Source organism: Oryctolagus cuniculus, chromosome 14 (assembly GCF_964237555.1).
Source record: "Oryctolagus cuniculus chromosome 14, mOryCun1.1, whole genome shotgun sequence".
In the NCBI taxonomy this organism is placed as follows: Eukaryota; Metazoa; Chordata; class Mammalia; order Lagomorpha; family Leporidae; genus Oryctolagus; species Oryctolagus cuniculus.
Genome location: NC_091445.1, coordinates 95189638 through 95260805, shown reverse-complemented (window position 1 = coordinate 95260805; position 71168 = coordinate 95189638). Strand labels below are relative to the sequence as shown.

At 50.6% G+C, this 71168-nt stretch overlaps 1 protein-coding gene and 2 long non-coding RNA genes across 4 annotated transcripts in view; 1 reads left to right on the top strand and 2 right to left on the bottom strand.

Moving 5' to 3' along the window:
• The window catches only part of LOC127488319 (uncharacterized), a 16823-nt gene extending 9522 nt beyond the window's left edge, over positions 1-7301 (top strand). The window contains exons 3-4 of the mRNA XM_051837044.2: positions 2814-2889; positions 3101-7301. Of these exons, the coding sequence (XP_051693004.2) occupies positions 2814-2889; positions 3101-3676 (652 nt within the window). The 3' untranslated portion in view covers positions 3677-7301. The remainder of the gene's footprint in view (positions 1-2813; positions 2890-3100) is intronic.
• Positions 7302-19653: 12352 nt separating this feature from the next.
• On the bottom strand, positions 19654-22725 carry LOC127488317 (uncharacterized). 2 transcript variants are annotated; one of them, XR_007915997.2, is made up of 3 exons: positions 21740-22725; positions 20687-20839; positions 19654-20365 (listed from the first exon to the last, which is right to left on the bottom strand). It is a non-coding gene; the product is annotated as an uncharacterized lncRNA (long non-coding RNA). The 2 variants fall into 2 exon arrangements; XR_011382160.1 differs by having other exon boundaries at positions 19654-20839.
• A 10113-nt stretch (positions 22726-32838) lies between these two features.
• On the bottom strand, positions 32839-67467 carry LOC138845213 (uncharacterized). The gene is made up of 2 exons (XR_011382098.1): positions 60211-67467; positions 32839-60125 (listed from the first exon to the last, which is right to left on the bottom strand). It is a non-coding gene; the product is annotated as an uncharacterized lncRNA (long non-coding RNA).
• Positions 67468-71168: the final 3701 nt, after the last annotated feature.

Sequence of the window (71168 nt, the reverse complement as noted above, 5' to 3'; positions counted from 1 at the left end):
TCACAGAGGGAGGACTGCCCTGCGGCCGGCTGGGGTGAGTGACCGTCGCGGCTGAAGGATCTGGACTCGGGTGTTCGGGAACGTTTCCTGTGATGGCCTCACTGTAGCAAAGAAGAGAGCTTTCCTGGGCGCCGACCCTCTGCCTCGGTCAGCCGCCCTCCCTACAGAACGTGACGGACTAAGTGCTCCACTCACTTCCCCGTTCTCTCACTGATAACACTTTTGCTTTCTCGTGCCAGTATGCATCACATTCATTCACTAGTGAAAAGCCCCTCATTGTTCCAGACGTGGATAATTCAGCTAATACAAGTATCTTAAGAAATAAATAGGGGTCCGTGCTGTGGTATAGCCGTCTAAGCTGTGCCTGCAATGTCAGCATCCCCTATGGGTGCTGGTTTGAGTCATGGCTGCTCCACTTCCCATCCAGCTTCCCGCTAATGCACCTGGGAAAGCCACAGAGATGGGCCAAGTCTCTGGGCCCCTGCACCCATGTGGGAGACCTGGATGAAGCTCCTGACTTCCTGGCTTCAGATCTGCCCAGCTCCTGCTATTGTGGCCATTTGGTGCATGAACCAGTGGATGGAAGACCAATCTCTCTCTCTCTCTCTCTCTCTCTCTCTCTCTCTCTCTCTCTTTCTGGAGCTCTGCTCTTCAGATAAAATAAATATTTCTTTTTAGAAATAGAAATAAGAATATAAAACTATTTACAAAATACAGCCTCCCCAACTTCAAGATCACACATGTCCTGAGTAATACTGGTCTATTTTCCACAAGGAGAAACCTAGGTGTCAACTCAAACAGGGATCCTCCCGTCGCCCAATGTTCCTACCCCTAGTGACAACAGAGAAATGCAGAACACGCTTGTCACATTAAAAAATGCATTGTTCCACCACTGTCTTCCTTCTGACAACATTAGGCTCATTGTCTACAGTACATTTTTTATATTGTTTTTCCGGAGACCTTGCGTGCAATTTTGGTCAGTTTTATAATGAGGAGTACCACAGGGAATTCTGCCATGAAGCCGGATTTGTTCCTCTGCACACACACAACAGCCATGAAGGTCAAGGTCGGTGTTAAGCACAAGGAGATGGAGGCATCGACCTTGTCTTTGGAGGACTTGGAACAGCAGCAGAGGTGGCCGACTGGAGGGCAGGCCAGAGTCGCCATGGCCACCTGAGGGAGGCGTCTGGGCTGTGGCGAGTCCCAGGGGCTGGACCGTGCTGGGGAACCAACAAGCAGACCTCCGCTAAGGAGCAGTGCTCAGCCCTGGGGAAGAGGGGTGCCTGGGAGTGCCAGCTCCCGTGGCCACGCCGGCCGTCGTCTGCACAGCTGCCCCATGTCCCTTGCAGGCCGTGAGACTCTGAGCAGGCCAGACAGCAGGGCTGATGGGTGCTGGCATCAGAGGACGGAAGCCCAGACCCCAGATGAGGGAACTTTCCCCAGGACTTCAGGGCTTTTCAGTTTGTCTGTGTGGCTCCTGGCTTTTACTTTTATATTTCCTTATTGTTTTTCAAGAAAAAAAGAGGGGATGACAAAGAAAGACGAAAACGAAACTTTTCATTCTGATGACCTTTTTGGGTTTCTTGTAGTGAAATCAAAAATGACTTAGTGTCATATGGAAATCTGAGGTTGGGGTGCGTGCAAAGTGAAGTACGCATTTCTCTCCCTGTGTAGCAGTGAGATGGAAGGAGACGGACAAGGCGTCGGAGTCCGATCCGCAGTTGCCGTGGGATTTGCCTGAAGCAAAGGGAGAGCCTCACCTGCACGAGGCTGTGGAATTCCACGGCTCCCCCACTTGCATCCAAAATAACAAGAAGGGGCCGGGCTTAAGGGCCTCAAGTCGTCTCTGTCTCCAAGAGTATGGATTTATCTCTCTTTCCATTACACAGCTTCAATGGGCCACACCATTTAAATCAGCTTTCTCACATCCCCTTACCTGACCTTAGCGAGATCTGTTGGTGTTGACCCGCTCCAATGGGAGAAGTCATAATCCAGACACATCAGTCCACAGCATTCTCAAGTTTTTAGCTTCCATGATACTAGCTTTTAGCAAAACAACTGTGCAGTGTTAGACTCGGCAAAATTTAAATTTGCATGGGGCATATAGAATGGAAAATAAAATTTACATACATGCAATTATTTTTTCTTTAATGAAGAAAAATTCTAGCATTTTAAATTATCCAAATTACACAGATATCAGAGTAGATGAGGGGCTGCCTCGGATGACTCCGTAAGTCTGCCTCATATTCCCTGAGTTGTATCCTGACTCTGCTGGTATAATTTTTAGTAATTTTACTCAATCCGTTACCATTGGCACATGGAGGGCTATTGTTTTGTTCGATTGTTGTTTTCTTAGTGGAACTCAAAAGTCCTCAGATGCAGTGCTGCTGAACAAATCATGTAACTTTTTTTCCAAAGACAAGCATTTTTTAGTGAGAAACTCTATACTTGGTCACTGGGAAAAGATCGCTAGAGTTTTTGCAAGACAGGAAAATCACACTGTTAATACGATGCCCTGGCTTCAGGATGAAGTCCATTTAAAGCTAAAGGTTTGGAAGGAACTTAGTAGGGGCCTTCATTCAGATCTTCCTGTGGTTCCAGTTGGGTCTTCCCATGAGCCTTGGTTCTGCATTGGCTTTATGGAGCTTGGTGAGAAATTAGCTGTTCATTTGAATGGGAAGTGCCCATCCTTGGCTTCTGTAAATGGCAAATGTCGAATTGAGAAGCATAGCATCTCACAGAGAGGAACCATCTCCATCTGAAATTCATGCTTTCAGATTTAAGTTTTAATCCGTTGCTTCATCCCCTTACAGAAAGGGCGTATGCCATCTCTTCTTGCTACCTGGGCTACCTGAACAAGCCCCCTCCGATGACATAACTTCTGAACAGGTTTGCACTGAGGGGCCCAGGGAGCGGTAGGTGGGATGCTGGGACCAGTGTGTCTAAGGGCACATCTGACCTCTCCATATTCGGTGTCTCAGGCAAACCCCAGCTGTCCTGAGGCTCCGGGCTCTCACGTGGGATGTCCTCAGTGAGGGTTAGATGGGTCTTTGTGTTGAACATCGTTTGGACACTGCTAATGCGCTGTTCTCACTAACAGTGGTGCTGTAACCGATCTGCCGTGAGGAAGCTGCTTCCCCTTCAGCAAGGAAAGACCGGAGGGACCCCCACCCCCATCTCCTCCACGCAGGGCAGGAGGGGTGTGGGCAGCACCTGGATGGGGGAGATGGGGCCCAGGGACAGCCCTCTGCAAACTGTGCCTGGGGGCGGATCAAAGTGCTCTGCACTTGGCAACTGCCGGCAGCATCCCCTTCATCTCGGGGGGTTTCCTGTTCAAGCGGCTCGCCCTGCCCACATGAAGGGAGCGCCTGTTCCGAGGTATGTTCGCGTGTTTGCGCAGTTGTGTCATTTACATTGGCCATATGTTAATGGTATGTACCCAAGAGCTGGTCTTCTATTAGAAGAGGGCTATCCATCAGTGCTTCTGGGAAGCATACAAGCGGACAGAGTTTTCAAAGGGCATGCCTCACTGAACGTACATTCCTCGAGCTCGTCTATAAAAAGATTTTCAGGCACGCATTCCGCACTTGGTCTTAATTTTCTGTTGATTTCCAAACTCGAGCAAACCGCAAGCAGCTCTGTGGTCTTCTCCACCAGGCTGGTTCTGCAGATGTAGAAGCAGTGAGAGACCTTCTCCTAAATCAGAATTACGTGCAGCCAAGGAAGGGCAAAGGGACCGGTGCAATGCAGATTTGCACATCATCCCGATAAGCCATCGTGGGACGGACGTCAGCGCCGCGCTGGTGAGCAGAGTCTGTCACACAGGCATCTAAGAACACACGGCATGGGACACGGTGTGCTCTCTGGAGGGGCCTTGCTTATGGTCGTTGGTTCTCAGCGCATGATTTCTCTGCCAACGGAACGAAAGTCATTCATTTTGGGGGCCAGGTGTTCCTCACTCAGGCACCCCTTGTTCCTTCATTAATGTGTCATCAGAGCCATATTTCTGTGTGCATTTGGACACTGACTTACGTGATCCATGAGCCATAAAGCCCATCTTGCTAAGAAGAGGATTTCCCCCAGTCCTGGTCATTCGCCTTTCGTCTTCTTTGTCCCCGCTCCCTTGCTAGGAGTAGGGAAACCTGCTTTGCTGGTCGGCAGCTCACCAGTCCCTTCAAGGTGGCAAGCAGGGCGTAGGTCGTAAGCCCTCCGAAGCAGGGGTTCCACCCAGCCCGCCCTAAAAGGGAGTTTGAGAATCGGGGGAGCGTGAGACTTTCGGCAAGCATCCTCGCGCTTGCTCTTCACACCGAGGGTGCAAGGCAGGCCGCAGCGGGCTGTGGGGTTAGCAACGGGAACCCCGTGGCCTCCGCTCGTGCTGCGGCCTTACAGAGAGTGTGCACGTGTCGAGTGAGCATTGCACACAGGAGCGAGAGAGTCCTGGCATCAGGGCACGAGGGCACTCACTGGCGGTGTCCACGCGTTTTCACAAAGTCAACAGCTGCCCCGTACGAAGCTTTGACGATTCCAATGTCCCCCTGTGGCGTCTGATTTTCTTCAAGTGCGACACGGTTTGTCTTCAGAACCACATGGAGTCCTCCTGACCACACGGCGCTCAGGGGCTCACTTCATTATCCTGCGGCCTGAAACATGCCTTCAAGGCTGATCGTTACTTTTAACAAAGAAGCTAAACTGTCCACGGCATTTCCCCCCTCCTCCCTCTCCCTGTCGTTTCCCCCCTCCCCTCCCCTCCTCTTCCCTCTCTCCCCTCTTCCGAGGGTCTCCTAACAGGAGCCCAGGTAGGGAGAAGAGGCAGCTGTCCTGCCTGCTGCAGCGGGCGGGGCCCGTGACGCCCTGGCAGCACACGCAAGCTCGGTACACGCCAGCTGGCGCATCACTCTTGCAGCCTCGGTGGTAAACACGCAGTTCCATTTGGTCTCGCGGACTCGTGGGCCGTCTTAATGGTTCTTTCTGAGTTCGCATCAGTCACGGGAAGCACCAGGTACAGCTGTTACCGCCTTCTCTGTAATTCTACCTCGCTCAAAGTCTCCACTGTGTCATTGTAGCCGGGGACAGGTCAGTGCCAGAGCTGTATGTCCCCTGATTCATGCCCCTTTACTGTTTTCTTGGTGACTTAAAATCGACATGAATATGTGCTCCAGCTCTCGGTCTTGGTATGACGTTCCATGTAGCAGCAGTTAGCAAATCATCTATTAGGATTCTCTCAGTACTTCCGTGGTGGGGGTGTGTGTGTGTGTGTGTGTGCACGCGCGCACCTGAGGAATCCGGTTCTCTCGATACACTCGTGGACATGCAGACAATCTTCCCAGCTTTCAGTGTGCAGAAACCGACATCCTGATGGGGTTACTGTGTTATAAAACATTTACTGGTGATGTTTAGGATCAGTCTTAATGTGAACTGATAAATTTCGGAGAATTTACATAGTTTCAATAGGATACCGCAAAATTATTTAGAAAATATCTAGACTTATAAAGTTTCGTGCTAATAGAGAGCCAGTGCTGTGGCATAGCAGGTAAAGCTGCCACCTGCAGTGCCGGCATCCCATATGGGCAACGGTTTGAGTCCTGGCTGCTCCACTTCCGATCCAGCTCTCTGCTGTGGCCTGAAAAAGCAGGAGAAAATGGCCCAAGTCCTTGGGCCCCTACAACCGCATGGAAAACCTGGAAGAAGCTCCTGGCTCCTGGCTTCAGATCGGCACAGCTCCGGCTGTTGAGGCCATCTGGGGAGTGAACCAGTGGATGGAAGATCTCTCTCTCTCTCTTTCTCTCCCACCCTCTTTCTCTCTCTCTCTCTCTCTGCCTCTCCTCTCTCTGTGTAACTCAAGTAAATAAATAAATCTTTATAAATGTTTAGTACTAACAGAAGATATAAAATACACTGGAAGAAATAAATGAGATTTAGATATCCATTTCTCAGGAAACCTCTTATTTGATACATGCATATTAAAGACCCATGTTGATATCACCGCATTCAAAGACCTCCAGGTCAACTTGGAACAGACAGGAAATATTGTAAATCCTATCTCGTGATAGAAACAAAACAAAGCCAACTTACTTGGCGATTTCATACAGAAAGTGTAACTGTCCACATCTGCTCCTGCTCGCCTTCTTAGGAGATTCATGCTGGGACAGCGGGAACCCAGGCACGTGGTCCTAGTGTGACCGAGCCAGCGTGCCCAGGGAGGCGGGGCTGGGGCACACAGGCAGACCCATCTTTGGGAGGAAGGAGTAGAGCCCCAGGTCACTCTTGCTGCAACTTTTCTTGTCTTCAAATGTCCCTGTTCTGTGAACATCATCTGAATTTTACTAGAAGAAATGACCTCTGACACAGGGGGTTTCACCCAACCATTTCCACCCGTACCACTCAGCCCGAGCCCAGCGGTGTGGTCTGGCTGCCAGCTGGCACCCATGGCCACGGCCGGTGACAGGAGCTGAGCTTCAGCTCATCCACAAATCCATGACCAGGGACGTGCGCTGGCCACAGCCTGCACGCACAGCCCAGGTCCAGTGGTGTGCGCTGGCCACAGCCTGCACGCACAGCCCAGGTCCAGTGGTGTGCACTGGCCACAGCCCCGTGGACCTCAGGCTTGGGAGTTCTTCACCCCGGGGAGGTGTGTTTTCTCCAGTCGCAGTGACATTACATTCTGCTAGATGGAAGTCGTCATTTCAGAATGGCGGCACTGGACGTCTTCGTGTGTGAAGTCCGAGACAGACGCGCTTCCTCCGTATTCGTGGACAGTTCCTGCTTACAGCAAGCCGCACGCAGGATCTCAAGTTACAAAACTTACAAAACTTTACAAAAACCACGAATCAGCCGAACGAGGCCTGAAGCTGCATCGCCTTCCTAATTTTAAATCTGTGTCCCAGCAACGTGTTGCTCTTTGCCTTGGGTGAAGGTGTGCAGACTCAGATAAAGTGAGAATTTTCCACGATAAAATTTTCAGTAGAAAAGATATCAGAAACGTATCTCTCCACTGTTAACTTTTTATTCATTTTTTTTTTTTCAGTTTTTCTCTTGTGATGAAATTGATGATCACTGTGCTTAATTTGACTTTATTGCTCTTTGGTTATTGACCGTCCACACAACACTGTGATTAAATCGCGGTGAAGTACTGGGCAGATTTTACAAAGCGTATTATTACAAGTTTGGTTCTGGCACAGACCCACAGCAACCTCTGTGAATAATTAAAACATTATTTATCTCATATTCTGCATCCAATTTGTTTAGTACCGCTGTTACCCCTGAAGAACCCGGTGATTCATTAAATAATTTTTTTAAGTTTATGGAGGTTTTATGGGCATCTATTTTGTCTGTGTTTCACTACAATTTCGCCCTCCTTTCTTGTAAAAACACAATGGTTCCAGGTGTTAAAACACAAATAGATTGCTAATGACCTCGGCAAGGAGATAGTCATCATTTTTGTTTTTTTTTTTTACCAACAGCCAGGAGATACGAGTATTTAGTGTGCTTTGGTATCTAAATAGCTATTCCAGAAAAAACAAACAAACCTCCAGGCAGAGTTGGCCTGTCATGTAGGCATTCCACGTTGGACCTCGCTTTATTAAAGCAGTTCTGACTTTATTTCCAGTTGCACCCATACAGGCCATCGCACTATGCTGGCCTGAGCCCCTCCTCGGAGCTCCTGATGCAAGCCCCTGGCTATGTCCCAGCAGCTCACCGCTCCCTGCGCACCAAGACACCCGCACAGTCAGGCACGGGCCCCTCACCATTCAGCAGAACCCCTTAGGGTGCACTCTCTGCTACAGGCCCAGGGTGATCACGCCCCTCTCCCCAGCACCAGTCCCCTGGAACGCCACGAATTTCCTGCCCCAAGCTGACCAACGCCAGCTTCTCAACTCCACTGTTGACCACTCTCGCCCAAGCTGACCAACGCCGCCTCCCTGCCCCCCACCCTCGCCCAAGCTAACCAACCCCAGCCTCCCGGCCCCTCCCACCCAAGCTGCCCAACCCCAGCCTCCCTACCCCCCCACCCAAGCTGCCCAACCCCAGCCTCCCTACCCCCCCACCCAAGCTGACCAACCCCAGCCTCCCTGCCCCCCCACCCAAGCTGACCAACCCCAGCCTCCCTGCCCTCCCTGCCCAAGCTGACCAACCCCAGCCTCCCTGCCCCCCACCCAAGCTGACCAACCCCAGCCTCCCTGCCCCCCACCCTCGCCCAAGCTGACCAACGCCGCCTTCCTGCCCCCCCACCCTCGCCCAAGCTGACCAACCCCAGCCTCCCTGCCCCCCACCCTCGCCCAAGCTGACCAATGCTGCATCCCTGCCCTCCCTGCCCAAGCTGACCATTGCAGCCTCTCAGTCCCCATCCCCAGCCAAGCTGACCATCACGGCCTCTCAGTCTTCCGCCGGCCGCCCTAGAGCAGGCATCCTGAGCACAGGGCTTCAAGCTCTCACTGCCTTCCCGGCTGTCGGCGACCAAGCCCCTGCCTGTCCTTCCCCGCAGTCGGCGACCAAGCCCCTGCCTGTCCTTCCTGCTGCCAAGCCGCCCCTGCCGCCCCGTGCTTTCCCTGTTTTCTCGGCTCTGTGCTCACCCTCTCCTCCCCGAGCTGCGCTGGCCCTTGCTCTTGCTGCCCGCTCCCTGGGGGCTACCCCCTCGTGCCTCAGAGCGGGGAGCACATTTCTGCTCAACGCGGTCTTCACGGAGAAGCTCTTGACCTGCCTCCAGCGCCGCGGGTGCTGGCTTCGGGGGCTGCCCTGCACACTCACCCTCGTGCGCAGAGCGCGAATTCTTCCTGACTTCACACTCGCATGGCTAAGTTCCTTTCCCCACGTAAGAGGCAGCCGCCTCTCCTACCTCGTTGGTCCACCGTGCCCAGTGGTATTGTTCGGTTCCCAGTGTTTTGGTCTTGGCCCTGTTTGGCAGGACTGCTGCTGAGCCGCGAGCAGAGGTGAGGAAGTGAGTGCAGACGCTCCTGGGGCCTGCCCTGGCGACAGAGCCCCCAGGAGCCCAGGAGCCTCGCGTGCTGCTTTCTCACCAACTCTTCTTCCGCACGGGATAGGCAGCAAAGCGTGGTTTGCTGATCCTGACAATGCAAGAGGTGCATTTTTATCTCTGAAATATGCTCACAACTTGCGCCCACCCGCACTGCCATGGCAAGTGGGACACCTTTGCCCCACTCCAGGCAACAAAATTTTAAACTTCGGCCGCTTCCATGGAGCCCGTGGCACTTTCCTACACTGTCCTGACCACGTCGGAAAGCGTTCACTCTGAATGTCAGCCACAGCCTCACTGCTCAGCTCACGCAAGGAGCGAGGCTGCGGCTTTTCCACTTGAAAGGCGCTCAGGGGGGCGGCACCGTGGCAGAGCGTGCATAGCCTGCACCTGTGGAGCTGGCCTCCTGTGTGGGCCATTGCAGCCAGCTGGGGAGTGAACCAGAGGACGGGAGATCTCCCTCTCTGTAACTCTGCCTCTCAAAGAAATAAACACAGCTTCAAAAATAAAAAATAAAAGCAAGCAAGCTCAGAACTGCTAGCCCTGGAGAACAGGGCCAGGAGCTGAGTCCAGCGGCCTGGAGCTCCGCTCTGTGCACTGAGCGCCCTTGGGCGGAGGCGGCAGTACCTGTCCGTGGCTCTCGCACTGTTTATCTTCCAGAATCCAGCGTTCCTCTGGGAGTTCCTGCTGGCACTTTGTCTGTGTTTACTAAAGGGTTTCCATCCTTGGCAATTTTGATCGGGCCCTAAAATAAAGATTTTCGATTACTGAGTACATCAAGACCTCTCTTCCCTTCATTAGTTTCCTTTATTTGATTTCTGTAAGGAATGTCTATTGCTCTAAGGCTTTGGCAAATGCACACATGAAGATTCATCATTGAAAGTAAATGTGGCAAATACAATTCTCTCTGAATATAAAGCTCAGAAGAGCTCACTAGGGAATCTCCGTCATTAGGGCCAAGAACGTATAAATCTCCCAGGGGAGGGATAAAATTTCAAAGCAGACACTTCTTCAAAGTGAGTATCAGAAGGACGGTTTTTCTAAATATAACCCCCGCAGAAGAGCCGCACTCGGGGCAGGAGCGCTGGCAGCAGAGGCGCCCGAGGGCAGACCCCTGTTCCGTTGCAGGAGCAGGTCAGGAACAATGGCACAGCCCCGTGGGTCGTGGGCGTGGACGGACGCCACGCTCGCTGGACAGCTTCGAGTTGCCCCTGGCCACCCCGGCACTCCAGCCTCGCAGGTGGTGGGAGCACGTCTTGCCTCGTCTGTCCTCCCAGGGCAGGGGAGGGGGACTCTGCCACCCAGAGAGGACCGGGCAGGTTCCTGAGTGGCAGGACTTGTCAAAGCTGTCGGGGGGCTCCTGGGCTGCTGCTCTGTCGCCCGCTTCATTTCCAGATTCTGGAGGAGGAATCCGACCAGCGCCAGGGTCGCGGTGTAGCCCAGGCTGCAGGCTGTGGACCAGTGGGCAGAGAATCTGGCCCCGTCTCCTTGCTGGGGCAGGTCTCACTCCATTTCGCAGCACTGCACGGCCCCTGCCGCCCCGGCTGCTGCCCGGGGGCTCCTCTAGGCCTGCTGTAGAAGGCCCGCAGCCTGCTGCTGGTGGAGCCAGACCTTCAGGGAGTGCCATCGCCCTATCATCTCCCTCACCTGCCCCAGGGGAGTCCAGCTATCCTCTGAGCACCTCCGGCTTGAGGCTGACTGTGTGTCAACTCCCCGTGCAAATGGACCTCTGTGCCACCGCACGCCCTCCGGCAAACACACAGTGGCTGCCGTTGAAATTGTGTCTCCAAAGACCGGCATCAGGGGCAGCTGGGGCAGCAGGTGGCAGCCCCCAGAGGCCGGTGAGGCCGGCTCTGCTCTCCTAGCTCCGCCACTGCTGAGAGTTAGGGCCAACTCCTTCTTGGTTGCTGGGGGCTTGTTGCTTCTCACGGGAGGTTGCAGACCCCTGCCCTCGGCCCACCCCCTGGCAGGGGCGCCCCTCCAGGTATGCCAATCAGAAATGTCTCCAGCTGTTGCCAACCATCCTCTGGGCGGGCAGGTGAGCTGCCTGGCACCACAACTCACGCAGGTGTGGTGTTCAGGCTGAGGTAGAGTCTGAGCTAAAACACACATTTCCAAAAAGTGCAAGAAACACTTGAAACACGCTGGGCTTTGGCCCCGTGAGAGCCCAAACACGGTCTCCCTTCCGTGAGCTGCTCGGCCTTGCACGTGCGTGTCATGTCGAGGGTCTGATGAGGCAGCTGCTTGGAGACACAGCAAGTGCACGCTGCACCACCCCCCAACCCTCCCCAAGTGGTTCTTAAACTAATGGAGACTGTCAGAAAGGAGAGGCGGCTGGGGTCCCCGTGCGGGTCCCGGCGCATGCACGTTCTGTCGGGTCAGCTCCTGGATCCGGGGGTGGCCGTGGGCGACAGCCCCACGCTCTGCCTGCTCCTTGCTGTCACAGAGCTGAGCTCTGTCCTGGCAAAGTGGCTGCTGCCATTCCCTTCCCTCCGCTGCTCCCTATCTCGGTTTCTGTTGTTTCAACGTGAACTTGGGGTGGGCACGACAGGGGAGGTATTTCAGAAATCACTGTGTCCACCGAGGAAACTGCCGAGAAGTGTTCTCGTCCAGAGAATGCAAAGCCCTCTGGGAATCACCGTCAGGGAGAGAGAAAAGGAATCGCTCATTCCGTGAAGGGGAAATGGGGTGAGAGGATGTTTGTGTTGAAAGCCAGAGACTCAGAAAGGGGACTTCTAGGTAAGGCAGAACGTGGTCTCGGGGCTGGAGGATTCAGGGTTCGTGTGAAGAATGAGCGATTGTTCACGCCGCACAATGCAGCTCATTCTGTTCCTCAAAACAAAAGCATTTCGATCTCATTCACCAAAGCATTCACAGAAAGAAAACTCTGCGTGTTGTTTTTGGGACAGCAAAGATGTCCCCTCCGGCTCCCTAAACCCTCAATGCTGGATTCAGCGAACGAGGGGGATGGCACAGAAGGCTATTGTCCTAGCGGCCAAACACCTGACCGCAAGCCAGAGCCGGGCCCAGGTGCACGGCCAACAGGGCCTGGAGCACCTTCGCCTCACTCTTCCCCCTCCTCTTCCTCCTTCCCTCCCTCTCATCCCTCTCCCTCCTCCCCCTCCGCTCATCTTCAAGTCCCTTCTCTCTGTTGTCTCAAGCGTGTGCCCCAAATTTTGGGTGCACCTGCTATTTGGAAGCCATAGGACACTCCCGCTGACGAGCCGTGTGGGTCCTCTGCTGACTGCGGGTGGCGTGAGCTGGTGGGGGTCGTCTGGGCCCACCCCAGGTCTCCTTTCCAGCACCAGCGGGCACGGAGATGTGGCCCTGGGGAGCAGCAGATGAACTCAGGGCTGGTTTCGTGGGTCAGGCAGGGATCAGAGCGACACCCTCTTTCTGTCTCAACTGCTCTTTTATTTTCTTTCCCCCCAATTACAGTAAACAGCTGGTTTGTGGATGCCTTCCACAGTCAGCATAAAATTTAATTTACACATCTGTAAGGAAAAAGCCTAATTCCTACACTACGCGTACGACCCCAGTGACACATTCCCCACTGTCTCCATTATGAAAATGTCTTGCAAGTTATTACAGGAAAGGTATTACGATCTCCACCTTCCAAAGCTACTAGACATCAAAGTGGTTTTACATAAAATATTATGCTAATAAATGATATAAAAACAATAATCCCCTACTACCAAGTAAAAATAACTTTTACAGTATGGTAGATGACTTGTTTAAAATTTAACTTTTTAAATCAAATTCAGCTTGCGATGGTTTTCTGGCGTCCACAGCGTGACACAGTCATGAGGAATGCGAATTCTGGCCCCCAGCTGGCCGTGCCTGGTTCTGCCTCCAAGGCTCGTTGGCCGTTTCCTGGGGGAGGTAACCAGCAGCCCCATGCCCGCTCCTCACCTACAGATCGGCAGTGGGGGTAATGATTCTCCCCTGCGGTCGTGTGAGGACGGCACGAGTGGACACATCTGGAGATGTGGGCCACTCCCTCAACAAGGGTTCAGGACAGGTCAGCCCTGAGCTGTGCCAGTGGGATTGCTGATCGGGACAAGGGGCCCAGGCATTGCTGTTACTGGTAGCTGGTGTGTGTCTAAGTGTTTGCTGTGCGTCCCCAGCCTTAAGCAAGCCGTGCGCTTCGTCCTTAAACTTTAAGTCCGAGAGGACCTCCAAGCAGCGATGAGGCCACGTGCAGGTCTTTCTCACTCCGAGGCCTTGCACGTAGCCCTTTCCATGTTTGTCCAGGCCAATCTGAGTACCAGGATCCACCTCTGCAGGTCTACACTTCTGAACCCCCTGACCCAACAACACACTTTGCTTTTGTACCGAGAGACTCTCAGCTTTGTGTTGCATTGCGTAGAGTCTGAGAAACTGAAGCCCAGTAGATGAATGGAAACACACGTCGACGCTACGTGGCACCATCGTGTCACAGGGGTATCTGTCAGGTGACAAAGAAAACATAGCAGCCAAGCGCGAAGGGCCAGCGACTTGCCGTCTCAGGTCAGCAGCGGGCGAGACTTGACTTTGAGTCCAACAGCGGAGACAATTGCTGCGGTGGAGAGCTGGCGAGGCAGGGATGCCCCCAGGGAAAACTCGTCCGGGTCTCCTCTGCCCTCTGCTTCTCTGGTATATCTCTTACACAACGGGCGCACAGGCCCAATTTCACTTCTCATTTCGTTCCAACGTGAATTTTTTTTTAAGCTGTTGCTCCACAAAAATTCGATGCCCTGCACATGACCCAGAAAACCTTTGTGTCCCGCACTGTGTCCCCACTGAGGGGTAGGCTCCTTGGACTTGCTGCCCTTCCCTGGGAGGCTCAGGGCAAGTTAATTTGCTCACGAGAAAGATGAAGTCCACCTCTGCCTACCACCTGCTGCCGAGGATGGTCCTAAGGTCACTCTTCCTTTACAACGCTACCCGGTGCCAGGTAGATAAATTCCCAACCCAGCGAGCAGATTCATCACCCTTGAACTTCCGGCTTCAGTGGTGCTAACGGCTGTGAGGCTGGGGACCCGGGGGGGCATTGCACGTTCGCGGCCTGGGCCCCCGGACCGCGCCCCCAGCACCCGTCCCTGCTCTGCGCTTCTCTTCCCCATCCCTGGCTTCACCCTGGGAGATGGGATTGCACAAGTGAACAGAACACTGTGCGTGCCAGGATCTGCCGGCCTCCACTCTCCTGCATTCCCGCACGCTCCCCGCTGCCTTCCACTGTACAATAAATAGCTGCATCGCTCACAGCTCCCTCACTGCAGATGTTAGGCTAGTTAGCCCATCGCTTATTAATCTTCAAAGGTTTAGTATAACATAATGTTTTTGAGGTTTTATGGCCATTTCCTCTTTTTCTTTGCCGACTGCTTATAGCAAAGATCAATAAACCCCGACTCTGTCAAAACTCATATAACTTCAAAACAATTCCAATTAGGCAGGAATAAAATGGGGTTGTCAAGCAGCCATGTACATGGGGGTGCTTCAGAAAGTTTGTGGAAAATGGAATTAAAACTATGAGTTTAGGGGTCGGTGCTGTGGCATGGTGGGCTAAGCCTTCGCCTCCACCTACGGCATCCCATATGGGTGCCGGTTCATGTCCCGGCTGTTTCTCTTCTGAAAACAGTGGAAGATGGCCCATATGCCTGGGCCCCTGCACCCGTGTGGGAGACCCAGAAGAGGCTCCTGGCTCCTGGCTTCAGATCAGCTCAGCTCCGGCCATTGCAGCCATTTGGGGAGTGAACCAGCGGTTGGAAGATCACTTTCTCCCTGTCTCTCCTCTATATCTGTAACTCTACCTCTCACATAAATAAATAAATCTTTTTTAAAAATGAGTTTATCTTGGAGCACCAAAGTTTTTTTTTTAATAATGCATGGACAGTATGAGAAAAATGATTATGCCTGAATTCTGAAATTGCATTCGCATCAAAATAAACTCACACTTGAATTCCATACTATTGTGTGACTTCGTGGACCAAAGGGTGGTGGAGATAGCGGCCATTTCTCCTAATACCATTGGAGAAAGGAGCCGCGCGCTTGTGTGCCTATGACCTGGGCCCTGGACGATCAGGCTTGTGAGGGGCCCTGGCCTGGGGTCGGGAGGCACCACAGGGCCACAGCGCAAACCTCAGTCAAGGACGAGGGCTGAGGCTCCGCGCTCCCCTTAGGAAGGCTGTATGAAACGATTGTTTGGGAAGTTTGTGCAACAGGAAGTGTGGGCGTTGAAAAGCATATTTATTTTGATTAGATACCACACATTTTTAATTTGCCTTAAGAAAAATTATGTTGGAAAGAGACTTGGAATGCATCCTTCAATTGATCGGAAGGATAACACTTATTTTTTTTTAGCTGAAGAGCACAGAAAGAACATTATTCTGCTTTATTTATTTTTAATTGAAGATGCCATGCAAGCATTTGCCAAGTTATTCAAGTGAGAGCCATAATTAGGCGACGCAAGTGGGGAGGGATGCAGTCGGTGCCAACAACGGAGCCTCTATTTATGGATATTACCGCACATAATGAAAGCAAAACTGTTGTAGCTGTGTATTAAATTTAGAGTATCGCTCCTAATAATATTCGCCATGTGTGAAACAGTTGGCAGGAAGTATAAGCATAAGGACAAGTTCACAATGGGTGGATGGTTAAGAAACTAGTGCAAATAATTAAGGATTAGATAAATGAAAGAGCTGAATATGAAACAACAAAATGGCACAGCAATAAGACTTTATAGCACAAAGCGCGGCTGTTCTGTCCTGAATTACCTTCTCTTTATCATTGCTTTCAAAAATGTTAACCACAGAATAGTGAGAGAGCTCCCCTGAGGACAAAGCCGGGCCCTTTCCTCTCGACATCGCCAGTGCAAGAGGAGGGGTCTGGAGGCAAGGCTCTGCGTAGGGCTGCAGGCTTGACGAGTGACACCACCGCCTGCCAATCTAAACCAGTCGCGAGGCCAGCCTTTCCGACCGCACGTGGGGTATGTTTGCCCTCTCGGAACCCTAACCGGGATGAGAACTCACAGAGGTACCCACGCAGTCACACTTGTGGGAGGTTTGTCATCGAGTTAAGGTCACATAGGTCCATTGGCCAATTCATTCATTCGTTCAGAAGAAAACCATCGCCAGTCTAGAATTTCACTGTACCCAAGAAAGAAGTGACATCGCGTGAGATTAAGCTGCGGTAAGTTCCACATTGTGTTGCCCAAAAAGGCGACTCTTCCAGAGAGAGGCCTTTGGAAATTCACACCTATTGCCATTCTCTAAGTCTTTGCAGGAAGTCTTATCACTGGTTCACCCGACTCTCTCCTAACTACACTCTGCCAAAAATCACAATAGCGCCTCATGGAGACTGTCATCGTTTTCCAGCTAAGCACGTGCGACATGGACGTGAAAACAGGAAAGGGAGGAAAGCGAATATCACGAACATTGAACAATCCCATCAATGTGAAGAATCCAAACAGGTTGTCTTGCCCAGTTCTGGAACAAGCAAATCAGTTAGCAGGCTGCCTCCATCCAAGGCCAGCCATGATTTGCTCCCACTTCCCACCTCGTTTGAAAGCACGTGCTCTGATGTAGAAAATGTGCTGCTCCAAATTAACACTCTCTTCTAGAATTAAAATAAGTCAGAAAAGTTCTTTTGCTTTCAAACAATATAAACTTTTGAGAGTAAATTTTTTATCACATCTTTACAAAAAAAAAAAAAAAAAAAAAAAAAAAAAAAAAAAAAAAAAAAACAAGAAGGAAGAACTGCCAGTTTCCGGATCTCATTTCATTTTCCAAACATCGCGGATTGTTTTAGAAGGTCTCCTCAGGTTCTACAGGAAAGGCAAGTGCTGATTTGGGCGGAGTGACAGCAAGTCTCCCTCGGGGTCTCCTCCCAGTGTGACTCCCTCATCACTGGGCGCTGCTATCACATCTGAGTGACAGGCTGGAAACCCCAGTGCCTTCTGTCGGTGCGGTCAGTCTTCCTAGACCCGCAAACCCGGGGGATCTGCTCCTCCACTATTCCAGGTTTCCTGTTGTGTGGAAACGTCCCTCTGTCGCTGGAACGCAGCGTCTGTTCTCACTCAGCCCTGTGGACAGTGCTCCGACCCTCCTCTTCCTCCCCCTCCTCCTCCTCCCCCTCCTCTTCCTCCTCCTCTTCTTCCTCCTCCTCTTCCCGCTCCTGTTCCTCCTCCTCCTCTCCTCCTCCTCCTCCCCCTCCTCCCCCCTTCCTCCTCCTCCTCTTCCTCCTCCTCCTCTCCTTTTCCTCCTCCTGCTCCTCCTCCTGCTTCTCCTCCTGCTTCTCCTCCTCCTGCTCCTCCTCCTCTTCCTCCTCTTCCTCCTCCTCCTCTTCCTCCCCCTCCTCTTCCTCTTCCTCTTCCTCCTCCTCCTCTCCCTCCTGTTCCTCCTCCTCTTCCTCCTCCTCCTCCTCTTCCCCCTCCTCTTCCTCCTCTTCCTCCTCCTCCTCCTCCTCCCCCTCCTCTCCCTCCCCCTCTTCCTCCCCCTCGTCTTCCTCCCCCTCGTCTTCCTCTTCCTCCTCCTCCTCTCCCTCCCCCTCCTCTTCCTCTTCCTCCTCCTCTTCCTCTTCCTCTTCTTCCTCCTCCTGCTCCTCCTCCTCCCCTTCCTCCTCTTCCTCCTCCTCCTCTTCGTCCTCCTCCTCTTCCTCCTCCTCCCCCTCCTCTTCCTCTTCCTCCTCCTCTTCCTCTTCTTCCTCCTCCTGCTCCTCCTCCTCCCCTTCCTCCTCTTCCTCCTCCTCCTCTTCGTCCTCCTCCTCTTCCTCCTCCTCTTCCTCCTCCTCTTCTTCTATTGATGTCTTCCACTCTCTTGCTGCTCCTTTGCTAGACAGCTCTCCCATGACCACCAACTCTATGGAGTGCACCGACCCTCCTCTGCTGGTAGCCTGTTTCAATCCTATACTTGTCAACAGTAGCTACTTTCTCTTTGTGCTTTGATTTCTTCATTCAGTTATTTTCTTTACTGCCCTCTAGAATACAAGGTGCGTAAGAGCCTGGTCTCCGTTGTCTTATCACAGAATTGGTTGTTTCTGCATCTGCCACATTGGCTCTCCCATCACCTCTCCATAGCTTGTTGGAGGGGCAGTGACCAACCTTGGATGGGTGGATGGATGAGGTGGATGGGTGGATGATTGGTGTATGGTGGATAGATGTATTTGGATGGATGGATAGATGGGTGGATGGATGAATGATAGGTAGGTGTGAAATAGATAAATCTGTATGGATGGATGGGTGGGTGGATGGATGGGTGGATGGGTGGGTGGATGGGTGGGTGGATGGATGGGTGGGTGGATGGGTGGGTGGATGGATGGATGGATGGGTGGGTGGATGGATGGGTGGATGGATGGGTGGGTGGATGGGTGGGTGGATGGATGGATGGATGGGTGGATGGATGGATGGATGGGTAGATGGGTGGGTGGATGGATGGGTGGGTGGAGGGGTGGGTGGTTGGATGGGTGGGTGGATGGATGGATGAGTGGGTGGGTGGGTGGATGGATGGGTGGGTGGGTGGATGGGTGGGTGGGTGGATGGATGGGTGGGTGGATGGGTGGATGGATGGGTGGGTGGATGGGTGGGTGGATGGATGGATGGGTGGATGGGTGGGTGGGTGGATGGATGGGTGGATGGATGGGTGGGTGGGTGGATGGGTAGATGGATGGATGGGTGGGTGGGTGGATGGATGGATGGGTGGATGGATGGGTGGGTGGATGGGTGGATGGATGGGTGGGTGGATGGGTGGGTGGGTGGATGGGTGGGTGGATGGATGGGTAGATGGATGGATGGGTGGGTGGGTGGATGGATGGATGGGTGGATGGATGGGTGGGTGGGTGGGTGGATGGGTGGATGGATGGGTGGGTGGGTGGGTAGATGGGAAAATCATTCAGTGAGTGAAAGAAAACCTAAGGGGTGGCAGTGAAGAAAGAACTATCAGTGGCCCGAGTCAGTGAGATGAGGTTGGCTGCAAGTGTGGACTTGGTTCGGATCTGGTGGCAGAGTTAGACGTTACGGTCCGGGTTGGGACACAGGCTCAGCAGAGACAGTTCTCTTAGAGCTTGAGCAAGGGCAGAGGTGGAGAGGGGCCTGTGCAGCGCAGGGCTGCAGGTCCTGACCTGGGCGGTGAGGGGTGCAGGAGGATGTCGGGCAGAGACTGAACGCGTGTCTGGTGAGGACATGTGTCCTCAGGTCAGGGACTGCTTCTGTTTCAACCCAGTCTTTCTACACAAGTGTTCAACACAGCTTTTATGCAGGATACGATGTGCACTCCCCCAGGGGATGAATCTCTTCCAAGATATCCTTTTTCAAGGGAATAACTAATATGCCCAGTGGGTCCTCTCCCAAACGGCTTTGCAAAGATCCCTGCAGTATGTTCATTTTATAAGCAAATGAATGGCAACCTTTTATAGCACAGCTCCGTGTCAACACATATTCTGTTGCAACATTTGCTTTTCAATTGTCTGTTTGCTATTTGCTTTGTTTTTCTTGTCATTTTCTTTGAGGAGGTTCGGTGTGGGGAACAGGAAGTCACTAAGTCCCTGCTCCTGAGAAAACATAAAAGTGCCTCAGATCCCAACACTCTTCAACGTGTGGCTGTGGGTCCTACGGCATCTTTGGCAGCTGGAGCTATGTATAGACTGACGGTTAAATGGAGATTACAATGGTCTTATTATCACACCAGTTAAGAAAGAGATGTACTGAATGACTTGGTTGTTGAAATCCTTCTTGCAAAATATAAAAGCAAACAAATTCCTGTCATGATATATTTTTGGAAGAGTTGACAATCATCAGCATGTGAAACTAATATGCCAAATTAGAAACCCTGGGTGGTGTCCTATTGTGATATATACTAAATGTAGTACTACTGGAGTCTGGCAGTATTTCACAGCATGGTATCTTAGGGACACCGATACAAGTAAAGGATTCTAGCAAAGAAACCAAGCAGTGATTTCTTCATTACGTGCTGGGGTCACGGGGGCTGGAGCACAGAACTCTCTGTAACCAAAAATGCCAGGCAGGAGGGGGCGCAGGCAGGGCGAGGGCAGGGGACCCGGCGCGGTTCACTCCTGGAGCTCCTTTTCCAGGGACGGCCCAAGAAGGCTCCTTCTGCACCACGGCACGCGGAGGGCCCTAGGGCAGAGCACCAGGACGCTGGCTCAGGGCAGAGTGCTGAACTCTGTGTGCTGCATGAGCGGGGAGGGCCACCCTTTTCTACATCCTGGACACGCCCCTAATGCTCGCTATAAAATCTCCAGCAAAGCGCCTCTCGGGAGGCAGGTTCTTTGAGGACAGCTCCTCCTCGCTGTCCGCTTTACTTGTCGCCGGGGACTCAAGTCTCCTCTGTGCAGCTGCCACATGAGGCCAATCAGCTGGCGACATCCCGACCAAACGGACCCCACTGCCTGCAGACTTCCCTGAAAAGCAAGACAAAGGTCGCTCTGTCATTCCGTGTCTGCACCCATGGTCCCTAACCTGGAGCTCCCTTCTCCCATTTTAATTTTGGATGTCTGTTTTTATTCCCCAGAAAGAAAGAATGGAATGACTGTTAACGTGGAAATACGGACACATCCAGGTTAAGCATCTTGTTTTTTATAGTTAAGTCATGTTGCGGTAGATAAATCTGGACTGGCACAGCAGAATGTTGGGGTGTTCTCACGGCTCCCACGTGGCGTGGTGTTATCCGTGGCTCACACCCGTTCCCTGTGTTACAGGCATTGAGCGTTGAACACACTCACAGAGAGACCCTATGTGTAGATTCCTGGTCAGGTGGCTGCCAGCCACCTCGTTTCCACTTTGAAACAGGAGCTTCCAGGGTGATGATGGTAGCGTCAGAGTATTCCCACACTTCCCGCTGGAGCGGCCTCAGCCAATCAGCACATTGCAGGTGTCTTTAAGGAAACAGGTAGAGTCCAGAGAAGGCAAGTCACAGATTCAAACCTCTCCTTCTGCCTTAAATGAGCCCCAGAGCCACAGCTCCATCCGTTCCAAGCTGGAGAACTTGAACCGCCGGGATGCGGGAGGGGTGGGGGGCGCCACTCCCTGGGAAATGCACAGTGTTCAGTTCCCCGGAGAGGGCAGGGGCTGGCATTCAGTTCCCGGGAGAGGGCTGGGGGCTGGGGACGTGTTCTCGGCAGGAGGCAGTGTTGGGAAGGTGAGAAGCCGCACTGATGAGCACGTGGAGCGGCTTGATTTTTTTAAAGTGACAGTTAAGGGGGTGGCTCTGGTGGACAGCAGGTTAGGGTGTCGCCGGGATGCCCATCTCACACCAGGCTGCCTGTTTCAGTACACACTTTCCCTCCAGCTCCTGCCAGTCAAGCGGAGACCAGGATGGATTCCTGGCTCCTGGCTCTGGCCTGACCCAGGTCTGGCTGTTGTGGGTATTTGGGGAGTGAACCACTGGGTGGGATCTCTCTCTCTCTCTCTACCCCCTTCCTCCCTCCCCCCTCCCTCACTTCCCCCTCCCTCCCTCCCTCCCTCCCTCCCTCCCTCCCTCTCTCTCTCCCTCCCTCCTTTCTTCCCTCCTTTCCTCCCTCCCTGCCTCCCTCACTTCCTCCCTCCCTCCCTCACTTCCCCCTCCCGCCCTTCTCCCTCCCTCCCCCTCCCTCACTTCTCCCTCCCTCCCTCCCTCCCTCCCTCCTTTCTTCCCTCCCTCCCTCCCTCCCTCTCTTCCTTCCTCCCTCCCTCCTTCCCTCCCCCCTCCCTCTTTCCCCTGCTTCCTCTCTGTCTCCAGTCTCCATCTCTATCTGTGTCTCTCCCCCTTTGCAATTCTCTCAAACAAGTAAACAAACCTTGTTTAACGGTGATAGCAAGAAGAAAGTGGCACTGGTGGAACAAGCAGAAGTGCTTCCCAGCTAAGAAGTCGTTCCACGGCTGAGTCTCACAGAGCTCCGCTGGGGCTCGAGGCGTCTTTGAACCCTGAGCATGTCCTTCAGTCTGTAACCCTGGTCTCGTAAAGAAAAAGAGGTGGACAGGAAATGGTGGAGTCTGGGGGGGGGGCTGCTGGACAGAGGCCTGGCCTCCAGCTCAGGGCTGCAGCCGGCCACACAGAGCAGCCACTCTCTCTCCCTCTCGGCTTCTTTCTCCCTCTTGGCTTCTCTCTCCCCCTCAGTTTCTCTCTCCCTCTCGGCTTCTCTCTCGCTGTCGCTGTCATCACATGCTCCCCCTTGACCAGGACCAAAGCCTAGAGGGTGCCTGCCCGGGTGGACTGGAGGCTGGACAGGGTGGCAGGGAGGAGAGGAGACCACAGCCCGGCCTCCAGCAGCTTCCTCAGAGTGCCCAGGATCCTCACTCGCACGGGAACTGGAAGATCACGTCCCAGGCCATGGGTGCCGCTACTAATGGGATCCAGTTCTGTCAGCTTTCAGAGGGGAAGGGGGGTGGGTATTAGAAACTGGCTAGAACATTCTGTTCAGAAGTCTACCCAAGCAAGCAAAGAGAAGAACAGAGAGAAACACCCACAGAAGGAATTCCATCCCCCATCGTACCAGATGTTGAAAAACAACAATAAAAAAAAGAGAGAGGGGGGGGGCCGGCACTGTGGGGTAGTAGGCTAAGTCTCCGCCTGTGCTGCCAGCATCCATGTGGGTGCTGGTTTGAGTCCCAGCTGCTCCTGTTCTGATCCAGCTCTCTGCTGTGGCCTGTGAAAACAGTGGAGGATGGCCCAGTCCTTGGGCCCCTGCACCCACCTGGGAGACCAGGAAGAAGCTCCTGGCTCCTGGCTTCAGATAGGCACAGCTCCAGCTGTTGCAGCCAATTGAGGAGTGAACCAGCAGATGGAAGATCCCCCCCCCACCTCGCTCTCTCTCTGACTCTTCTCTGTGTAACTCTTTCTAATAAATAAATAAATCTTTAAAAAAAAAAAAAAGAAAAAAGGAAGGAAAGAAAGCAAGCAAGCATGTGCACACCTCTAACCTAGTTTGGAATCTGTGGATAGCACTGGTATAATTTTTGCTGTATATCTGCATAATTAAATATGCAGATTTCCTACTGGGGTTATCTTAGCCTGGAGGGGGAACCTCGTGGAAGGGGCCCTGAGCAAAGACTGGGTGCTCTCTCTCGGTTCACAGGTGCAGCACCAGTGATGTGTGGCTGACCTCAGGCAGGAAGGGAGGAGGGGCACAGGGGACTGCGCGTGGGTCACTGCTCCGAGAAGTGGCCTCAGGATGGCCAGACCCCTAGGGGGAGGACTGGGGAAGCTGATTCAGCTGCTGCCCCCGACTACTCCCTGGGGAGTTGACCCTGCCCACACTCAGGCTTGCCAGTCACTGAGGGAGCCAGGCCCAGGCCCTGACGTGGCTCCTTGTCCTGAGACCAGCTCCATGTCAAAACACGTGTCCACAGGACAGGGAGGACGCAGAAGGCATGAGAGGCCAAGATCCGAGAAGCGGTACCTGTAAAACGTGCCCGGCGCACAGGGGTTCAAGACAATGACGTCATTCAAGTAAAAATTCCCAACTTCGACAATTCCAGTGTGTTAAGGTCTGAGGTTGGACTTAATTTCTCTAGCAGTAATTAGGTTTCTTTTTTCTAATTTTTATCAGGTTGTTTTTGTTTTACTATTTATTAGCGAGCACACATTTTGCTAATATAATAAATGTGTCTTGGTAAATAACTTAGAGAAATTTAATTATCTCAACTTCTGATTTTAAACAGTCATTATGCAATTTCACTCATAATTATTTTTATGCAGTAGCAAAGACGGATTTAATTATGTGCCTTCCTGGCCACTGCTTATGTCCCTTCCTGGCCACTGGCCACATGTTATTTGTATTACAAAGTTGTTGGCTCTTGCAAATAAGAGCTTTTTTTTAAAAAAAAAAAAATCCTGGTCAATTTGTTCTATGGTCCTTTTTCATCGCTGTGGTTTGCGTTTCTTTTCCCTTCACAAATACTGTTGAAAAATGAAGAATATATGTTTTACAAGCTCTTCTTCCAAGAGTCTCCCAGTCCAAGGTGCAGCGCAGACTTCAGTTGAGAACTTACGAAGTGGTCATGATCCAGAAGTCCCAGACACATTAGCTGGCGCAGGGGAAACGCTCCCTGAGGGGAGGAGGGGAGTGTGCATTTGGCTGGCCGTGGCCTTGGAAAGCGACTCTTCAGGAACTCAACGCTCAGCCAGCACCGTTCAAAGTCATCCCTTCTGCAGCCTCTGGAGCGAACCATGGTTCTGTGGGAAACCAAGTCAAGTGAGGATGTTTTAAACCCCTGTGGTGACGGCCGGCACTGCCCAGGCTGCACCCCTCTCCCTGATCTCAATTACTGGTGGCTGTGGGCGCCCTGGCTTCCCCTCTCCCTGGTCAATTTCTTTCTCTGACGCAGACTAGCTCAAGCTTGCATTCACCTGGCCTACTCACAACTATGTCTAGTTCACGGAGAGGAAACTAGACAGGCCTCCCAGACGCACGTGTGGTTATGTGGACACCGAGTGGGAAGCACCCATAAACAAATTCAGATGGACCGGCCGGCACTACTAATGTGCGCGTGCACCAGCCTCATAGCTCACTGCAGCTCACGCTGTCAGAGATGTAGATCCGCACGAGGGCTCCACGTGTGCTTTCTACGGGAACACTGCAAGCCCAGAGTTTGCAAATCACAGTTTAGGTAAGGTGGATGCTGCTGGTTGAAGGAACACTTGACACAAGGCTGGGATTTCAACACCGCAAGAAGAAAAAAGCAAAGTATTGCGATCTCTGTAGAAGTGTGTTATGCATGAGTTGTGTGTCCCCAGGTGTGTGCGCAAGTACCCATGTCTACACTAGGTCAAGGACGCCGTCCCCTTAGACCACACAGTGCACAGAGCTCAGCCACTGTGGTCAGACAGATGGGACTGGATGTTCACCTCCGCCCTGAGGACAGCACACTCTGAATAAATTACTAAGTCCTCAGTTAGGTCTCTGGTGAGCCCTACTTGCCTTCTTCTGCTCTCATGATCTGCTCCTGTGATTAGTGTGCACACGTGTTACACACAGCCCTCAGTGTGGACAAGTATGCATGCAGGTGTTTACAGGTGCAGTATTGTTTACAACATATTTATTTGAAAGGCAGAGCATCTGAGAGAGAGAGAGAGAGAGAGAGAGAGAGATCTTCCATCTGCTGCTTCACTCCTCAGATGGCTGCACCGTTAGGTCTATGCTGAGCCCAAGGCAGGAGCCAGGAACTCTGTCTGGGTCCCCAACATGGTGGCAGGGGACAAGCACTTGGGCCATCTTCTGCTGCTTTCCCAGGCACATCAGCAGGAAGCTGGATTGGAAGCGGAGCAGCCGGGACTTGAACCAGCGCACAGATACAGGATGCAACACTGCACACAGCGGCCTAGGTTGACGCTGGCCTTACTCAGGTATGTTGCAACCTCACTGTTCCACTTGGAATGCTGTTTCTCTTCAAGGCACTGTTCTGATAATAACAGAGTTTATTTAATTATAACCCTCTGGCCTCATTAAAATAACAAAATTTAAATGCTTTAAAATAAACTACTATATATTCAAATGAAACATTATGAAATTTGTTAATTTAGTTACACCTTCCAAACACTGTAGATATTTTATAAGTGAGTTTAATGTAGTTTGAGTCTGGAAGCATCGGCTCATCTCTCTGTGCACATATAACCAGGAGATAAATGACTGAGGCTTCTCCCTCTTCTTTGTGTTGTCATCAGTATTAAAACCCCGTCTCTGAATTCCTTTCTCTCTGTGATAATTTCCTTAAGCAACGATATGCACAGACTGCGTGAATTCCACAGCAATCAATCTATTTCTTTCCAGGTCCATTATGGGAAGCAGCTCATTTCTCTCTGCACGCAGACGGGGTTTCACGCAGGACGACAGAACCAAGCCCGTTTCACTCCCTCGTGGTCCAGGCCCACGGCACAGCCCCTTTTCCCTCCTCAGGAAAGAGCTGCAGCTCTCCTGCCACACACCAGACAACGGAACCCAGCACAGCGACAAACGGAACAGCTCTCTTCTCGCTGAGACTGGACGCTGGTTTGTTTGCGTGCAGCACATCGGAGCTGACACGCACTCACACCTCATGGTGAGCTTGCAAGGAAGCACCGTGGAAGCGACTCCTCGTAAGAATCCGTGTTAATCAGAAGCCTTCAGTGAGTTAATCTGGACAGCATTTCATCTCTGCAGGCAGATCTGAGTTCTCTCTCACTGGTAACGTCTGAATACTCAGGGAACTTCCGTTCAGGAGTGGGTGCTGGGGGTAGCAGTTTCCACTTGGGAGACCCCTTGTGTCCCACATCAGGGTGCCTGGGATCGAGTCCTGGCTCCAGTCTGGACCCCAGCTGCCTGCTGATAGCACCTGGGGGGCAGCAGGTGATCTCTCAGGTGAGTCCCTGCCACGCTCGTGGGAGACCTGGATTGAGGTCCTCACTCCCAGCTTCACGCTGGCCCAGCCCCCGACGCTGTGGGCACTTTGGAGTGGACCAGGGAATGGGAAAACTTTCAGATACATAAATAATTTTCAGTTTCTGTTCAGGTTATGATGAGCTAGGGGAAAAATGTTGCTGCTGTCTCTTAATGAGTCTTATTTTAACAGAGTAAGATTTTATCCACACATCGAACTGTTTTCCCAAATTTGGAGATGTTTTGAGCAAGAATGCATCCTCTGGGTTTGAGCTGCACCTATGAAGTTAATATCCTAGTAGGTCACAAATGACATCGTTCCTGGATCCTTTTATTACTCTCGCATTTCTTACTAGAGAAAACAAATGCAACACAAACTTTAAGCGACACCTATGAAAGACGCACATCTGGCTTGGCCGATGATAACCTAAAAACGTCCATGAGTGTGCTCCCTTCCCGGCCTCTAAATGCCACCTGGACAGGGCCACTTGTGTAGACAATGGATTCCTGCTAATCATTGGGGGTGACTTCTCTGTGCCCACACAATGAGCTAGTCCCATCATTTCCAGCTTAAAGAGAGGGTCCTGGGTCAAGGGATCGAGAACCCCAGAGCCTCCCAAACACAATGGCGTACCCCCCAAGATGAAATCTGGGGTGCATGGCAGCGTTTCCTCCAGTACAGTCAACATCTTTGATTCAGAAACCAAGATCACAATATAGATCACACACACACACAGGTTCACCTTGGGTTCCGGTGTGGATTTGAGAGAAACGCGGCGTGCAGCACACGGGGAAGCGTGTGTGACGCTGACTGGGCCGATAGCAAACACAGTCAAGGAGACCAGAGGTGTATGGGTTCGAGTTACTGACACTTGGATGTGTCCGTGGGAGATCACAAGGCAGAAGTGGTGGAGACGGCAGGGCCTCTGCTGTCTTGTAGGCTTTGCGATAATGGAAAACCCCCGAGAGTGGTCTTGAACACGTTTGTTTATGGTTTCACACATTAGAATTTCTGAACTCGCAACTTGTCACTTTTGTGCACAGCCGGAGTGCCCAAGCTGGCGTGTCAGGGCCTCCGGCATCAGTGTTGGTTCTTGTGGATTTACAACTTTTCCCATAAAATGTGCCCTCAGCCACTGGCGTCATCACCTGGAGCTTTTCAGGCCCGCGCTGGAAACAGCCATGAGAAGGGGTCATTTTGGGCCACTTGTATTTGCTGCAAACATTACTTTTCTCGTAGCTTCGGATAAACACTCGGATTGCGAGGGTGCAAGTCGCCAGCACGCATCAAAGGGCAGCTGAGCGAGTCCACGGTCACCTGCAGTCACTTTATTTGGAAAACCCTCGCACGAGGCCTGCGCTGGTGCGGGGGTTGCTTCTCCTGAGCCACGTCGAGCTCGCTACCGGCTGCGCCTGCCCGCGTGACACAGGCCGTTACACACAGAAGTGCTTTGTGGCGCTGCCGATTTATGAGAAAGGAAAGCGTCAGTATTTCCTAGGAGAAATGAACATTGACTTTCTCTGAAGAAAATATAAATGGATTTACTTAATTGGACTTCAGGCATTGGAGAAATTAATAATAGATTGTGTCATAGTGAGGGCTTTGTTTGTATTTAAAGCAATAAATTACAAGTATTAAATGTATATTTATTCCAAGTTAAACTCATTTCTAATTGACATGTTACTTAGCCCAAGGCTTTTAAGATCTTTTAGTATAATTAAATTAATAGAAAGCTATAGATCACAGCATGATAAACAAACAGCCCAGACTTTAATATGACAGATATACACAGCAGGCCGTGTAAGTAGATCATTATTATCGGTTTAGGTTCAGCCCCACACCACCAGAAGTAGCAGTGAAACTGGGGCTGCAGTGGGTGTCACTCTGCCCGGGCGGGGCGAGGAACTCCTCAGAACACATCCTGGTGGGACGCATTCCCTGCACCCAAAGCTGAACACACCTCGCACACGGCATCTGAAGGACGTGGGTGCTCTCAGCAGCCTCTGGACAGTCCCAAACCACAGCGCTTCCTCCGCCCGGTGCAGAGTGAGCGCCCCCGGCTCTCTTTTCAGAGCCCACTTCCATAAACACGGGCCCGGTGCTGAGCCACGCAGCCCACGCGCTTCCTGGCAGCAGGTCTGGTAGCTTGCTGCTGTGCTGCAGGGACACACAGCGCCTTCTCCAGCGCCGGGAGAAGCTAGAAACAGCTACACTGTGTGTCTGCACAGACACAGGTCCCTGTGCAGGACGCCACCCTAGCGGGCTTCCACATCCTCAGCCACTTCTCACGTAGACGAGGGCCAGGAAGCCACTCCAGTGTGTGCGCGTGTCCAGGCTGCACACGAAAGTTCACTGAAGGCTTGCGTTTTGGACTTTCTGGACATCATCATTGTTCATTCCAAACATGCTGTGTAGGCAGTGCTTGTGGTGTAGACAACCTTTGTTTTGCTGCTCTCCACCTTGGGGGGCTGGGTGCCATAGCCATGCCTCCAGAACCTTCTGTGACTGAATGGGCTTTTACATCTCTGGTTCAGGAGAGGAATCTCAGGAAAAGAGCCTCGTGTCTCCAAACCCCCTTGGCACATGTGCAGTGTGGGTTCTTTTCCCCCTATACTACTGTGACTTCTCAAGGTTTTTTAAAATAAATTTTGTATTTTGGAATTACAGAGAAGTTGCAGAGTGTACAGTTTCCAAGTACCTTTGTGGACCTCTTGGGGGGTCATGGTCCATTTGTTCTAGCTAAGCATCCAGTGTTGGCACGTGGCTACTGACCAAAGGCCAGAGCTTACTCAGAGGTCACTAGTTAGTTTCTCCAGTACCGGCCGTCCCTTAACCCAGGCTCCCATTGCAGACAGCACAGTGTTCAGCTGCTGTGACTCCTAGGGCTTCCTAGCTGCACCTGACCCTGGACAATGTTCAAACCGACGTCCCCCACGTCTTCCAGTGACCCAGACGCTTTCACATTCTCGTCCCACTGTGTGTGATCTGCCACAGGGCCACGTCCCCCCTCTCCTTTCTCTTTGCTACGCGTCCACAGGAAGGACCCGTGTTTCCTTGGAGCGTTCATTACGGATGTTTCTGCCCAATGCGAGGTAACTGATCAAGTCAGGCCAGGTAGCCGACAGTCGCTGGGGGTTCATTAGCATCCGCGAGGCATGTAGAAAGCAACACTTTATTGAAAGGATTGTACGAGATGCTTATTTCCAGAACCACAACCGTGGAATTTTCCAACCTGCAGATTTCAGAAAACGCAAACACGCGGCCAAGGGCTACGCCGTTCCTTGGCGCATGCTCAGTGTGAACCTGCTCAGGTCCCGGCTGGGAACTTCAGTTTGCGCCTTGCAGTGGGGAAGATCTCGCTCGCCGGTGGAGGAGGGGACAGTTCGGCCGATAGGGCTGCTGACTTGTCGCCGGGGACGGCGTTTTCTCCCGGGGAAGACAGATAGACGCTGTCATAATGAAACGGGCCATTAAAATTTAACTAGGAATGTAGGGCACAGGCTCGGTGCTTAAAGCCTTACTCAACAATCAGTGGAGTATTCGCCAGGACTCGAGGACTTTTGAAAGAGATACAGGAAAATTGAGGAGAAAGATTGTCAGATCCATCAGTTATGTCGATGCATATGTTTGAATCTGTTATTTCCTTGGTCTATTTAATTTTGTGCCTAAGGGCTTTGAAAATCATCCCTTCTGGAGAACGAGGCCTTTATCTGGGACTTAAATAGGTCATTTAACTTTATTGTTATTCTGCACAATGATTCTAAATCCAATAATCCCTGCGAAACCCTTAAAATACACTTCTAAGCTCAATAACTTAATTAGGAATTAAAAAGCACAGAAACCTTTAATCTACACAATAACACTGTGTACTGTGTTATAACTCCTTTAGTTGGTCTTCAATTATAATTTAAAAGTTGCTGAGTTATACGCTCTACTTTTAAAAGCTGCTAAATTCGTATGTGCTTAAGCCCATGTAATGACAGGTTTTCTTCCTAACATTTGTGACTTTGTGTTAACTCTTGCAAGCTGCCCATGGGTCAGATACCCAAATGTGTAACAGGATTGCAAAACAAAACCAGAAAACAAGAATCACCGCCCAGCTCTAGCGCCTCTCACCCCCATGTCCTGGTGCGGCAGCTGTCCATCTAAATTCCGACGAATGGACTTCTGTTAGTCATGTTCCGTCTTCACAAACCTGAAATAGACCCGGTTTGGGTTCCTAACAAAACAGTGCTGGCATGTTTGGGTTGGAAGAGGTGGCCTATGCAGGGTGCTTCTCACATTTCCCCGTGGGCCGAAGATGCCATCTGGAAGGAGCCTGCGGGGTCATCCCCAGCCACAGGTATGAGAGCTTTTCAGCGCCAACCGTGAGTGACTTCAGCAGCCGATGAAAGGAAAGAACAGAATTATCGTGAATGAGTTCTCTGTTCAGTGGATTAATTGTCTCATTTATAGCCCTTGTGGTTAGCCTCAATCAGGATGCCTCACATCGTTGGGACTGGGCCTAATTCCTCAATATTGTGATGTTGACCAGGACACAGCACAAGAAAATGAAACCCGATGCCTCCTGGACATTTTATGAAACATGCAGTAAAGCTCTTTGCTTTCCCACCCAATGTTAATAAAACCCAAAGCCTGGAATATTTTCACCAAGGCGTGTCTGGGGGCATTAAGATTGTGCTGTTTTGCTTTGCGTTAATCTCTAAACCAAGCAACAACTGTTCCAGCCTGTGTCTCTGGCTGCACATTGTATTTTTTTAAACTCTGAGCAGACTAAATTAATACATGACCAAAACCGGTTTAAAGTGGGTAGGGCAGTTAAAAGGGGTTCTCTAATTTTGTTCTTAAACAACAAAGTCAGATTGTTTCATTTTAGTTTTGGCTGCTAAGGTAACCCAATATGTTTTAAGTGTTTTTATTGTGGAACAAATTTAGATGAGAAGAAGCATTACACAGAGGAAATAAAGCAGTGGTGACAAGGGATGGGGTGAGGCGGAAGAGATGGGAAGGTGGAGGCGAGAAGCAACCAAGCAGCCAGCGGCAGGACGAGCAGGCGGCAAGACCCACTGTGCCATGCAAAGACCACAGGTCACCCCCCCTGCACCGCGTGGTTCTTGCTGGGTGCCTGGATTACAGCTGTTCTCGCCACAAGGGGACATGGGTGGCAACATGAGACGGAAGGCATACTATTTTATTCTACCGCAGTGACCACTGCATTCGATACCTTCATCATAAATGTACACGATCACACATTTTTCTCGAAAAACAATTAATTGCTGTAAGTTCTTCACGTGGGTTCACCTAAAGTTAATGTATTCCATAAAGATGTGGCATTTGTCAAAAGTAAACAAATGACACTCGTTCAGCGCTACAGGCCTGGATCTGAATCTTCCTGAAATACCTCTCGTCCAACACCACCTGCCCAACATGGATTGTGTGTCCATCTTACTAAACTCCTGTTGCATTAGGTGATGTCATTAGCTCCTTTTTTTTTTTTTTTTTTTTTTGACAGGCAGAGTGGATAGTGAGAGAGAGAGACAGAGAGAAAGGTCTTCCTTTTGCCTTTGGTTCACCCTCCAATGGCCGCCACGGCTGGCGCGCTGCAGCTGGCGCACTGTGCTGATCCGAAGCCAGGAGCCAGGAGCCAGGTGCTTCTCCTGGTCTCCCATGGGGTACAGGGCCCAAGCACCTGGGCCATCCTCCACTGCACTCCCTGGCCACAGGAGAGAGCTGGCCTGGAAGAGGGGCAACCGGGACAGAATCCTGCGCCCTGACTGGGACTAGAACCCGGTGTGCCGGTGCCGCTAGGTGGAGGATTAGCCTATTGAGCCGCAGCGCCAGGCTGTCATTAGCTCCTTTACTGTTTGAGTTTTTATTTTTATTTGTTTGGAATGGACAGAGCGAGATACAGACAGAATCTTCCATCCACTGGTTCATGCCTCGATGCCTGCAACAGCTGGGATTGGGCCACGTCAAAGCCAGGAGTCAGGAGCTCCAGGCAAGCACTGGCCTGGGTGGGTGGAACCCTTAGGGAATCCAGACATGGGAGAAACACCTGTGGTCTGACAAAGAGAGAGCAGGCTAGGGTGGGAAACACGCCCAGGACGTAAAAGCTGTGACAAGGAGCTGAAGTGTGGCTGCAGCAACAGGAGCCGAGCAGCCTCCATCCTCTGACGTCCTGCCCCCGGGGCACCTGTACACGCCTCTGAACGCTGGCTTCCACGGGGCTCCGGGGCTCCTCAGGAACACAGCACAGCAGTCACCACACCCACAGGGGTGCTGCTTCCCGGGCTCTGCCACAGCAAACTCTCGTCTGGCCTGTTTTCCTCAAGCCTTTGTCTACACAGCTGCCCCTTTTCTGCTGAGGAAACACCCCGAGGAGTGAGCGGTGAATGGGAGCTTTCTGTCTGCTTCTCAAATTAGTTTTTAAAAAATTATATCCTTTCATATTTAGGATGTACAACACGATGTCTCAATACATAGGAGCTTTAATATATAAAATACTCATGGAAGAAACATAAACCACACACAGATTTCAAAATTTTTTCACCAAAATAAACCTTTAATTGTATTTTCCATAATTTTAAGTTATTAATTAGTTTTTAACAGATTCAGTGTGAATTGTAGATATAATTCTCAGAACATAACAACATTCTCTTTGTTTTGGATGAATTTTTTAAGTCTACACACACACATACCCATATTTGTGCATATAACTTTATCTAAACATTATTTATATATATACACATATAGTCTCCATCCCTTCACACACACTGAGGCTATCTGCACATCACAACTCTTGTGGATAATGCTGCAATGACCACGGGACGTAGGGATCTCTCAGGAGGCGTATTCATTTTACTTGAAAGTGCACGTTCAGAAGCGGGATTGCTGGGTTGCAAGATAGCTATTTTTTTTTTTATTTTCTGACAGGCAGAGTGGACAGTGAGAGAGAGAGACAGAGAGAAAGGTCTTCCTTTGCCATTGGTTCACCCTCCAATGGCCGCCGCGGCCAGCGTGCTGCGGCTGGCGCACTGCGCTGATCCGATGGCAGGAGCCAGGAGCCAGGTGCTTCTCCTGGTCTCTCATGGGGTGCAGGACCCAAGCACTTGGGCCATCCTCCACTGCACTCCCTGGCCACAGCAGAGAGCTGGCCTGGAAGAGGGGCAACCGGGACAGAATCCGGCGCCCTGACTGGGACTAGAACCTGGTGTGCTGGCGCCGCAAGGCGGAGGATTAGCCTAGTGAGCCGAGGCGCCAGCCAAGATAGCTATGTTTTTAACACTTTGTGGAACTTAATACTCCCTTTCCAAGGCAGCCAGGCCAATATACATTCCCGCCAATAGACGAAGGCTTCCCTTCTGTGCACACCCTCCTCACCAGTACTTGCTGCCTCTTATGGTCTAGACAACTGGGTAGCAGCAGGTGCACTGAGATCGCTCATTGTGATTTTGATTTGTATTCCCTGATGATGAGTGATGTTGAACATTTTTTAATGTACTTATTACTCATTTGTACATTAAAAAATAGAAAACAGCTTCAGAAAAATAGCTGTTTAGGGCCACTGCCCATTTTTTTTAATCAGGTTACATTTTCCATCCACAGTGTAAAACACTTAGAGTTTCAAACAAAGTGTTAGAATTTCACAACTACGGACAAATGAAATGTTGCCAAAGAGTCGCTTTCAAATGAGGCCTTGTTCCCTGCTTGCTGAGAAGAGAAGTATTTGAGATGTTCACACCAAACGAATGGTAAGTTCCCAATCCACTTAACCATCTTCTGCACACCAAAGGAATATATCTGTCCAGTCTCAATTCTAGACTGTTAGCAAAACCAAGAAAGCTCAGTAAAGAAAATTAACCGATACCATTTATTAGTAGAGATACAAACTGTTGGCTACATTGTTCCTTGGTCAAATACAGCAATAAATTCTCAAATGCTCTCACAACCAGACAGCTGTGTTCTTCAGAAATGAAAGCACAGCTCGCTCTTGGGGGAGTGACTTCTGTCTGTTTCTGACATGGGAAAGTCACTACTAACTCAGGTTAACACAACAGTAGATTAAGTAAGAGTTATTACTGGCACTGGGGAGTCATGAAATTAAAATTCCCCAAGTTTAATGTCTATTTCTGATATAAAATGATATTAAATATTGTAATGAATTGCAATAACAAAGTAACAGTTTGACAGTAATAATAGTTTGACAGTATGTTAGGAAATATCTGTACAGTCATCACCATACTTAAGCCTAAGGACTTCAGGTATTTATTCCAGTAGGATGATTTAACTGGATCGTGACTGTATCAGTCCATACTGGGAGGAAAGCAAAAGTAAGTTACAAGTGTTAAACACAAAGAAATAAAATCACTGCCTTTGAAGCATTTGAATCTCTGCTTGAACCAGCAGCCAGGTAAGCAAGCAGGAACTATTTAGAAATCAACCTGGCCTGGAGGGAGGGGCTGGATTCCCCAGTGAGTCACGGGAGAGGCAGAAGAGATGTGAGTCATCGCCAGGAGAGTCGACATTGCCCGGGAATGAGAATCCCAACTCCTCCCACATTCGTCTTCAAAGTGTGAACCTCTAGTGAAATGACGAGTAAGGTTCTATGCCAGTCCCAGAACCATGACCCACCAGGTAATTTCTACAGGAAAGCTGAGAGGCTTACGGTTAGAGAGATTCCTTCCCTACCTTCCATCTCTCTTAGCGAAGCACCAGACTTAGGAATCGGGGAAACGTGAAAAAGGAAATCTCTGGCTTTTCACTTTTATAAAAAGAATGAGTTCTGTTTCTTCTTTTCTTTTGAAGTCAGTTTAACACGAATCTTAAATGCTGTCAAAGAAAAGGATGTAACACAGTCCCTCATATAGATTTGAAAATCACACAAAAATAGTAAATTAAATACAAACTCACTATGAACAATTAAAGGTAGTGCCAGGGAAACAAGCTACCACCATAACAGCTTCAGTGACTGGGATACCTTGATCTTATTAAGAAATAAAAAAGATATCTGATAAATATCAGCCTTTATTTCTTGTTCCTACTTTAAGAAAGCAAGGCACAGAAAGTCTTTTGTTCACATGAAAAGCTGAACACATTAGAATTCCGTTTGGAACACCATAACTAACAGGGGAACAGCAGTGAAATCCTAATTAACTTCAAGAGCAAGAAGAGCAGTAAGTCCTCTTGGCCAAGCCTGCTTCTGAGGTACTCAGCCCATATCATGCAAAAAGAAAGAAGATACACTGTATCTATCAGAAACCCAGCCTCAAGTTGCTCGCCACCGTCACTCAGTGGGCTGTGTGGGGGTCCTGAAGACTCTCACGGTACTTTCGGAAATCAGATAGCTCAATAACGTGTCCAGATGAACAGCGATACGGGCACACCGGTGCATGTGCACACATGAACGAGACCTGGAGAGCTGGTGCACGTGTGGAAGGGGAAGCGCCAGGAGGCCCATAAGCAACACGCAGAGTGCAGGGACCGGGAGGCAGAGAACAGGCCAGGGAGGTCTCAGGGCAGGACTTCCAGGTGAGGTGCAGGAGTCTAAGGGAGATGCTACTCTGCGGGCCCCAACGGTTTCTCACAGCCCTGCAGCGTCAGCACCCACGGCTCCCTGCACCCAGGTGGGCACCCACAGGCTGCTCCCCACTGTTGATTGGCAGGCCATTTCCAGGGACAAGAGCATCCTGGGCAAAACCCCAGCACCTCTCAAGCTTCGGCACCCTGGGGTCACAGGCACCCCATGGGCTGAAAGCCCCCGCCCAGCTCTCTAGCTCCCTGCAGGACTCTATCACATGCATTTCTCTCAACTCCCTTTGTCTCTTCCTCTGATGTTTGCTTCTTGCAAAATATTCTGACCTGTTACAATTATTTAGTTGTTTATTTGTGAGGCAGAGAGCTTGAGAGAGAGCGCCCATCTACTGGTCCATCCCACCAAACGCCTGCCATGGCAGGGTCTGGGCTGAGGCTAAAGCTGGGACCCAGGACCCCCATGGGGATGGCAGGGACTCAATGACTTGAGCCATCACCTGCTGTCTCCCAGCAGCTACACTTGCTGGAAGCTGGGGCCAGGATTCAGAGCTGGTTATCAAACCCAGGCATTCCAATGTGGGATGGAGGCATTTGCTATTTTAACGGCTAAGCCACAGGTCCCACTTCTGCTCGGCTTCAATTCCAGCAAAGCCTGTGCAACATCTGGCCTTAAGTGGTGCTTAAGACACTTCTGGGAACACTCATCCCATGTCAGAGCGGCTGTGTCCGAGTCTCGGATCTGCTCTCCGTCTGCTGATGTGCACCCGGGAAGGCAGCAGCGATGGCTAAGTAGTTGGATCCCTGCTGCTCACATGGGAGACCTGGATTGAGGTCCTGGCTCCTGGCTGTGGCTGGGCTACAGGCATCTGGGAGAGTGAATCAGCAGATACGATCTCTCGCTCTCTCTCCTATTAAATAAAATTTTTTAAATGTTAAGCTTTTCTAAAGCTGACACTCTAACTTCTTTTGTAGGTAGAGTGAAGGTTAGAATCAAGGTGAACATCTCTAATTAGGTCTAAAATACAAGCCTTTCCCGACACTTCTGAAAGGCAGATAAGGAAAACGTACTTGGATGGCACCGCGATCTTATTTATCAGGTTTCTGTACACAATTGTTTGCACATAAGCAAACCGAGGCTTTGTAGATTAGCAAGAACCATCACCTCCCGCCGCCTGTGTGGTGTGTCCAAACCGCTCTTGAAAGCACAGAGACAACATTGTGGAGTGGATCACGTTTTGGTTTTGTTTTAAAGTCCATTAGTGCAAGTCTAGCTGTTCCCTGTGCTTTGACGTTGGCGTAAATGCACTTTGGCTTCTCGAAGGCAAACGTAATCATTAATTTCTGCAGAAGTGGATGTGGCACAGAAGCGCAGGGAACCCTGGCTCCCGGTGGAAGGCGGTGACTGCCAGCGGCAAATGAGACAGCCCCCACCTGGGCACCATCAGAGCTGTGTGCCTGCAGAGGGCCCAGCCTCCGTCTCACTTCTCACATGGAACCGAGCAGTGCGCTCCGCTGTGCAACAGAGCCACACGCCCCCCACCCCTCTGCCACGAGATAAACGTGTGGCAAATCCCGCACATCACCGCCGCGGGTTCCAGGACATCAGCAGGGGAGCTGGGCCGCCTCACTTCCAGCACATGGTCCTGGAGAACCCTGGGCCTCGGAGCTGGGGCATTTCTCCCCAGGAGGAAGACAGCCTGGGACCCCCTGTGTCCCACGTGGTCGAAATTGCCCGTGACGCCTTCCGTGTTGCTTTGTAGCCATCTGCATTGCCTCTGTGAGGTGCTCAGGGATCTGCACCCTGGCCAGACCGCGAGGCCTTGCCTGTCTAAGGGCTGTGCTGGCCGGGCAGCCATAAGGGCCTGTGGCCACCCGACAGGCGCGAGTCACACATGGCGGGCTCTGGGTAGTCAGTGACAATGAAAGCGTCTCCAGGGTCTAGGGCAATTTGTTAAACAGTTGCAGGATTCCCCGGAATTACAAAAACAGTGGTTTTCCAAAGGGCAGAGTGTCGATTTCCTGGGAGCCTCTGGCTGCCAGGGGTCCAGGGAGGTGACCTCAGGTCCCCTCTGGTGAGGAGGCTACCGGCAGGCTGACAGGACCCCATGCACCTGAGCAGGCTGTGCCAGGAACAGTGCGGGAGGGAGGGAGGAGGACCGGGCAGCAGGCCAGAGCGCTCTCGGGCCCATCCGCGGCCCCCTGCCCCCAGGCGCTGCCAGGCCCCGAGCGCCTGTGTGGCTGCTCTGGTCTGAGTGGTGTGGGGAAGGACCCAGCTCACCTGAGCAGTGCCAGCTGCTGGCAGTGTCACCTGGCACCACAACGCCTCCGTCTCTCTCGGGCTCGATTCAAAGTCCCCGTGGCTGCCAGCACACAAAAGCACACACCTCGGCTTTTCCTTCTGTTCCTTCTCCCTCAGAAAGTTCCGGGGCTTTCTCTGAACAAGGAAACGGCACGCACAATGCACCTGGCCACCAATCCCCACGGCCGGTCCCCCTCCTGCAGAACAGCGCTAACTGGCGCAGTCCACCCACCTCCTCCCTCCGACCCCAGCCACCTGCAAGCCTCACTTCAGCCAGTTCTGGACATGAGCCGTGTTTCTGTCCTGAGATAGGACAGGTGCCCTGAGCACCTGAGGACGGTCCTGAGACCAACCCCTCCCCTGTAGCATTTCTCCAATTACGCTTCCTCCCCCGACAAACCCAGTCTCCCATCAAGCCTGTGAGGGGAGGCTTCTGCCTCCTTCCAGAACATTCCGCCAGCTGTTTAGGACTTCTGGTTTGTCAAGAAGCTAACGCCTGCTTGTGTCAGCCGCTGCGTTGTCTATTCTTTGTGTATTTGATTATGCAGACACTTAATAAAAGCGCCTTTTCGCCATTCCTGGGAGTTCTGAACTTCCTGGTGCCTGGTGTGGGTGCTTGGACGTCCCTTCAGCATGGCACCCAGACGCCCGCCTTCACGCCTGCCTCCAATGAAGAAGCCAGGACAGCTCCCGGCCTCAGGCCAGGGGACACATCGCCTCTCCGGGTTTGTTGAAGGAAGAACAAGAAGCCGCTGAACACAATGATGAAGTCCAAAACGAGCAGACAGGCTTAATGGACACTCCCGTGAGATTCTGAAGGCGGAACAGAAATATAACAAACTCCATCCATCAATTTTTTTCCGAAGTGGTCAGAAATTTGGGACTAATCTTTGTCACCCATCCGCAGGTATCTGTGCCCGGGGGGGGGGAGCGTGAAGATTCGCTGCGCTACCTGACCCAGCGGAAGTGACAGAAACTGAAGATTAAACCAGGTTACAGAATAGATCCTTATTTTAGTGAAAATCCTCACTTTGAAAACAAAGTACTCTTCACAGAATTTCACCTGAATGAGAGTGGAGATCCATCTTCAAAGGCCGCTGACATCAAATGGAACTCTGGGAAGGATTTAACAAAACGCTCAAGTTCAAGGTGGAACAGAGCCCACAGGAAGAGGCGGCGGGAGGAGCCAAGCAGCTCCCTGACCCGGTCCAGCATCCACTCAGAGGCAGGCGCAGGTGAGCTGGAGACGTCACCAAGGACAGCGCACGGCCGGGTCCACTACGGGGCTACTCGGTTCCTGAGATGGAGGAGAAGATGGTGATGGCGGGGAAGGACTGGAAGCCACTGGTGACGAAGGCAATGAGGAGGAGATGATGAAGGGAACAAGGAGACGGGATGAAGGAGAAAGTGACTAATAGAAAACACGAATGTAGTCCGCACTTCCGGTCCCTGGCAGCAAGGTGCTGTCTTCTTACTTTTATTTCCACCCCTCTTGAGCTCAGTCTCCCTGCTTTTGAGGTCCCCTTTCTCTACCCTGTGGTTCTCACCTTATGGTCGGGAAAAGACCTTCAGCAGAATTCAATGGGGAAGAATCTCCACCCCATTCTGTGCCAAGTTCATTCTCATCCCGTCTTGTCTCAACAAAAACTGTATGGAGTCAACACCACCGTGTTCCATGGGAAAAAGGAAACCTCTCCCATCACTTCTGGGCAGGAGGGTGTTAGCCCCGTGTCGCAGTGCACAGAATTCTGGCTTTTCCTCCTTTCTCTGCGCATGGGCTCAGGTGTTACACTGTGCCCTGTGAATGTGGGCAGTTAGCATTTACCAACATGTTATCTGCCAAGTGCTCTTGTTTAAAAGGAAAAAAAAAACTTAAAAAATGGGGTTGTAGGAAGTCCCAAAGGGTGGGCTTGAGGTGTCTGGGGGGGCTAGGTGGGCACTGTGACAACATGGCTTCTCCTGTGGCATGTCTGGACTGCGATGTTTAAGGGACAACCGTGCAGTTTAAGATGACAGCTTTAAAAATGAAATTCTCTCCTCATGATGACGTCAGCCTGGCACTCGAAGGGAGAATCAGCAGAACCTTGGGACATTGTTAGGAAGTGAGATTCTCTGTTTATTTTAAATTTCCCTTTTGTTTCACTGGAAAAGAAAGATGAGGCTCAGTTTTAAGCGTTCAAAGTGCACAAGTTGCTTTGCTACAATAAGACTAAATGTGTACACACACACACACAGATTCCTGTGCACTGATTTTAATTTTTGATCAATGAATCGATATTCCTTAAGATGAGTTTTGGGAGCCGGTGCTGTGGTACAGCAGGTTAAAACCCGAGCCTGCAGCACTCACTTCCCATATGGGTGCTGGTTTGAGTCCCGGCTGCTCCACTTCCAGTCCAGCTCTCTGCTGTGGCCTGGGAAAGCAGCAGAAGATGGCCAAAGTCCTTGGGTCCCTGCACCCACGTGGGAGACCTGGAAGAAGCTCCTGGCTCCTGGCTTTGGATCAGCTCTGCTCTGGCCGTTGCAGTCTTCTGAGGAGTGAACCAGTGGATGGAAGACCTCCCTCTCTCTCTCTCTCTGGCTCTACCTCTCTCTGTAACTCTGTCTTTCAAATGAATAAAATAAATCTTAAAAAAAAAAAAAAAGACAGACAGACTAGTTTTGTAACTCGCAGCCAGACCCCCTAACTCAACTCTGGCCATGGCTTTTGTTCCTTTTCATGTTTCCTGATGTCACAACAGGCTCCACACAGGAGGCGGCGCAGCAGACGTCACCGAAGCAGAGCTGAGCTCGCCAGGACGGCACGGCTGGGGTGACTTGGGCCGGTTTTCTAACTTACCCCACAGTTTTCTCTGGAAATTGCTATGAATCAATGACGAGAGTATCAGCCGCTACCTCCGAGGACGGCTTACTCCTGACAACAGCTACGCTTGTCCGTCTCAATGTGTTCTGACCTTTCTATGCTGAAACGGAAAAGCCACAAACATATTAGCGCAGCCACTTGTTTGGATTAATTTTAGACAGCTGGGGACACTCCAACTCCCCTCCCTGAGTATAAATTTCTGTTACTTCCTTTGGAGCCTGCTTTCATTGTTTTCTTGAATTCTTTGTAGAATTGCGATTGCTCTGACTTACATTAGAGTAGACATCTTCCTAAACACGCATCTCTGTGCCGTGTTGCCTCTGCAATACGCCAGGCTTTGCTGCGCGACCGTGAGCGTCAGCGTCTGAGGCTCTTCTTCAAGGTGTGAGCCGAGGCCTGCGTTGGCGTGGGCTGCCGCGGGTCTGTCTGCGGAGCTCACCCTTTTACTTGCCTCCGAACCTTTCAGAACCTGACTACTGAATGGGCTAGGTGGATGGCACTGCCAAGTGCAAACCACGCGGCTGCGGTTTAAACTGGAGGGGGAAATGTTACTGAAGAGGAACACACTCACGCGTGGCCGTGTCCTCCACACCTGCAGGACCCGCCACGCGAGCGTGGGGCGGCCGGCCTCCGGCTCCACCCACGCCTCCACCAAAGCCCCTCACACTTCGCCTGTCTTCATCATGTCCTCCACACCTGCAGGACCTGCCATGGGAGCTCGGGGTGGCCGGCCTCCGGCTCCACCCACGCCTCCACCAAAGCCCCTCACTCTTCGCCTGTCTTCGTCATGGACTCCACACCTGCGGACCCGCCACGGGAGCTCGGGGTGGCCGGCCTCCGGCTCCACCCACGCCTCCACCAAAGCCCCTCACTCTTCGCCTGTCTTCGTCATGGACTCCACACGGTAGCACCTCTGGGGACAATCACTGTTTCCAAAGAAAGCAAGACTTTTCTTCCTCGCCACTCGCCCAGACGCCCGAGCACCAAGAGCTGCTCCTCAAGGCTCCTCACCCGTGTTCACAACAGCATCCTGAGGATGCAATGCGATTGTGTGTTTGCACATGCGTGCACACATGTGTAGACACGGGCACCTCTCTGTGTGCATGTGTATTTGCTCGTCTCTGCATGTGTATGCATGGATTGCGTGTGTGTGTGTGTGCGTGCACTCACTTGCGTGTTAGATCACTCACCCGACCAGGGAGAACCCTTTCTGGGATGTGATCTTTTAGGTCAGGCCTTTCCCAAACTCTGCATCTAATGTCTTCACTCATCCATTCCCCACTGTCTTCAGCCACTCCCCTGTTCTCCTTAACGTCTGTTCCCACAGATGTCCTCCCCACCACGGCGTCCATGCCAGCATGAAGAGTCACTGTGCTGGCAACGACATGGAGAGGGCTGGACACAGGCAGGATCTAGGAGACGTGGACGGCTGGGCAGTGTTTCAATGGACAGTGCCACTTGGCTCCCTCCAGACCAGCCCTGGCCTCTTGCTTGCACCTCCGCTCCTCACAGAGTCAGGTGTGAAGACAGGGTAGACAGTGCTAGCCCTTTCCCCACCTGCTCATGGCCTGCAGACATCAGCCCACCATTGCAAGGAGGAGGAAGAGCCCCAGAGAATGAGCAGTAGCCCCTGGTTTTCTGCATACAAAAGCCAAAAAGGTGGCGACTTGGTGAGTGGGACATTCGTGGAGTAGAAACTTTTAGTGGCTAAACCCAGACCTGCATTTTGGCGTCAGGCGTGCCCTTAATGGCGTTCAGCAGGCGATCATCTTAAATCCCGCGCGTAGAGGGAGCAGTCTACCGATCTCGAGGCCGACAGCCTTGGGAGGCTGAGTCATTCTCAGACATGCTGGGGTGCGCTCCTCTTCGGAATGGCCGTGCGCTGTATGGGAGCTCAGAGGCTGGTTTAATTAAAGTGATCTGAATAGAGTACAGTGTTCCAGATGGCCACAGTAAATAGAACGCAGCTTATGTAATGCTATGCCATCATGGAATATACTGGAATGGCTGTGATTAGCCATTATTACCCACAATAAATCTAAATTTATTTCACTGTTCTTAGGCATTAAGCATTTCTCAACCACTATAAATTAGCTTAGTATTTGAACTCTGCCTTTTGCTGAAGTTTTTCCAATAGAGATAATTAAAGAGCTCCTTTGGCAAAATTAGTTCGCATTATTTCCATTAGGATTAAACATACACATGGGACAGTGCACTCTATGATATTGATGCTGATGGCAGAAATTTTAAAGGGCAAATGTCAATTAAGCATCTTTTCTCTTTACCTTTTTCCTCGCGGCGTGCAGAGGTATCAGCTCTTTATCCCCCTAGTCAAGTGCTATTTGACCATTCCCCAGCTGGGGGAGAACATGGATGTTTTCTGAATTGGAAGACCATGGCTTGGAGAGAGCTCAGTCTTGCACCCACCTTCTCTGAAATTTCTCTCTGAGTCAGGTGGACAGCAGTGGCGGCGCAGGTGTGGGCAGCAGCTGATTACAGGAAGCTCACACTGCGTGTTTGGGGCAGTATTTGAAGCTGACGGCCATTCTGGGTGAAGGTGGACGTCCCTGGGGCCGACATAAACTCTGCAGCGAACTCGGTGATCTACTGACCGAGGCAGCCTTGCAACCCAGAGTGGGGCACACCAAGGCCTAATCTTCTCTCTCCAGGTTGACAATTAGCTCAGTAATGAAGAGGTTTGGTCATGAGCTTTGAGATGGCAATTAGAGAGCTGAGTGTAGACTTGAAGATGCTGAGGTGGAAGAATGTGGAGTGTGGCTGTGTCTAAGTGGGAATCCTCAACAGAGGACCGGGTAAGCTGAGAGCCAGGATGAGGTCACCGTGGTAGGCTGTGCATGGAAAGATGAAGGCAGGAAGAGGAACAGCTTCTATTCCAGAGGACTGGGAAGTTGTGGTCAGTGAGGGGGATGAAGGACACGAGGAAGGGAGACAGAGACAGGAAGTGCTGGCCAGGGCACCAGAGATGAGGGAGACTGATGGGCTTTCTGTGATTCGGGGTGAACTCAGGGGCGGCTGGGTAGAAACACACTGGCCACCAGGAGTGCACCTTGGCGCGGGCGGGTATCTCGGGGGAAGGCCTTAAGCGAGCTGCTGGTCCTCGAACAGCAGGGAAAGTTGGCAGACTCGACGCTTGTCCTCTTGTGGGCCAGCATGCTTCACTCCGCACTGCACTCTGCAATCATTTTTCAAGCTGAAGTGAGCTAACCTGAGGAACTGATTTTTTTTTATGAGCTACCGGGAATTTTTAATCTTAAGTGGCAGAACCCACATCAATTTTGAATTAAATGGCATTAGGAGTAGTGTGGGGTCATTTTTGGAATAAAGCATCCCCCAAATAGAGGCTAAAACCTCGTGCAGCTAAGTAGTGGGTTACAGCACTTGGCCACGACAAGAGGTGCGTGGAGGAGCAGGTGTGAGACACAACGGGCAGTCCTGCTGCACACTGAGGACGATGAACGAAAATGCAGGAAACACGCCTGGAGTGTAACTGTGGTCTTGTGTTGGTAAGAGTCACTGGCCATAAGAAACACGCCCGGAGCGGAACTGTGATCCTGTGTCGGTAAGAGTCATTGGCCATAGAAACACGCCCGGAGAGGAACTGTGGTCTTGTTAAGAGTCCTTGGCCACGTGAAGACACCTTTGTGATGGAAGAGCGGAGCGTGGAGAATCCGTTTGTAGGCAACACTGACGGTGCTTCGGAGTGCTCCATCCGCTTGAGGCAGGAAGGCAACGGCACGTCTCTCCAAGATGGTGGCTCACTGTGCTCCTCCAAGGTGGATGCAGAAGCAGACAAATCGTTTCAGAAGACCAGCTCCATGCAAACAGGTGTTTTTTTCTTGAGAACAGCAACTCTCATGGGCAGTGCTTTCGCTGCTTACATTAGAGGTGAGTATCAAAAGAAAATCACAATCATGAAGTGATTATTCAGAACTTCATATAATAGAAGTATGACTTAAATGTGTGCAGGCGCTGAGCCAGGTCACAGGTATTTTTAGTGGATTTTTTTTTTTTTTTTGCCAGGCAGAGTTAGAAAGTGAGCGAGAGAGACACAGAGAGAGTTATAGACAGTGAGAGACAAAGAAAGGTCTTCGTTCCATGTTTCACTCCCCTAATGGCCGCTACGACTGGCACTGCGCTGATCTGAAGCCAGGAGCCGGGTACTTCCTCCCAGTCTCCCATGCGGGTGCAGGGGCCCAAGCACTTGGGCCATCCTCCACTGCCCTCCCGGGCCACAGCAGAGAGCTGAACTGGAAGAGGAGCAACCTGGACTAGTACCTGGTACCCCAACAGGGACTAGAACCCGGGGTGCCGGCGCCGCAGGCAGAGGATTAGCCAAGTGAGCCAAGGCACCGGCCAGTGGTCTTTATTTCTAAAAGGACACATTAACAGGGATTCACAGCATTGCTCACTGTTAATCACTCAACATGGCAATGTCTTTTACATAATGTATTGTACATACAGCAATGGCACTCACGTGTATCTGTATACAAACACTCACACACGTGTACCCATACTGAGCCGACTTCAGAAATTAATTTGATGGAGTCACTGGCGATGGTGAAAATCCATGCATACGATATTTATATATTGGTATCTATCAACTTAAATAAACGGCACTCCTCTTCGACTCTCAGCTCTCGAGGTATTTAGTGTTCCACCGGAGTCCAGTACGGGCAGGAGTGTGCGTTTTTCTGTGATTTGGGATCGCTGTGTTGGCTCCCCGGTGGCTGCCTCCCTCTCCACCTTTGCCCAGTTGCTCCAAGGGCGCCTTCTCTCCATGGCTGCCTTTGCAGCCCCTTGCAAACGGCATTCTCCTCAGAATCCCACGGCCCATGCCCGCCCAGCTTCCCTGGGGCATCTCAGCACCGTCTAATCCGTGACACGGGCTTTACGGGCGTGCTGGCTCTCTCCTCCAGAAGGGACGTTCTGCGAGAGTGGACTGCTTGGTGTCATTTGTCTTCGTTGCTCTTCACTGTCTCCCGCATCTGGATTCTGATGCTCAGTGAACGTCTGTTGAAGGAATGAAGAGAGGGAGGTGGTGGCTCTCTCGTCATTTGCAGTCTTCTGAGAAGCAGATACCTGTTCCTTCTATCAGTGAACAACTGGGGCTGGCATCGCCTCCTGTCCCACCTGGCTGGGCTCTGGGGACTGGGAAATCAGCAACACACGGTCCCTGCCCTCCCAGATTTTGTGGTCACTGCAGAAATGCTAAAGCAAAAAAGGGTCCCGTGGAACTGTCTTTAATTTTTCTCCATCCCTTTGATTCTTGCAAAGTTCATCTGCCTGCTAATATCGAAGCCATGTGCCTCCAGGAGAGAACCGAAACCTTCGCCAGATGTTCCTGTCAATTTTGGCGGCAATCATATTTTTATCCAATTTGAGCATATTTTTCTTGATTAATACAAGGAGCCCTCAGTAGAGATTCTCAAAATTTACTTAACAGCTGCACCATCTCGTAGTAAGATCAGGAGCAGGTCATACACCCTCTTTCCCACTCACCTCGTGTGTCATTCGGGTTGGGGTTCCAAGCTCTGGACTTTATATCCGTAGCCTCCCTCTCCCTCGTGTGACCTGAATGCGGTCAGCAGTGCACCAAGCGTGAGCAGTGAGGGAACAAAAGCCTCTGTTGATCGCGTGTGGGAGGTGTTGGGTCAGGAGAAGGGATGCAGGCAGTGAGAGAGGCGAGAGAGCAGGCCTTCTACCAACTGTGGCAAGCTGGACTCTCAGTGACTCACAATGCACCTCCTGAGAAGACACCAAAGTGCAAACGGAACTCAGACTCCTGGAGGGAGCTTCAGGGACCTTCTGGTCGAACACTGCTAACCTGAAAATCCAAGGTGCCCCAAAGTTCCAGACTTCTTAAGGACCAACATGATGCAAGAATGTGACCTCATGTATGGTAACAGCCAACATTTGGGTGCATTACAAATACGACATACAAGTTCCTTCAGGCCATATGTAAGGTGTGTATGAAACACAAGGGAATCTCAGGCTTGGACTTGGGTCCCGTGCCCAGGAGATCTCGTTATGTACACACAGATATTCCCCAATCCCAAACCCAAACCACTCCTCATCCCAAGGACTGCAGACAAGGAGACCCAGCTGTCGATACCTGTGTACAGCTATTAAAATAAAATCTCAACCTCCATTATTTAAATTGATATTTGTCTGATTCCAGAGGATGAAACCTTACATTCAACTGATGGCAACGGACTCCTTTTATCAGCAAAACCTGATTCCTTTGTCACCTCTCAGGCACCCAATTCCCTTCCAAGATTAATGGCAAAACAGCTATCGGTTTCCATGTCAGCCTTTTTATTCCACAGCACAGAGGAACTGGGTGAACCTCTAGAAGTTATTTTCAGAAATGACATTGTTGGTATTTAACTCATTCCCCTTTGACTCTCCTGTTCTCTGAGAGCTGGGAGCCTTAGAACAGGGAAGACTCTTAGTAAATTTCCCCTCCATCTCACACATGAAGTGGCTGCATTTTCCCATAAACTTAATGAGGCAAGTTCATGGAAAGGTTATGTGTTCAGCAAAAACCATGCAGGAAAATCGAGAACACATTTAGCATCATTTTTCATTAAAATTTTCATTCTGTCCTGTGTTTTGATTACTGAGTTCTGATTATTGAGTTCCTTGCCAGTAAGTTAAACTCAAATACTATTAGAATGAGGGAAAAAATTAGGAAATAAAAGTTGCTCAGTATGGATGGGTGGAAAAGGGAGTAGGAAAATATACATTTAGTAGCTATTTCTCGTGCAAAAATTCATGAAAATAGTTAAGGTGTGAAGCAATTGTGGTCACTGAAGTAAGAGAGATACATGCGAATAAACCACTGCCCATAGCGTATTATCACACCAAAGAGTAATGGGTGACAACTGCACAGGAAAAAAACAGATCTGTTCACAAGCAAAACTGCTGTAATGCCTGTGTTTTAAGCTTTGTAGCGAATCTGATGAGAAATAATACACAACCACCTACACTGGGAAAGAGAGAGAAAGCAGGACCAGCACAGAGCGTGGAGACCACCACGGGGGCTGGGGGGGAGGCTGCTACCTGCACACCTGACTCTGCTGGAGTCCGAGGGGTGGGGGAGGCCAGGTGCACCACAGCCTGAGCACTGCCCCCAAGGCCCTGATTCTGGAAGAGAGAGAAAAGCACATCCCCCGCCCCGAAGGCAGCACCCTGAGCTCCACCAGGCCGAGTTCTGTGCAGGGGGCCCAGCAAGCCAAGGCTGGCATCAACACTGTGCAGGCCGACGTCAGGTTTCATTTGTTCGGTTCCTAATGCATATATTGATTTTTAAAAGAAAATCAAAAAGTAATCTGGTACATTTTGTAATACTTGGGGGGAGAACCTTAATAATTAAAACAGACACTCAAGTAAAACTAGACCAAGACTGAAGGCTAAAAGCTAGTCTCTGCACTTCACAGGAAACACTTCTAATCACATTTGGGGTTTCTTTTCCTCCAGTCTCCCCAGGCAGGTGTGTGAGGCTGGGCATTGCCTTTGGAGACACAGACATTTGTACCTGGGTCCTCCCCCAGCCTCCTCTCCCATTCTCCATCCTGCGCCTCTTTCATCCCCACTAGGGCAGACCCTGCTACCGGCTCTTGAGGCTGCCTTCAGAGCATCTAGCTCAGCCATGGAACGCCGTGCTTTCTTGGTCTTGGCTACCCCCGATGCCATGGATCACCAGTTCATTTTCCTTTTTGATTACGCTTTTTCTCATTCTTCCTGTGGGAGCGGAATGCCGCGCCACACAAAGATGTGTTCAAGTCCGACCCTCCTGCTCCTGTGACTCTGAACTTACAAATAGCCTCGGTTACTTAACATGTAATTGCGATGAGGTCCTACTTGATTCAGCCTGGTGTCCCTCTGAGAAGGCACACATGGAAGTCACAGGGCAGAGAGGCACAGCATGATCACGGAGCATGTGTGGCAGAGGCTCAGGGTGAGTGCTACAGGGCAGGATCACGGAGCATGAGCTGTGAGGGGTGCAGTGTGACTGCTACAAGGCAAGCCACAGGACGCAGGCGCCGTGAGGAGTCTCAGGATGTGGGGGGTTCTGCCTTGGCGTCCCCTAAAAGGAGCCCATCCACTAGCACCCTGATTTGGGATTCCAGCCTCCAGGACTGTGATACTAACTTCATGTTTGCTGTGGTGGCCACCAGGCACTCACCGCTGGCTCCCAGGGCAGCATCAGGAGCAGGCAGGTGGCCGTCCCCAGTGGTCAGAGACAAATAGAAGGATGGAACTCCAGGACACAGAGGACACAGTGGAGCAAATTCTTTGAAGGGGACAAGAGGAGGATTGCTGTATTCCAGAGATGTGACCAAGTGGGAAAACACTGTCTGTGAAATAGTAACAGAGGAAGAACTTAGAACAGAAAGACAATATTTACTTTTAAAATTGAAAACAGGGGCTGGCACTGTGGCGTAGGGGTAAAGCTGCTGCCTGCAGTGCTGGCATCCCACATGGGCGCTGGTTAAAGTCCCAGCTGCTCCACTTCCGATCCAGCTCTCTGCTATGGCCTGGGAAAGCAGTAGAAGATGCCCCAAGTGCTTGGGCTCCTGCACCCGCGTGGGAGACCTGGAAGAAGCTTCTGGCTCCTGGCTTCAGATCAGCTCAGCTCCGGCTGTTTGTGGCCATCTGGGGAGTGAACCAGCAGATGGAAGACCTCTCTCTGTCTCTACCTCTGCCTCTATGTAACTCTGCCTCTAAAATAAATAAATAAATTTTTAAGAAAATTGAAATAAGTCTAAAATATTATATGTCAGATAGGTCTCCTACAAAATGTTTATTCTTATAATTCAACAACCAGAGGGAAAAAAGGGGGAAAATTAGGATTTCTTTTTCTTGAACTAAAAAAACATACCTTTTCTTAATTCCATATTTTAATTACCCATAGTTAAGGAACACTTTCTGTTATACATAGTGGATTATTTTATAGCTCTATTATAAACGAAAAGTACAATGAATCTGAAACAGGCACTGGTGACAGAGGCATGAAACGAAAGAACATGTCTCATTTCCTTGGAGGCTAAAGCAGATTCTGTTCTTCACATTCGCGCTGTTAAAATACTATCAAATATCGAGCACAGCCCCTTGGTATCTGACAAATTAATTCAAATTGGGATGATCCTGATGACAGTCTCATTGGCCTGAACTTGTAATCGGAACTGTCTCCTGGAATTCTGGTCTCCTGAGCAATGGGCAGCGTGCAGAATCTCGGGGTCTCCCCTCCTCGGATCCCGACTGTCAAGGGCAGTGAGGCCTCCCCTGCCTTGTCTGCATTCTGCTTCTGACTTTGACAGAGATGTGCAGAGGACGAGGCGCGCACTTGTGTGAAATTCTTGGCGCTCCTTAGAAGCAATCTAATTTGCCTACTTGGAAGGTTTACCAGGAGCATAAAGGGAACTTGCACTCCTTGAAGTGTTGTGCGACGCCTGGAAGAAAGGCAGCTTGTCCATGCTGGGACTCTCAATCTATGCATTACTGTGCAGGAGCGCCAAGTTCAAGTGCATCCATCCTTAAGTCAAAGCACTTTCCCTTTAAGATGTGCAGTTTGTCTTCCGATTGTGCCTTATAAATAAGTTAATCCTCTGGTTACTGATATCACTGCATTTTGTTTGAAATAGAGGTGGCAAGGCCAGCTTTGGCTATGGGATTTATAGTACCGATCAAAACCATCTGAAAACAGAAACAGGCAAAAACAGATGCAAATTGTTTGGTGAATTGATTGTCCAAAATGTCATCAGCGTGCCCTGCTGGAGACGCCTCGAGGCGCCCGGGCATCTGCCCTGGCTGTCGGTCCACGCCCAGAAACGCACGGTGTTGCGTGGAGGCAGCTCCCTCCCTGGCTCGCAGGTCACATTGCACATGGCTTCAGTCTGACCCTGAGTCTTTGGCCGCTTGTGAGTCAGACACAGCCGAAGGTCACATCTCTGTTGACCTGTTGCTTCTCTCTTGATCACACAACTCAGAAACATTGTTTTACATATTCATCCTTGTACGGGTGGTCCGAAGTCCTGCCTGACCAATGAGAGTGGCAGGCACTGGCCACCTCCAGTCACCCTGTTGGCTGACTGCTTTGGTCCATGTTGAGCCAGTCCCACCTCCTAAGGTCATTCAGAGGATAGTAGGCCACCCTGACAGAGGTGGGCCCACCTCCTGCCTTCCTGGCCACACCCTTTGGTGGAACCTTGACCTTGGGATCATTCCAGGCAGCAGGCAATCCCACATGTAAATAGGTTTGGGGTTTTCACTATAGAGAAAAGGCCATCAGGGTGGCTATGAGGAGTGGGACAAAGCTGGTAGCAAAAGAGGCTCTTCCTGCCCGTGTGCCACAGAATCAAGACACAGGCCCTGCCCCTCTTCTCCAGCTTGGATCTCGGGAGTCGTCATGTGGTAAACGTGGCAGGGGATGTTCCAGACAGACTCTCAAGACGTTTCCAGGGCAAACTGTGTCACTGGGAGCCAGACACTGCTGTAGTGCATGTGAATCAGAGGGTAAAATACAAAAATAATAGAATACATACACCACCTGTTATGAGCATGGAGAAAAGGTGCCGTATACCTGGCAGGTCCCTTGGTGCTACTCAAAATATTACTAAACAAGGTTTCTATTGAAAAGGACCTTTTATTAATAGGCAGTGCTGTGGATGCACACAAGCTTCAAGTATTTGAAGAAAATTTAAGATAGTCAATCTGGGCGCTACCACTTTGGCAGGGCAGAGAGGCCCTGTGTGTGGCACAGGAGCGGAGTAGGGCTGTCAGGGCTGGCCACAGGCAAGCACGAGCCACAGACCTCAAAACGACTTTCAAAGCCTCCTGGATCAGCATCTCTTTCTTTCCCAGTCCACTTCCATCGCTTTCTTTCTCTTTCAGCTAAATCTTTCTAACGAGCTAACAGAAGGAATCTCCTCCTCTGTCCATCTACTTCTGTCAAGTGGGAGGCTGAGCGGGCGAGCTCAGCCCCGCGCAGCCCTGGCTGGGAGGCACAGCTGAGCTCACCTGGTAGATGTGGCCATGGCGCCCTCGGTTCCAGCCTTCCCAGGGAGAAGCTCAGCGGCTGAGTAACACAGAGGTTAAAGCAGGCGGCACGGAAGGGTGTGACAGATCGTGGGCTACGTCCGCATCTGACGCCTGCCAGCTGAGGAGCGGACAGGTTCCGGAGTCCGTAGGAGCCTTCGCCTTCTCAGCTGAAAGTGGAATCCGGCGTTGTCTGGCTTGCGCAGTTCTGTCAACAGTTACATGAGGAAGGGCATGTGAAACACTCAGCACACACCTAACAGGTTCTAAAGCCCCGGGTCCCCGTCCCGCGTCACAACAGTCTTGTGATACAAAGTTCTCTTTCAAAACCAGTCGCCTGATGCACCTGATACTCTGTCCGGATCTTTTTAGAAGACTTAAAACGCGCTGGAAACAAAGCTGGGGTTCGTTTCCCTCTGTGGACTTGCTGCTTCGGGAGTGGACACGTGGATGTGGAGTGTGGCACTGGCATGACTGCAAGAGAAGCTGCTCACCAAAGAAGGAAGTGCAACGCGGCGTGACTGCCCACCCGCACGAAGCTCTTCCTCCTTCACTTAGAACCACAAGGCTGAAACTTACAAACCTATCGCAGTCTCCTCGCAAGACTATCTGCACCTGTCTCAGCTGTGTTCGCAGTCAACACGGAACACAACAGTAATTAATTCCAGGCTCAGGATCCTGAGTGAGCTCAGATCTTTCCCCTCATCTTGGTATTCTTTCTGGAAGCCGTGTGGTTGTTAATTCAGAAAGCCCTCCTATGAGTCACCAGACTTGATGAGTTTGGGAATAAACCAACAAAGGCATGAAACGCAGAGACTGAAACCCAGGAGCTTTGAGCCAGGAGGTTGATCATTAGCACATAAACCCCCCCTCAAATTTTAGCCATTTCCACATAACCACCCCTCCCACAAATGGACTTCCATCACTATTGTGATTTTTTTCTGTGTGACTTTGGAGATTGGCTGACACCGGCTGGGCTCTGCTGGCTGAACCTTCTGCCGATCAGCTGGGCCTGACATTTCTTTGAGCGGCTGCCCACGTCTGCTGTGCATGTTTACTGCAAGCCTAGGCTGGAGGGGTGGTGAGCACGCCTGGGGTGCTTCTCTGGCAACAGCAGCACTGGCTTGCACGGACTCTGCTAATATCCCATTGAGCAAAGCAAGCGACAAGGCTGGGCACCAAACCAAGTGGGGCCTATTCCCCATGAGGTCAAACACAAAGGAAACAGCCAGGCTCAGCAGAAATGGAGGCTAGGGAGAAGAAGAAGAGGGACTGTGTCTGAATCATGGAGTCTGCCACAGTGCCGGCGTCGGCTAACCTGCTCAAATGCTAAGCCTTGTCAGCCTCCTGCAATCGGAAATGCATGGGAATCTAAACCAAAGGGCTCCTTTCAGGAGGAAGAACGTGGTAAATTTAGCCTATAACCGTTCTCCTTTGGTGTGTGTGTGTGTATGACATTCCGAATTCTATTTTTAGAACATAAAAAAGCTATAATTACATATGAGCCCTATTTTTCCCAGTTATATTCCTAACTCTTTTTATTGAATTTTTTTTTATTTGAAGAGAATGTTCAATGGACTTGAGTTTTAAATAGGAGATTAAGTTCTTTCATAGTTAAATGTTGAGGCAAATTCATTTGAATCTTGATTGAGACATTCTGAAGGAGCTGGGGAGTTGTGGACCACAAGGTTGGATTAATGTAAATTGATTTGTCCAAGGTTATTTGTTTAGATAATGGAGGTAATAGAAGGAGGGCCCGAGGTCTCGGAGCTGAGCTCTGAGACGGGCCATCCTGTCATCCTTTTCAAAGCAAGTTCACATCAGGGCAGACTCCATTTAGGCCGGGGAAATTCAATTAGGATCATTCTGTGGACTGAAGACTCCCAGTGGGCATTGGGGGAAGAATATGGAGAGCGTGTTGTCTTAACAAAATGCATGCTAACAAATGGCTCTTCTGGCCTGTCTCGGCTCTCTCCTGCCTGTGTGTTCCCAGTACATTACTATCACACTGAGAAGCAAAGTGAGTCACACTTTTATCATCTATGTTTTTTCTTATTTCTTTGCGTACATCTTTTCCCACTTAGGAAAAACAATGAGTTAATTTTCATGTGGGTCCCTTTGAGCAACTCTTAGCATATGGACAGGTATTTTACGGGTTCAGGTGTGGGTCGGATCCTGTTGTCCCAGTCCTGATGATGCACTCAGAGGTCTCTGTTCATCCCATGCCTCTTACATAAGGAACAGTGAACACTAGGGTGTCCACACACGCATCTGCCTAAGTTGAAAAAAGACATAATAATGTATTTGTGCATTCCAATAAGGGCGTTTATTTGCAAATGGAAATCAGCTACTTGAAATAATTTCAGGAAGTAGATAAAAGACACAGTAAGCCAGTGAGAGTAAAGATTCTTTTTCCCTCTGTAATCTATGGTTTTAGAGACTACAGAGGCCCCCCCTTCAGAGTAACAAATAGAGTCATTGATTAAAACCTCACAAATAAATAAAGCCTCTAACAAATCGTGTTCTGGAGACTTTTCATTTCGTTACTTTGACTTGCCATAAGTCACAATGAAATAATACTAAGTGACAATCTGGGACGGACGCTGAGGGAAATAAATAACACAGGAGATCCAAAGGCTTTCAGCATGATTATTGAAGCGCCCGGTCCTGCGCTGCGAGACACGAGCGCGCGTGGTTGGAGTGGCTGGGGGTGTGGAGAGCAGCGAAGTGGCCCTGAGGCACGCCTCAGCCTCCATGCTGTGCTCACTCCACATGGGTGCAGGGTGACGCGGCCCTGAGGCACGCCCTAGCCTCTGTGCTGTGCTCACTCCACATGGGTGCAGGGTGATGTGGCCCTCAGGCACGCCCTAGCCTCCATGCTGTGCTCAGTCCACATGGGCGCAGGGTGCAGTGGCCCTGAGGCACGCCCTAGCCTCCCTGCTCAGTCCACATGGGTGCAGGGTGACGTGGCCCTGAGGCACGCCCTAGCCTCTGTGCTGTGCTCAGTCCACATGGGTGCAGTGGCCCTGAGGCACGCCCTAGCCTCTGTGCTGTGCTCACTCCACATGGGTGCAGTGGCCCTGAGGCACACCCTAGCCTCCATGCTGTGCTCAGTCCACATGGGCGCAGGGTGCAGTGGCCCTGAGGCACACCCTAGCCTCCATGCTGTGCTCACTCCACATGGGTGCAGGGTGACGTGGCCCTGAGGCACGCCCTAGCCTCTGTGCTGTGCTCAGTCCACATGGGTGCAGGGTGACACGGCCCTGAGGCACGCCCTAGCCTCCCTGCTCACTCCACATGGGTGCAGGTGTCCTCTCCTGGGCACTGCTAGCTTCATTCAGGCCAGTCAAGACCCACTCTCCCATCACAATGGGCGCCTAGGCCAGAGTCCACCACCCATCTACGTATCTGTAAACACTACCTGGGATTAGAGGCGTGAGAGCCAACACAATAGAATTAGAGAGGTACAAGAATGCCTGGCACCCTCACTGATGACACACCCAGCGGCACCCTGGTCAAGTCTGCTAGAAGCTTTCCTCGCCCCAGTTTTCTCTTCTTTGACCTGTGTGGTAGGGAGGTGGTGACTTACGATTCTCAGGCTCCAGAACAGAGCAGACGTCTGGCTTCTGGTTAAGACACAACTATGCCACATCAAAATGCCTGCGTTCGGGTCCTGTCTCCGACTCCCGACTCCAGCTTCCCACTAATGTGCACCCTGCTAGGCAGCAGGCGATGGCTCAGTTGAGTGCCTGCAACCCGTGTGGGAGAGCGTCCTCGACTTCCTGGCTCCAGCACCCAGCACAGCCTTGGCAGTTGCTTGGGAATGAACCAGAAGATGGGAACTCTCTCTCTTTCTGCCTCTCGAAAATAAAACAAACGACTGCACAAAGAAATGGCCATATTTTCACCCCAAAAACAAACTTACTCCCTGGTCTCTGATCAAATGGTGTACTCTGCTGCCTGCCACCAAACATAAACGTTCATTGATCCCACGTGCACACTGGTAGCATGGAACCGCCTGGCTTCCCTGGCCAGAATGTGCGCTGGTCTGCTCTTCGGGCACGTCTGTGCTGGCAGCGGCTGTCTGGGTTCTGCCCGACTCAGCCAGGCACTCTGCACAGACCGTGCACTCCCTGCCACTCATGTGTGTGCACCTGTGTGGCCACACATGTCCCACCGGAGTCCTGCACGCAGCCTTTGCTGCCCAACACGTGTGGTTGTGCTGCAATGTCCTGGAAGCCCCACTGCTGCTCTCCATGGCACCTGGGAGAAGGAATTTGGCAGGCCTGCTGTCTCTCGGCATCCCCGAGATACTGCCCCAGCACTACCGACAAAGCATCACGAATGATGAGAATGTTATGAAGGCGCAGGGGGAACGAACGGATACTACGTGGGGTGCTGGGTTTCTGGGTTTCGAATCATCCATGTGCATACTATTGCTATGCTCTAGCCGGACAGGACCGGGGGACCCCTTGCCCATGGCCTTTAAGCCTCCATGTCACAGATCCTCCCCTAGCTCTAGAGAAGGGCCTGATCTTGGTCTGCGACCTGTCATTTCAGCTCCCCGGGAGCTAGCCGACTCATTGACAATCAGAGAAATACTCAGCAACATTGTGCCGGGGGGCCAACCAAACAGACAATGGACCCACAGTGGGAGAAGCAGAGAGGAGGATTAAAGGGGGTGCCGAGGCTGTTGGCTTGAGCAGCCGACCGGGTGGTGGAGCCGGTTACCGAGACGGGGAAGGGGGTGAGTCTCTCTTCCTCCACTGGGAGTTCCTCGGGCGGAATTTAACCAGGGTGAGGCTGACAGAAAGGATGTCCACTGGCATTTGATCTAAGTACAGCACAATATGCAGAGCGTGGTGATAGCTCCCAGCAGTGTTCTTCCTGTCTCTGGATCATCTGAGGTGAAGATCTTTCCCTCGTGAGCTGTGCACTCACTCATTCTCCAAAGTCCAGTGCCAAGAGCTGCAGTCAGCCTCGGAGGAAGCGGGAGCAGCCTCCCTCCATGGGCCACAGCAGCCGCACAGACACTAGGAAAGTGCTAGAAGGACAGGCTTTGTGCTGCACACCAGGCAGCATCTGTGCCTGTGTCCTTTTCTCCATGACTCTCCATAGGCATCGACGTAGGGAGAGAATCTATTTCCCCAATTTCCTAGCGCCCCCTAACATCAGCACCACACATAGCAAAGGAGTCACGCAGGTAGAGAGCTCAGCAGTGCCCCCAGGGACTTGCCAGAGCTGACGCGCTCCTCAAGCAACATGGGAGCTGACGTTCAATCCACTGAAGGCGAAATTCTCTGTACGAATGCACGGAGTGCCCGAGCAAGTCTGGATGAAGGAGCCTTCTACAACCCTGAACTTCCCTGTTTCCAAGAGAGCAACCTCACGGACTGTGGCAATCGTAAGAAAGGCAAGATGCATTCCAAGAGCAGGAAGAGACCCTGGCTTCACAGGGCGGCTGGCAGCAGATACCTCAATGTTCAACAGGCTACATGGCCATTGGGGAGGTGGCCAAGAGTGTCTGCTCCATTCCTGAAAGTACTGTAGGATTAGGCCATTTTAAATACCACGTTGCATTAGTGGGTACTCCACAAGCATCCTTTATTGTGTTTATAACGTGGGTATTCGCGTCTCTAGTTTCAAACTGGAGCAGGTCATGTTTGAGTTGTTAGGTGAATGACAGCACAAGCCAGATACAGAAGATGACCATTTTTTTCCACTGTGTTCTTGCAGAAGCAAGTGTGGCACCACCACATGCCTGTAATCTGATGTCATGAAGGAACACATCTGGAGATGTGGGTGCTGCCATCCCACTAATGATTAGTTAATTCCTTGAACCCTCTTTTAGAAGACACATTCATGGGGCTGGAGCTGTGGTGCAGCCAGTAAAGCTTCCACCTGTGGTGCCACCATTACATGAGTGCTGGTTTGAGTCCCGGGTGCTCACTTCTGAACCAGCTCTCTGCTATGGCCTGGAAAAGCATCAGGGGATGGCCCAAGTCCTCAGGCCTCTGCACCTGCGTAGGAGACCCAGAAGAAGCTCCTTGCTCCTGGCTTTGAATCGGCACAGCTCTGGCCATTAGAGCCATTTAGAGTGAACCATGGGTGGAAGACCTCTCTCTCTTCATGCCTCTGCCTCTCTGAAACTCTGCCTTTCAAATAAGTAAATAAAAATAATCTTTAAAAAAAGACACATTCATGGTGGTTTTAAAAGCAATTCACTTGGGGAACAAAACAGTCACAAACAGTATACACACATGCATAAATCTAATAGCCAAATATCATTTGGAATACATACTCATTTTAAGAACTCTCAAGTCCACACTTCACTGTCTTGAATACAATGTATCCAATCAACGATGTTAATGCTTGTGAGCATTAAGTTGAACATGAACACTGGCTGTTCTGTTAAGATGAAAATTAACTCCACTGTACAGATTCTTTGATGTCAGTGCATCACCTCAGAATGGACTTATTGTAAGGTCATTGCTGTCTAGAAACTTAGATCGTTTCCCCCACTAAAGCACCGTGATTGGAGGCCATGATGATGGTTAAGGCACCGCATCCCATCTCTGGGTTTGGGTCCCAGGTCAGATTCTCAATTCCAGCCTCCTTTTAGCCCCTGCCACTTACGTGAAAAACCTGGATGATCACGGCAGGCATTCGGGAAGCCAACCAGCGATGAGAGCTCTCTCTGCCACTCTGTCTCTGCCTCTCAATTAAAAACTAAGTAGCCAGTAACCATTTATCTGAATTGTAGTTAAATAGAATACAATGTTTTTTTTTGTTTTTTGTTTTTTGTTTTTTTTGTTTTTTTTTTTTTGCAATTATGCACTAGCTCTGAAGGCAAGTAAGTTCCCTGCTTTTTCATGCATTGGTCATCACCTCTAGTACAGAACACTCCATGGTGTTTCATAAAACAGTCATTCAGTTTGATCAGTTGTCCCGTATGATACGTCAAACTCTACAGAACAACTTGGGTTGCTTTTGATGACTTTATCTCCAAACTTCGTCTTGAATTGTAAAAAGAAAAAAAAAGTGACTCCATAAAATACTTCATGTTACTTAAAAGATAAAATCCAAAAGCAATTAGAAGATTCTAGACATAAAAAGGCTAGGTCAATTCTACTCCTCATTGATCCTGAGTTTCCCATTTTCCTCTAATTTGCCTGATCAAATCTATTTTTTTAAAAAATCAACTTTCTCCATTTACTGTGGGAGCAGCTGCCAAGGCACTGGTGTGAGGGCAGAGCCGTATCTGCAAGCACAGCCGCCCACCATTCAGATATCCAGGGTTCATTGCCCATCTTTTGGAGACTGACAGGAAGTGACAGAGGTTTTGGGTAACTCAGTTATGAACTAGAGCTGACGCAACCTGTGAGTTTAGCCAGCACGGTCAAGGATTTACTTTAAAATTACTCAACTGCATTTTATTAAGAGAGAGAGAGAGAGAATGGATGAGTGAATATCTCCTTGCTGCCTCCCAGGAGGAGCAGGAGTGGCAAGTGGGAACTGAAAGCAGAGCGAGAACCTGAACGCAGGCCGTCTGACCCGGGACGCAGGCATCCCCAGCGGCAGGTTAACCACCAGGCCAAGCGCCCACCCTCGCCACCGACTCCTGGCTGTCTACTCCATTTCTGGTTCACTGGGTCTCCCGCATGGGGCACTGACTGCTATTACCCAACCCATCCGTCACTCACTATGAGTACACCAAGAGATAAATTCACATGTCAAAGTGCAGGAAAGGGAATTTTTCAGAAAGGAAACAATAGCTAACTTCCTCTGAAGTCGCAGCATGTTACGCTGCAGGAGAGAAGGATCTCCACGTGCTGTGTGCGGCAACTCAGCCAAGACTCAGGCCAGCTGCGTGTGCTAAGTCCCACTGCACTCCCACCTTACAAGAGAGAAAACTGAGGCACACGGGGCTGAGCGTTTGCCCGGATCACGCGATGCTGTGTTGACGGCATGACTGGAACTGTGGTAATTCGGCTCCGGAATCTATTTGCTTTGTCTCTCAAGCACAGATACCAAAAGGATGATGGCATTAAACGGCGATCTCCAGGAAAGGAAGGCCCTGTGAAGCGGAAAATAATGTTCACAACACTCTAAGCTAGGTGCCGGGAGACCGGCTTCTAACAAGAGTGGGCTTGCACTCTCACCTCAGGGTTTTGGGTACAGACACGGATATTTGCAGATGGACACTGCAGTGTGCAGATTTCATTCCCAATACCCTTATAAGGAGGGATTCGGGTAGCCTGAGACATTTAGATGCGATCCTTGGTCCAAGGAAGTGTGTAAATGTTTGCACGACAGCCAAAATACCTTCCCAATTTCAGAACCTGTTGGACAGATAAGGGTGAACTGTCATAGGATGCTTTTCTAGGTCATTTCATGAATACTTGTTTGGAAAATTACAAAGGAGTACAGAACAATTAAAATCCAATTCATTACTAGGTTTAATAAGAAGCATTGCCCATGAATATTATCCCTATGAAATTAGCATAAAGAAATCTGAAAACGCATTACTCTGACCATATGATGCACTTGTGAACATTCCGTGATTGGAAGAATGTCATAATGGCTCTCCATTTAGAATCAGAACAGCCAGGTAATGGAACTGTGTGATGGTCATCAGTGTGAAGGTTAAGATGATTGGACTTCCGGTGCAGCGGCCGATTTAACAGGGCTCATTAGCATTCCCTAAGAGCAGCACTAATTCTAGCTAAAATCTTTTTACCAGCTGTCAGAATACTGTTGTTGTACAGGGCATTCTCACTGCGTGGCTTTCTTGTGCTTTTCCTCGCAGTATCTGCCCTGCTGGCTGAGCCCAAGATTTGCCCGGCTCCCTTTCCTTCTCACGTGCTGACATGAAGACACAAGTGTGGGAGAGCCCCGTGCTCTCAGCCACCAAGGCTTACAAGCATGCCCCCAGCCAGCCACAGCCTCGATCGTGGATCTGTTCATTCAAAAGGAATGTGTTGGACCCTACTACGGACCTAACATGGGACAAGAAGTTAACACCGAGGAATCCAAGGAAATTATATGATAAATATAATTGTTTAAATATTCAAATCCTTTCGTCAAAGAGGAAGTAAGATGAGCTTATGGAGAAGAGTCCATACAGAGATGTGCACATCCATGTACACACATACACACACACACACAGCCAGGGGAGCACAGGCAGCCATCCTGTTCTGTTTGTTCACTCTTTGAATACACCAGGACTCTGCCGAGGTTCCATAATTGAGCTATAGCTGTCACCCATATATTAGATTCCAGTCTGAGCCATGGCAAGTCTAAGTAATAGATTGAAAAATACAATTATTGCTTACCTACAGAGTTCCTTTGCTTGGGAGGTAAGGCATATATATCAGAAAAGTTGTTGTGTTTTTTCCCCAGGCCTATTCAATAAATGAACATTACACCAGGATTCTTACACAGAGTATCTCTGAAATGGGTTTTGTATTGATTTTTGTAACTACCCTGTTAGATGACGTTATCCCTTAGTGTGTCAGGTTCAGACCGGTCTGCCCGGAGCAGGCCATTGAGGTGATAACTGTCATTTGGAGGGACAGAAAAGCAATCATAGCTTTTTCATTACTCACTGTTTTCCCCCTGCGAGTGTGGGATCATTTGACATATTATGGCTCCTGTGATTTAAGTTGCATTTCGAAATTCAGTGCTAGAATATCACGCTGTGGGTTTAGAAAAATCAACTCGATGTCAAAGAGGCACGGGCTCTGTGAGTCACTCAGATCCCTGATCCCTCGTGCTAGCCATACACAATTGTGAAGAGGGGCTGTCAACTATGGGAACAAATACGGGCAGTGCTTAAAATGCTGCATGCAAATCAGAACAAGTTAGTCAAGTATCGTTTCCTGAAGTACTCTATTCCACATACTACAGCCATTACTAGGGAAAATACTAGAAAATGCCAAGCCGATTTCACCACAAACACAGAGTTAAAGCATGTGCATGTTTAAAATTCTAGTATATAAAGCTAGCAAGAATTTTTAAATTGTATCCATTTCATAAGAAAACAAACTTTTGTCCCCAGTAATTGTGGTTGGACATGTAACACCAAGGGCAGACAGCACAGCACACACTAAGCCAGCGTGTCTAAAGCAGTGGAGAACCCAGGGCTGAAAGGACAGCACTCAGACACACGGACGGAGCATCCCGCGGTGGGCCCAAGCGGAGTTTTGGGGTCACACTCCGACCTTTTTGGGTGTTCACTCAGCCCCACACGGTATTGGGCTGCTAGGGTTTGGGGCCTTGGGCAACAAACGTGACAGAGAAGAGGGGTCGCCCTTGGGACAGGATCCAAGGACCCCCACCGCCACGGGTTGGCGGCTCTCCTTGGTCCGCGCCTGCAGAGCCATCTGCGTGACTTCCCCTTCCCTGGAGGCGGTGGGTCTGCTCCCAGGACTTCAGCTGTTTGAATTCATGTTCTCAAACTCATACTCTGTGGAGAATCATTCCTGGAACCCGCAATGCGCTTGGGTCCTTCTGCACTTGGCACACTGCAGTAATTCCGTCCATCGGCTCAGGTACCCCTCTGCCTCGGCGCTCAGCCTGTCTCTGTCCTGTCTCCGGGCCTTGGCCATTTCTGGTTCTGATTTCACCCCACTCCTGCTGCTCTCCTCTCAGATCACAAACTTCAAAGTGCAAGGCGAGCGGCAGGATCCTCCCTGGCGTTAGGTTAATGAGGAAGCTTTCGCCACATCCACTTGACTCCTCGCTCCTCGAACTCTGTCCTCTGTTGTCTCGCTGAGACTACGCTCTCCTGTTTCTGCTCACTGTTCTAACATCTTGTTTTTCTGATCTGTCACTGGCCATTCCATCTATCTACGGCTGCGTCACAAGTTACACAAAGACTCCGGGTCCTGGCCTGCGGGGTCGGAGATCTCACGCGCTGTCAGGAATCCAGGTGGAACCTGCACCCGTCCTGTCTCAGGGAGCCCCACACGGGCCATCAGGAGAGCAGCAGAAGCCGGGAGGGCTCAGCTGGGGAGCGACCTGCCTCCCGGCTGCAGTGTGCCTAGAATTCCCATCCTGGTGGCTGCAGGACTCGCGGAAGACTAGGTTTTCCGCCACTGGTCCCCTGCGACATGGTGGCTTGGCTCAGCTAAGTATGCACGCCAAAAAGCCAACTCAGCGGCAGAGTGTCTGCTTTACTCACTAGAGACGTGCCCTACTCTTCCCAGTCAGGAGTGCCGTGAAGTCAGGGCTATTGGAAGCGGTTTCGGAGACCACCTACCACAAACCTCACTTTGTTCTGAGGTTCTGGTACAAGTATGCTTGTATCCTGCCAGTACTTCCACGGGCTTAGCGTTCTTGGTTGAATGATACATTCATCATTCACTTTAATACCACCCTGCACTCTGATCTTCCTTAAAATCCATATCAGAAATCCCCCAAACACAGTGTTTCCCTGACCAAGCACAGCGCCGGCTGACTCCTGCCGCCCTCGGCCCCACCCCAGGCACTCACAGACCTCCTGGCGTCCCTGCCACCACGTTCTCTTCTCGGCAGTGACAACGATTTGCAGACACAGAAACGCAACATCGTGCCTGACCACTTTGCTTTCTCAGCTCCCTGAAGGGATCCACGGCTTGGAAGTTATTCAGAAGCCTTGCACACTCCTCCTCCCGACCTGACAGCCGTGAGTGCAGCCTGGGCTCATCAGAGCCCTTTCTACTCAGCTTCCTGCCAGTGTCCCTGCGTCTGTGACCGTCTCATGCCAAGGCCGTTCCAGGGCGGAGCTGCCACGTTCTTCTCCTGCCGATGTCTCCTCCAGGAGCACCCGGCGGCACCTTCAGGCAGCGGCCAGCCTCGACAGCACCTCCACGGCCCCTGCTCACCTTCCTAGCCGCGTCTTCCCCCACACTCTCTCCGCCAAGGGGAGACACTGGCCCTCTCCAGAAGCGTGGTGCAGCTTTCTGGGTTTGTGCAGACAAGTGCCCCCGGGATGCCTTCCTCGTTCCTAACTGCCTTCATGCACTCCCAGGGGCTCTCCTCTGTGACACTGGAGCAGCCACGCTTCCCCTGGTCCCACTGGCATCCTGGGCTTGCTTTATCAGGGCGCCAGGGCAACAGTTTCATTGACGGTCAGGTAAAATCTAGCTTGGTTTCTTGTCTGCCACACCTTGATGAACCTGTGTGCAGTGCGTATTTTACTCATTTTTCCAGCCCACCATGGAGTACAGAGCTGTATACATGGAGCAGTATTAAACATAGGCGTTGAGCCGGCGCCACGGCTCACTAGGCTAATCCTCCGCCTAGCGGCGCCGGCACACCGGGTTCTAGTCCCGGTTGGGGCGCCGGATTCTGTCCCGGTTGCCCGTCTTCCAGGCCAGCCCTCTGCTGTGGCCAGGGAGTGCAGTGGAGGATGGCCCAGGTGCTTGGGCCCTGCACCCCATGGGAGACCAGGATAAGTACCTGGCTCCTGCCATCGGATCAGCGCAGTGCGCCGGCCGCAGCGCGCTGGCCGCGGTGGCCATTGGAGGGTGAACCAACGGCAAAGGAAGACCTTTCTCTCTGTCTCTCTCTCTCTCACTGTCCACTCTGCCTGTCAAAAAAAAAAAAAAAAATAGGCGTTGAACAGACCTTGAATAATGAATGCTCACACACACATCCCATTCACACCACAGATGACGTTGCTGAGTTGTGACTTGAGGTTTGTTTACCGAAATCGACATATACGAGAAAAAAACATGCCTCAGAAGTAGCCCATTCAACAGAGGAGTTCAGGGGGAGGCTGCCGCGGTTGGCACGTGTGTCTTCTCACACACTGGAACGCTGATCCCCAGGCCACAGTGTCCGGCTCTGGGCCTGCAGGAGGTGGTCAGGTTGAGAGCTTGGAGCCCTCAGGGTGGGCTAGTGCCCTGGTCAGTGAGGACTCCAGAAAGCTCCCTGCCCTTCCCAGTGAGTGGACACAGGAGGTGCCGTCAGCCATGATCTCAGCACATGAGAAATTGGGGATCCCTCACTGGGGACGTCTCGGGCTCCACAAGAAGTCCCTGCTGTCTGTCAGCTGCTCCGTTAACGATATTTGGTCACAGCTGTCTCCACGGACTTGGGACCACTGTGAATTTCTCATTTAATTATGGTTTTCCCCTTAGTCAATCATGAGATTTAAAGTTTAGTTCACTTTACAAAGCCAAACAACACATACCTCTGCTTTATCAAGAGATAAAAATATCCAAAAAAGAAGAAAGCAATGGAAATGTTGGCTAAAGTCCAGCGTTGATGGTTTAGGTCACATCCTGTGATTCCAGCAATTCACAGGTTTATACTTCCTTTCTAAATTATGACATGGTACATGTCAACATTTTGTATGTCCATCTAACCTCAATAAAGTGACTTTTAAAAATAAAGAGAAAAAGTAGTTTTGATAAAATAATTTGGTGTGATTTTTTTAAAGGATTTATTTATTTATTTGAAAGGCAAACTTACAGAGAGGCAGAGGCAGACAGAGGGAGACAGAGAGGTCTTGCATCCACTGGTTCACTCCCCAGATGGCCGCAATGGTCACAGCTATGCCCAACCGAAGCCAGGAGCCAGGAGCTTCTTCCAGGTCCCCCACGTGGGTGCAGCGGTCCAAGGACTTGGGCCATCTTCTACTGCTTTCCCAGGCCATAGCAGAGAAGGACGTGGCAGCTCCGCCCTGGAACGGCCTTGGCATGAGATGGTCACAGACGCAGGGAGACTGGATCAGAAGTGGAGCAGACAGGACGCGAACCAGCACCCATATGGGATGCCGGCACTGCAGGAGGTGGCTTTACCCTCTACGCCACAGCGCCAGTTCCAACTTGGTAAGATTTTCAAGAGAAAAGTACTTTAGCAATAATCCTTATCACAATTTTGAGAGAAATTGTAATTTTATTTTATCTAGGAATGACCTCCACGGTGAATGTGAACATTTGGTTCTTTTAGATGTATATGGTTATCAATGGTTGGCATTTTTTTTTTTTTACTTTTGAATCTAGCATACATTATGAGTAGGACCTAATTAATTCCCATATTGAAAGCCTGACTGTAACATAGAGACACAGAAAGACAATGTCTAAAGCATTTGTTTCAACTAAGTGTTTGGACCTGCATCTTAGAGAATATTCTCTCCCACCGTGGAGGTTTATGGCTGCCTTCCTCCTCCTCCTGATGGGCGCATTCAGCCATGAAGTTCTAAAAAAGCAGACGATGTCTGAAGCTCTGAAATTCCAAAGAGGCTCATGAGGAAATTATTTTCTCATTCAAGCACATTGTATGTTATGGCTTCTTTTCTATACAGTGAATATACGTTTTCTCAAATGTTTCAATTGAATTAGCAACAGTATGCATTTTAGAATAATAAATCTGTCCGTCAGACCTTGATTTAAAAGTGTACCTAAGGAACTTAAAATCTGTATTTAATACTTTGAATGGAAACACAGAAGATTAGCATGCACACGTTTGAGAGTCCGCCCTGCTCCACACAACACACGGCCGGCCCAGGAGAGCTCATCCTTGCAACCACAGATGCTGCTCCCCCTGCACTGGAGATGTGAGCCTGGCTGCGAGAAGATCCTGCACACACGGGCTCCCTTCATCCACGCTAAGCCACCAGTGTGGCTCTCTCCATGGCTTTTCTTAATCAGTTCATCGTCATTCAAGAATGTAAAGGACTTGAAAGTAGCTTTACTTGGACTGCAAAGCTGGGCAGGGAGAGATTACAGCAAACCTTCTCTGCAGTGCTATTGCAGCTCAATGGGTCTTCCCTCGAAATGGAGGCAGCAGTGAGGGCAGAATTGTAAACGCTGCTTGGTAAATCTCTCAACTTGCAAAGCAGAAGATTGTGTCTCCGTCACAGACGCAATCAGAATAAGCTAACACATAAATTCTAAAAGTCTTTGAAAACTAGCGGGGCACATGTGAAAACCTGTTTCCTAGGGCATACTTAATGCAATTAGGGAGAACAATTTTAATGAGATTTAATTATTGATGGAGTCAAGTTGTCCAGAATAGTGGAGTGAGGAGCTCAGCAAATTCTTCCCCACCCAAATCAATGATAAAATTGGACAAAACTGTCAAAAAATCAATTTGAGGGCTCTGGAAGCTGACTAAAGATGATTCAAGAAAAGCTACCCAGAGACGGCACTTGGCTTAGCAGCTGCGACACCAGCGAGGACACACACATTCCCTGTCAGAGTGCTGGAGTGTGAGGCTGTCTGACTCCACGTCCACTCCAGCTTCTTGCTCACTCCCACCCTGGAGGCGATGATGATGGCTCGAGTGGTCCCATTCCTGCCACCCATGGAGGAGATCTGGATCGAGTCCTAAGCTCCCAGCTTCAGCCCTAACCCAGCCACAGTCCTTGTAGGCATTTGGAGAGCTGGACAGTGAGCCAGCAGATGGGAGATCCCTCTCCCTCTCACTCTCCCTTCCTCCCTCCTTCTCTCTCTCCCTTCCCCTCCCCCACCCTGTGTGTGTGTGTGTGTGTGTAAGCCTCTCAGATAAATAAAAAACCTCTCTTGCCTTGCATGAGAACAGTGGATCTCTGTTCTTGTCCAGGGAAGCTCCCATCCCACCCCAGTCTATTGATACAGAGGTTTTTCAACACTGATGCCAGCTTCGTAAGTCAAGAAATCTGTTTCCATTGACCTGGTTTTGAACGTTGATACCCCTGTCCAAGGGGGTCCTCAGTAACCATCTCAGAGGCGAGGAAGACAAACCATCAGGTGCCCTGATGTTATGATGATCCCAATTAGGGCAGGCAACAGACCAATGGAGTAACCCAAAATCTGACAGAGGTATTAGGGATGCTACAGCCATAATGGGCTCTCATCAGCTCTCATGGAATCCTGGCCGTCAGAAAGGCCATGCATCCATACAAAGCTATGCTCACATTAAGAAGCCATGGGAGGGAATCCTGGATACCTGCACACTGTTGTCTAAACCCCAGCTGATATTTACATGTGGAAGGGACACAGAAGGGCGAGGGGACATAAGAGCGTAGGCTGCTCCCAACAGCTGACACAGTCTCCAGATCAAACATGGCTCCATTAGCAAATGGTGCAAGTCTTGCAGGTTCAAGGTAGGTGAACAAACCGTCTAACAAGTCGCTGGCTAACCAGTGAACCATACTGATATGATATGACCCCCAGAAAGCCAGGATTACAAATAAAATGGAGAAATAAAACTAGCCGACACTGGTAGCTGCACAGTGCTGGTCACTGAACACAGCCAGAGAGCTGCTAATTATAACACAACAATTAATATCACAATTCCTAGGATAGATCCCAAGGCTGGAATAAGAATTCAGAAATACCACAATACTATACAGTGTCCAGTTTTCACAGGTGATCTTGAGACTTGCAAAGAAACTGGAAATAATGACACTCAACACAACTGTGTCTGAGAGGTTCATATTTCTGACTTCTCCAAAGACTTAAAAACAATACTACAAAAATGTTCCTAAAAACAAGAGAAACTATGCTATGAATATGAAAGAAAGGTTATGACACTGACTCATCAAATAAAGAATAGTAGAGACTTTAGAAAGAAGGATATGCGTAGTGTGATGTTGGAAAGTACACTTGAGATAGGAGAGGGAGAAAAACAATCAAGCTCATCATATGTTCACAGAAATGATCTAATCTGAAGAACAGAAAGGAAAAAATTAAAGGACAATGAATGGCGTTTCAGAGATCTGAGTGATAAATATGTACAATGGAATCCCAGAAAGAGAGGAGAGAGACAGAGGGACTGGAAGGCGACGGGAAGCAGTAACGGCAGGAAAGGCAGCGCAGCCAGCTTCGCAGCAGGACGCCGAGCCAAGGCGTTCAGAATGGAGGCAAAGAGAAGATCTTGACATCAGCCTTCGGAAACAACTCAGGAGCGGGAGAAAACAAATCCCACAGTTCTTGGCTTCCTTCTCGTCAGAAACACCGCAGAACTCAAGCAGCGATGATCTATTTATACCGCTGATAGGAAAAAAAAAAAAAAAAAGCCTTATCAAACAAAAATCCCATTTCCATGAAAATATCCTCCAAAAAGAGAGTGGACAGCTTCTGTTCTGACGCACAGGAAGTTCACAGGAAGACAGAAGTGACCAGACTGGGATTCCCGGGACAGGCCCCACTGGGACCGCCGCGTCCTGCAGTCCCGGAGCCGCTGACAGAACCTTCTTGCTGCAGTAACAGCTGCTGGAGCCACCCGCGGGCAGGCACGCCTGGGAAGGTGGGTGAAATCCTGGAGTCTGAGCAGGGAGCTCTCTTCACCGCGAGACAGGCCTGGGGGCGCCAGTCCGAGGAGGATCCTTGCACTTTCTCAGTGAAGTGAACACCGAGTTCTCTCGGTGAGGAGTCAAGCAAAGATCTCTGTTGCCCAAAGTGAGGGCATCAAGGAGACATCACTGTGAATCACACACAGAGCACGCTCCGTAAGGAGGCCCACTCCCTACAGAGACACACACAGAGCATGCTCCATAAGGAAGCCCACTCCCCACAGAGACACACACAGAGCACGCTCCATAAGGAAGCCCACTCCCCACAGAGACACACACAGAGCACGCTTGGTAAGGAAGCCCACTCCCCACAGAGACACACACAGAGCACGCTTGGTAAGGAGGCCCACTCCCTACAGAGACACACACAGAGCACGCTTGGTAAGGAGGCCCACTCCCCACAGAGACACACACAGAGCACGCTTGGTAAGGAGGCCCACTCCCTACAGAGACACACACAGAGCACGCTTGGTAAGGAGGCCCACTCCCCACGGAGACACACACAGAGCACGCTCCATTAGGAAGCCCACTCCCCACGGAGACACACACAGAGCACGCTCCGTTAGGAAGCCCACTCCCTACAGAGACACACACAGAGCACGCTCCGTAAGGAGGCCCACTCCCCACGGAGACACACACAGAGCACGCTTGGTAAGGAGGCCCACTCCCCACGGAGACACACACAGAGCACGCTTGGTAAGGAGGCCCACTCCCCACAGAGACACACACAGAGCACGCTCCATTAGGAGGCCCACTCCCCACAGAGACACACACAGAGCACGCTCCGTAAGGAGGCCCACTCCCTACAGAGACACACACAGAGCACGCTTGGTAAGGAGGCCCACTCCCCACGGAGACACACACAGAGCACGCTTGGTAAGGAGGCCCACTCCCCACAGAGACACACACAGAGCACGCTTGGTAAGGAGGCCCACTCCCCACAGAGACACACATAGCACGCTCCGTTAGGAGGCCCACTCCCCACAGAGACACACACAGAGCACGCTCCATTAGGAGGCCCACTCCCCACAGAGACACACACAGAGCACGCTCCATTAGGAGGCCCACTCCCCACAGAAAACGCAGTACCAGGGCCTTCTCCTAGCTGGTTATGGAGTTCTATCACTACTCACCAGCCTCCCTGTCTCACGAGAGAGGGGAAGCATACAGAGAATTTTAAAATGTTGGTGGAAAAGTGATATTAAAAGACAAACTTATTTTGGTGCAAAAGAAATTGAAATTCATAGCTTTCTTGTATTGTACTTCCCATGAATGTTTTAAGATTCCTTATCTGCATGGATTTCAAAAAGTTTTTGTTACAAAACAGACTTATTTTTAAATTTCATTTTCACAAGTGTTTTGAAGTCCCCTGTAGTCCACAGGGGTGGGGTGTGGGGAGGCAGCCTGGGGGCATTCCAGTGAGCAGCAGGGCTAGAGGCGGCAGGCGGAAGGGCCTGTGGATGGGAAAATCTCAGGAGGCACACAGCTCAGAGACCGAGGCAAACTGAAAGGCTGAGGTTTAAGGACAGACACAGCACACTGTCCCTCCCCTACGCTTTGCCACCGAATAACAGAGGGAGAGAGAAAGGGGTGGAAAAACACCTGAAGTAATAATGAAGGAAACTTCCAATGCTAATGGCAGGCATCAAACCAAAGATGCAGGATGCTTAGAGAAACCAAAATCCCATCCAAACCTCACTCAGGAACATGGAATTCAAATTGTTCGAAACTTAAGAAAAGAAAAAACCTTCAAAGAATCAGAATTACAGCAGTTTCCTTGTCAGTAACCATAAAAGCAAGAAGAGAGTAAGATGAAATATTAAAAAGTTTGACAATAGAAAAAATTTCAAT